Source organism: Gopherus flavomarginatus, chromosome 14 (genome assembly GCF_025201925.1).
Source record: "Gopherus flavomarginatus isolate rGopFla2 chromosome 14, rGopFla2.mat.asm, whole genome shotgun sequence".
In the NCBI taxonomy this organism is placed as follows: domain Eukaryota; kingdom Metazoa; phylum Chordata; order Testudines; family Testudinidae; genus Gopherus; species Gopherus flavomarginatus.
Genome location: NC_066630.1, coordinates 34,158,454 through 34,218,009, shown reverse-complemented (window position 1 = coordinate 34,218,009; position 59,556 = coordinate 34,158,454). Strand labels below are relative to the sequence as shown.

Here is a 59,556-nt window from a genome sequence, read left to right as displayed (position 1 = left end):
TGAGAAACGTTGTGGGGAAAGGGAAAATACTTCCTTGATCTGATGTGCTATTGCTTCACCTCAACGGTTAGTAATAAATGCTAGAAATAATTGTACTAAAGTAAAGATCAAATCACCTTCAAGGTATTGGGGTTCTAAGCATACCTTCTTGCTGGGTCTCCTCCTAGACACTTTACATGCCAATGTTTGACAATATTGTAACTATCTCACTTAAGTTGAGAGCTGAAACACCTGGGTATCACTTGTTTGTAGAGGTTCAAAATTGGAGAGGATTAGTTTGCTGTCTTGCTATAGTCCTGTGGTGCAATATGAATACGTGTCTGCTTATTTACCTGTACTTGAGAGATTCAAATACTATAAAACCAATTTTGTCACAACTATAGCTAAATTAAGATGAAATACAGCTGCAAAACTGGGTCTTGTATTCTGCCTTCTTTGTGGCACAGTGGGATGACCCTGTTTTGCAATCTTGTTAAAACTTTTAGTATCTATATCTCAACTTATTTAAATTTTTTTAAGCTAGGTAAACTGAAACCTTGCAATCTTATTTTCTATTCCATGCTAATTTATTTCTCTGTAGCTGAAAGTGAGGTTTAAAATAAATACCATCAAGCCCACAACATTCTGAATTGAAAGGCTCTTTCTTTTGGCGTCTAAAATCTAACTATTTTAAAACAACATCAGAGGTATTTAGTTCTCTGGCACTTATTTTAAGTGTGCTATAACTTCTACCTTGTCTCAATTGTGGCTTTATTTTTTTTATGTAAACTTGCAGGCTTTTGCTAGGTTTAGAAAGCAGTACATTTAATTTACCATCTTATTCCTAGTAAATTGAAGCAGAGTCCAGTCCAGGAGTTTATTTAAACCTCAAACCTTTTCCTTGTTTACCTGATATTTAATAAAAAGTGGCATTTAACACTTAAATCTTGCTGTGGCTTATTAGAAGCCAATGTACGATTATGGGAAATTCCATACATTTAAAGTTTGAGATTTGTTTAAAGGATAATAGGTAGTTCAAGGTCTTTAACACACTGTTTTATTAAGAACATTGTGCATAGTTTCTGTGAGGGCTTAGGATAGGCTTGAACTTTACATGAAAAAATACAGTCTCAAATTCCACTATGCTGAAGTCCTTTCCAGTGATGGGAGTTAAGTGCTCCTCAGTCAGTGCTATAAGCTAGAAATTCTAATAAATGCAATGATTTTCATTAAGTGATTTTTAAATTTAAATTAATCAGTGTCCTATTAACCACTGCATAGGCTCTCCTGTACTTAAATGCAGGGGTGGGGAAGTCGTAATGCTATGGAAATACCGACAGAGGAAGGATGATGGCAGTGGGGGGGAAGAGGAGTGAATTAGCAGCAGGCAGTGTTCAAAGATAGGAAAGGAAAATAAATTTTTTGAGGCAGACTTGTAAGATGAGTTGAGACTTTAGTATTTAATCCTAGACTACAGTTGCATTTTCAGAAGTCTTATATACAATGGCAATAAGTCCTTTCCCTAGTTTTAGATAATGGCCAAAAGCCATGCTGACCTCCAAATTCCAAACTGAGGTTAGAGGATGATTTCTCAAACTTTCACAGCCTAGAAAGTGACACTAGTGCTAATCCCCAAGTCAGCTCTCCCAAAAAATCATAGCTGGCACTTGCTATATATTTGGCTTAGTAAACATTGCTAGACCACTGACATGCATGCTGTTGCTACTCTTGACTGTAGAATGCCAGGGACTGAATCAGGGGACAAAGAATAGAGTTCAATAAATCACTCAAAGAAATTGCGAGTTGTGTGAGTGAGATTAATGTCTTCAATAAATAATTCAACCTTCTTAGATTAAAGACATTAATCTCACTCACACAAGTCGCAATTTCTTTGAGTGATTTATTGAACTCTACTTTTCGTCTCCAATTCAGTCCCTGACATTGCTTTAGTGTAACTTCACTAGAGCTCTAGCAGAGAATGCAAGTTGATGTTTGTGGCCAATCTTCAAGAGTTGTACACCACAAAAACCTGAATTTCAGTTTGATATTGACAGAAGTAGGTTTGTATGCAGTGTTGTATCCATGTCAGTTCCAGGATATTAGAGACAAGGTGGGTGAGATAATATCTTTTACGGGACCAACTTCTGTTTGAGAGAAGAGGTTGTGTTTACACACATCTGAAGAGCTGTGTAAGCTCAAAAGGTTGTCTCACCAACAGTTGGTCCCATAAAAGATCACCCACCTTGTCTCTAAAAGTTGCTTTGCTGTCGATGCATTAGTAACTAATAGGACAGTAGTGACTAAGGGAAATAGCCACAAAACTGTATTTGCTGCTTCCTTGATTTCAAGTACCATTTTTGGGTGCACTGACAATTAATTCTGCCCTATTAGCACTTTACCATTAAAATCTAGAAGGTGGCGGCTGCAGCAGTGGGAATGGCTGATATGAGAAGGCCATAACAACCCTGAGACAGTGATGAGTTTTACATAAATTCCCTTAAACCAGGCAGGAAGGGAAAGGGCTACTGCAATATAGGCACCAGCTACCAGAACAGTTACCCCAAAATAGTCTGTCCAATAACTTAGGAAAGTAAGTATAATGTTAAAAAAACAAAAATAGAACCACAGCTGTGATGATGGCAAACTAAAGTAACTTAAAACTAATTAAACCGAGTCCCTCGTGATAGTATTGTATTATACTGCTAATGTCCTATAACACCTTTATATATTCGAGAGATGGGTTTCCCAACCCACTTTTCTTTACAAAATAAACACTGTACTGCTCAGATCTGCCATTCCGAGTTCAGATGAAAGCAGGCGTATACTAATCAGCTGAGGCTTACAGTCCTAGATTGATTTATACAAAGACTGTCGCTCTGTATAGAAGTTGATATCCCCATTAGAGCTACTCACTGCAGAAGGCTTACATTTCAGCATTTTGAATCTTTTAGCTCAGTTAAGGAGAAGCCAAGTTTTTAAAGAAATGGCTAGTTACAGCAAAATTTAAAAAAATCTTTTATTTACAAATTCAAGTATATAAATGCTTTACATTACTGTTTCAGTGATACAAAGGAAAAGGTGTCTAGCCAAAAAGCCCTAGGACATGTCTAGAGATTGACCATTTTCATGTATACAGAGAAAGTAGCTCTTATAGTAATGCAGCGCTCTTTCTTAAAGCCAAGATTGCCCCTCTACTTGCCATAATTGTAATACTCAACTTAGAAAGTTAAGCTTTCACTCAAACAAATTTGCTACTGGATAAAAAGTCACATTATGAATGACTTGCTTTACTTAACACTCACTCATGAAGTTAAATACTACTAACTTGAAATTGCAGATGCTTCCTGGATTTTAAGTACAAAATTATTTTTTAAGCAAGTTTCATGCCAGAAAGTTCAGTTTTTGCAGACTTCTACTTTCCCAATGGCTCAGGTTAGGAAACCTATATAATCAAATACAGTATCAATTCTACAGATACAACAGATGGACAAAGACAGCTTCCTTTTAAAATGTGATATTTTATACAACAGTGGGAAGCTATTTGTTTTACCAGGAGGAAATGCTTTTCCATTCTTTGAGGTCTCACCTTAACATTTCCATAAAGAGCTACCAAAAGCAGCAGTAAATTTTCTGGACTTTTGCAGGGAAGTCAAGAATAATATGCAGGCAGTATGCTAGTATTCAGATTTAGCGTTAATCAGAATCTAAATCCTGGACCACCTCATATTCAAACTCCTGCAGAATATCAGAGTGGTATTTGACCCATGTTCTGCTCCTGATACCCCTGCCATCTTCATCACTGAAGCTCCCATCAGATTCTAGAGAAAAAACAATAAATGCTTCAAACTACATATTAAAATCTTTGTAGTTAAAGATCAGTTATGGTTCAGGAATTATTAAATACTTAACCTGCCCTCTGCCAAAGAATTACAAGTTCTGCATCAGATGAGTTTTGAGTTGTACTCCTTTTCAAGGCAGTGATGCTAACTTTGCACATATCATCTTTTAACTGAGGGTTTCAATGTAGCTAAGAAGTCTCAATTTAATAGGAAAATGGGATTTGCCCAAGATCATTGGCAAGAGTTAGGAACTGAATTAATCTCCAAACCTCATATGCCTTATCCTGCAACTCTCGACAGTTAAACCAGCTTGATAAGGATTTCTAATGAAGAAATTCCTCAGTCAGCCACTGAAGATGAGTTCATCCATTTAAGACAAACATCAAATGAGAATCCACAAATACAGGTTACTCCATATGGCACAGAGGGGCCAGGTAGAAGTATTTTCCCTTTGTTCAAGATTTTTCATGGAAAGAAGAGTTTGTAGAAGTCTCCATCACCTCAGTTCTAATGGGCTTTCACAACATTGAAAGACTTAAAAGGAATTGAGAAGTTAAGTTCTACTTGCCAATACTTGAACACGTGTGAGATACGTGAAAGTGAGGAACAGTTTATTCCTATCATCCACTGATAGTTGTGGAACAAATCATTCAAGACTACCTTTGAAGTCTCCAATTTAATGAGCCCTCCCATTCCCCAAGAACATCTCCATTCAGTAATGATTCCACCTTAGATTGTGACATTATAGCTAGCACAAGTGAAAGTGAACGCCATCAGAACATTTAAGCCTCATCCCCTAAATGGGCAGAAGAGCAGGGAGTACTGACAATGAAATACCTCCATCTTTTCCTTCTCCGTCTTCATCTTCCTCAGGAAGGAACTCCTCTTCATCAGGATAGTCATTACGCCAGTTATTCTCATTGTTTTCATCATCTTCATCATCATATATTTCTTCAGAAATATGATCATCATCTACCTGCATGTCAATAGGGAAAGGACTGTTCAGAGGAGGAAAAAAGAGTCAGAGGAGGAAAAAAGTCACAGGAAAAAACTAAGTGATTTCTCCATCAGTCTACATAGTGTAAGATGAGGAAGAAAAAAATATTCGCTAGTGATACTTAGTTACAGTGACACCACCCAAGAGTTAAAATGATGTATTGTAGCCTCAATGGGCAAGATCACAGTCTGTTCAGGTCTGGCATAACTTATGTTGTTAGTGCATGCAATAAAAGTTTAGTACTGTGTTAAGGAAATAAAACTATCCTAATAGAAGACCACTGATGTGGTTGCTCCATTACCTATTTTGGGCACTGATGAAATTGCAAAATTAATTCCACCCACTCCAGTTGCACTTCAGTGGTTGAATGAATAGTAGTTTTGAGGAAAAAGTTAGCTATTTGAAGTGAAAAGTGATAAAGCAGTGTTTAATTTTGGTGAAGGGAAAAAATGGATCAGAGGATATGCAATGAAAGAGCTTCTTAACAGTGCCTACTATTGAAATATGAAATCACATCACAACTGAAGCACAGCTGTTCTCTCACTATATATAATGCACAAAAATTGACTGAAACCGTTTAAAGTACTCAAATTAGGAAATGCCAGAAATAAGGCTGCCTATGCAACCGTATTTTGGCCCTCTTTGTGCCACCTTTTGTGTAGGCATAGCTGCTCATCAACAAGAAGCAAGTTTGACTACTGTTAGTCCTGGAGACCACACAACTGAAGTATGAATGACCCAGATTCTTTTCTTGCTTGTGCATTGTTTACCAAGTTCCAATCAGTTACACCTGTGCAAACACAATGAAAACAATGGAGTTATATAGGTGTGTTATGTCGGGCATAATTTTCCCTGTCAATATGGAAAGAACCTAGGTTGAGTTTGCAAGACTGGTAGTCAGAAAAAGCATATTTGATACAAAAGTCATTGAGCTGCAAAATGGCATTTTGCATTATCATGATTTTCAGACTAGGACAATGTAATTGAAGCATGTTTGTTTCCATTAGCTTCTTTCATTACTACATAAAGTCTGGTTTTTCATTTCCTTGTCCTTACCAGTTCATATTCCTGTCTGTAAGGCTGCACAGAGAGGATGTTCTGGATCCAGCCAGGAGTTGCTGTTTCCATGTAGTAAATATCATAAACATAATCCTCTTCCTTCCCATGGTGTTCTAATCCTTTATCATTCTCAGACACAGTTAAACGCTCACGGATCATTTCTACTGCATTGCAAAGAATCGCATCTGGATCATCAGTTTTCTGTTATCAAAAAAACCACCACCAATATTTCATTGAAGTCACACACAGTGAGTTTTTAAGTGAGCTATAAATAAAACATTTATCCTTAATGCCACAGATAGGGCAAAGTAAAAACTTTCTTCAAGTTATTTTACAAGTTTGACTATTGAAAGCTTTAGATTGCTGATGCTCCAAATAAGTTACAATATGACTATCTGGGAGCAGGGTAGGGTACACTGGAGAGTCTTTCCATAACCCAAACATTTTCTTTCTGTATAGTTAATGGATAGTGTGTGTTCACAGCAGTTTAATAGAATTTGAGACTTTCAGCTTATATTTGAAAATAAAACATTGAACACTAAATAGAAAATCCACCCATTTTGCTCAGCTCACCAATCTATCCATTTAGAACACCTCAACCTAGAAATGGAAATACTGATTTAAATGGGCATTTCCAAGTGTACTGCTGGCAGATGTCAACCTACTGAAAAGTGAATCTGCAGGAGTTCAGAAACCCACATACCAACTAAACAGTTTCCAGTCAGTTTTAGCATTTTATTTTAGGGAGCAATTTCATTAGTGTTTTTTTCTGTTTTTGGATGGACGGCTCCTCATACATTCGTTAGGCAGAAAGATTTGCATACAGCTGTAACTCAGACTCCATATCACCCATAAATAACGACTGTAGCCTGAAGAAATTCAAATACAGTCTCCCTCTCAAAGTTAAGCCATGGTTGGCCTTCTATAGAGAGACGCAGTAGCACTAGTGTGATTTTTCTACTACAGCATTTTAAAAATAAAGGGTAGAGGCAGCTGTAAATAAAAGCAACTGCTTTCTTGCTTGAAACTACTGCTACTTTGCTGTGTAAACAGATAACGGATTAAAGGTGAAACATGAGTTAGTACATCAGATTCAAAGCAAACTGGATGGGTTGAAAGTCATTGTCTTGTGTCTGGTTTATCCATGGGTAATTCTGAAAGTGTATGTGTGTGTGCGCGCGCACACACACACACACACACACTCTCAAAGTTATTTGTGGAAAGGATCCAAGGACTGTTTCTGTTAGGTCAAGACCAGTTCTATACACTCTGCATAAAAACTTCAGTTATTGAGATATTCTAATCAGCTCTCCCCCTTTATCAACTTGTCTCACTAGTAGCTCTTTAATATTAAACAGAATTGTTTGTTTTTTGCATCATTCAAGTTGAACAAAAACAGATGTCAATTTCCATTTCAGGGTTTCACGTGTTCAAAGTTGGTGGGTTTTCCATACTAGCAAGAAATCTATTAATTTATTTGCAAAGCAATTTCATGTTAATATTTCAAAAAGCTTTCCCCCTCCAAAATTTTGGGCCTTAAATTCACATCTATTCAGCTATTAACACACACAAAAAATAAAATCAGAAACTGGCTCCAAGGGCATACTGTCCACCCCTTGTTTTCTCATTCTGAGATGAGAAATGCACCTAGTTTATTCTTTGTGATTTGGACATTTGCAAGTTGAAGGCAGAGTTTAAGCATTTGAAAACTCATTGCTTTCAGTTAAAATAAAAAAGACTGATCTAATTGTCTTTTTTTAAAAAAGCACAGGCTGTTCCTCAAAGAAACCTGATCCTGAACAGATTTTATATTAAAGAATCTTAGCACTAAAATTATGCACAAGGTACATACTAAAAATGGATATTTTACAATGGAAATGTTAATATGTTCACTATAAACGTCATCTGTGCTATTGATATTTCTGTACACAATAAGGATGTGTTCCATGGCTAAAATATAATCCACTCTGAACCACCATCCATGTACAAATTCATATTAGCGATGGAAAAATTATATTACACCTCTTCCCCCTCCAAAATGTGGATCACCAGCAGTTATACTGCCTTCTTATATCTTTATTGCTGAGAAAAAAAAAAAAAGTGGAAATATCCAGAGTTCACCTTGCAAAGCTGGTAACTGCTTTTAAGAAAAAGCAGTTTTATTAATGAAATCTATAATCAAGACTTAGATCCCCAATTTACACATTACTCATTAAATGAATTGTTAATACACTACAAAGGTTTGTCTGCCTCTGATAGAATTTAATACATATAGTTGTGCAAGTGGATACACATGCTTAAAGTGAATATTAAATATTCTGTACAGTATGACACTGTTGTATTACATTAATATCTGTTGTAGTAGAATTGTTCAGTTATGTAACAAGGTAAAAAGACACCTACACAGAAGTTTAGAGATTGGTCTCATATTTACAGCAGAAAACAATGAACAAGTCCAAAAGACAGGAAAAGCCTGCTGGACCTGCTGAGTCTGCCCCATTGTTTCTGTGTTCCACATTCACAGGAGAAAAAAACAAAACAAAAAACACTTTCCAGTCGATTCTTCCCTATAGCCAGAATCATTTGCAAATTGTGGCTTTGGCAGGCCCATTGTTTCAATTCCATTTAGATTGGCACAAACTCTCCCCTTGCTGGAACAGGTGCTTGAGAGAAATTCCACCCATCAAGTTCAAGTGCTTCCTGAACTATTTAGTCAATTCTGAGGTGACAATAGGGAAACCAGTAAGACAGTCTCTCTCTCTCGTCATTATCCTTACGTCTACAGAAGGGGAAAAAATTAAAGTGGAGAGGGAAATGGAGAATGAAGCAAATGCTGGCCTGGTTTGATTTTTTTTTTTTTTTGCCTAGACACCTCGCAATTAAGATTTATTAGTAACAATGCTATTGGGCTTTTGTAGTGACATACTTCTACCTCTGTTTGGTCAGGCCCAGTGTCAGGTAGCACTGCTATGCATTTTAAAAATCTTTAAGTTCTAATTCAGAAGCAACTGTTAAATGCAACAGAGAAGGACAAAGCTGATTTGTGGAGCCTTGTATTTCCAAACCATTAATGATAGCACTTCACTATTTGAGAAAAGAAATGAATTGAGCAGGTTGCATATCTACCTTTTTGTATGTCAAAAGGTGAAGCCACTACCGCTCCTGAGGACTGAATTGAGGTCCAATCTCAAACACACACCAGAACAAAAATGAGTAAGCAGATGAGACCATATCTAGCATAAACTGAGATTGTGACTGCATATTATAGCTCCTATTTTCTATTCTAAAAAGAAATCCTGCGGAGTCACATTTTGGGAGCCGCTATTCCTTCCCACCTTGCTTTCCTCATGCTTATTAGGCTTTTGGGGGGAAGACTGAAGCTGACTGAGGGAAATGGGCAATAGCTGCAAGTAGTCTAATCTGAACAGAATGTTTGTTTGTAAACAGTCAACATGCACTTTGAGCACTTGTTCAAATATTACTGAATGCTGTGTAAGGCTAAACAAAATCATTTGAATAAGCACTCTTATCAAAATGAATTATTGCACTCAGCTGCCAGCTGTTTATCAAGATGCAGCATTTTCAGCAGGAGTTGCTCAATTTTTACTGCTGGCAGTAGAATAATTTTTAAAAGTTTTTCAGTTACCACATTCTCCTTGCCCACACTGATGTTTACTTCTCTCTCTAACAGAAAGTTTTTCATCTTCTCAGAGCTGTGATCCACTGGTAATGGGAATGCTGAATGGGTTTATTCTCATATATGCTATATAATACAATGCTTCCTTCAATATCACCCTCCTCCCACCCCACAAAAGCACAATATTCTGCTACATGCCACAATCATGAAAGAATTTAGAAGACTCATAACATACTGTACATATAGCAACCATGTGAAACAGACAACTTTGTCAGACTTAGAATTCCACCAGAAACTGAGCAGAGATTCTTGCACCTGTATTTTAAGTTGCAAGATGACTGCAAGATTATGAAAGTTACCAAACTAAAAACACACAAAGCTCAAAAAACTCTACTCATCTATGAGAGTGTCAAGCACAGGGGCCTAAGCATTAATTTCAGAAAAATTTGGAATATTTCTACTCAGAGTTGCTAAAATAATCTTCCAAACGTGAACAAAACAGATAGTGTTTCCTCAGTCTACAGGAAGAGGAGATGCCCCTACTGCTGCTCCGACTTGTCAAGCAGCAGAGTTAAAATAAAAAGGCTCAGATTGGTTTCACAGCTGCTATTTAAAAATAGCAAAGTCCTTAAATACCATATCAATCTCACTTTGCTGCTGCTTGTGGGAACTATGAGCATCAGTAGAATCAGGTGCTGGAGTTATTATTCAGGAGGAAGCTCAGTCAAAGAAGCAGAGGCCTCTTCTCTCCACCAGCCTTTTCTGCAGATGATAGGGAATTCTGAAGGGTTGGGGACATGCACACAGAGCTCCTCATTTCTAGCAACTAAACGGGGTGAAGCTTTGAGTTTTCTAAATCTATTAGTCAGAGGCTTATTTGAGAGATTAAACCTCGACTTAGGGCCCAGAGAAGACACTAGTAGAAATCCATGCACCCTCCCCTACTCCATAGAGCAGAGGTGGGCAAACTTTTTGGCCCGAGGGCCACATCGGAGTTCCGAACCCATATGGAGGGCCAGACAGGGAAGGCTGTGCCTCCCCAAAAAGCCCAGCCCCTGCCCCCTATCTGCCCCCCTACAAAACCCCTTCCCCATCCACTGCTCCTTGTCCCCTCACCACCCCCCTACCTAACCGCCAACCCAGGAGCCCACCCCCATCCAACCCCCCTGCTCCCTGTGCCCTCACTGCTCCAACCGGCCCCTGGGACTCCCATGCATATCCCACTGCCCCTGCTTCCTGTCCCCCGAAATCCCCTACTCTTTATCCAACCCCCCACTCTTCAACCCCAATCATGCCGCTCAGAGCGCCAGGACTGGTAGCCGCACTGCCCTGAGCCAGCCACGCCACCGCGCAGTCAGAGCACCAGGGCAGGCTGGCGGCTCTAGCAGCCCTGCTATCCAGCAAGAGCTCGCAGCCCCGCCGCCCAGAGCACTGACAGCACAGCAAGCTGAGGCTGCGGGGGAAGGGCAGGGGATGAGCATCCCTGGCCAGGAGCTCGAGGGCCAGGCATGATGGTCCCACAGGCCATAGTTTGCCCACCTCTGCCAGACAGGTTGTTCCAGGAGGCTGCACTTCTCACTAGGACTTAAGTAGTAAGACCCACCTCACCAGCATCTTTTATATTTTGCTCAGGCTAGGTTAAATCCTCCAGCTGTCAGATTCAAAATCACTGACAAATACAGAAGAATCTTTCCAGTATGCCCACCTATGCAATTTTACTGCACTAAAATGCAATTTAATTTGGCTAGTCAGTAGTGCACAAGTCTCAATACCAACCTGTGTGTGTGCTGCAGCGATATTGGGATCTCTTTCTACTTCCTCCTCTTGTACTACATCAAACAACTGGAATTCCCCCAAATAACTTGAACTTCCATAAATTGCAGTGCTTTCTTGGTGTGAAGTGTCTTTGTTTGCTTCAGGGTCCAGTTTGGCACCCTCATTTGTCTCCTCGCCATTTGCGTCAAGCGCAATTGTTTCTCTTTCAGCACAGTTTGGCCGGTGGCTGGTTATGATGCGGTACCGGTTTTCCTGCCTCTTCACCTGCTTGGAGGAGCGAAGGTCTTGAATGATTCTTTGAGTGCTTCCTAAAGAGGGTCGCAGAATCTCTGCTGCTTTATCTCGAGTAATAGCTTCTTGTACATACTTCTGAACAGGCTCATTCTGGACAGAGAGAAAGGGGTGGGGGGGGAGAAGGTCAAAACTACTGACTTAAAAACCAGAATCGCCCTCCTCCCTAAAAGAGTTTTGTGCATATTATTGTTACAAGTTACCAAGACTGGAGTAAACTGAAAGATGCAAGTCAAAAAATTTATTACTGGTTGTTTACTTCGTTCATTTGACAGTCTAACCTATTTTATTCTATATAGGTTCTTATACCACACAATTGTATCTGCATGTCTTCCAGCAGTGCATTAACCAACATGATAAACATGTCCTGTTGTTCTTTTATCCACCACTCAGGAGAAGTGTGCGCTGTGGAATATCATGTTATGGTACGGTGGGTTGTCTGGAATATAAAGTTATTACTATGCATTTGTTAGAGAAGACAAGGTCAAAAAACATGCTTTAAGTGACAGGTGGTGAGGTTTGTGATGGTCCTTGTACTTGCGGGAGTTCATTCCACAGTGTCAGGCTAGTCCCCAAGAAAGTTCTGTCTTCTGCACAGATGAGCTTTACCCTCATTGCAGGGAGTTCCATTGTGCCAGAGGAGTGAAGCTGTTAAATACTGTCTTCATCCCAGAGTTTCAGTTGGTCTTTTATGTATCCTGGGCCCATGCCATGAAGTACTTTAAAAATAAGGGCTAGGACCTTGAACTTAATTTGAAGTTCAAGGAGAAGCCAGTGCAGAGGAGAGGTCCAAGATGCTTGTGGTAGCCTGTGTTGCTGAGGAGACATGCTACAGAATTCTGTAGTAGTTTGAACTTCCTAGGCACTGAAGGCTTTGGGGCCCAGTACAAAGCATTGTTGTAGTCCAGCTGAGAGGTGACAAAGGCATGGTAACTGAGGTCATCATGCACCAGGATGAGACAATCACCCAGGCATAGGAGATAATAGAAAATGTTACTCATGGACACTGCTACATGACCATTTCAGCAAGGAATTAAAGAGTCTTCTTAAACTATGCACTGAACTGATCAATTGTGGGTGTGTACCTTCAATCAAATGAAACTACACCATGGCTGTGAACTCTTCAAAATGCTTTCCTCTGTCCACTAGCAACACTTCTGTCTTCCCATGCATCTGAGGAAGTGGGTATTCACCCACGAAAGCTCATGCTCCAAAACGTCTGTTAGTCTATAAGGTGCCACAGGATTTTTTGCTACTTCTGTCTTACTCATTCAGCCAGCTATTTTTCCATTAAAGAGCTGAGCTCATCCAAGCCCTGGGCCATCTTGGTGGTCATATGTTGTAAAGAATAGGCTGAACTGTCTCATCTACATATTGCAGACATCAGAGTCCATGTTTGTCTGACTAGTTCATCTAATGGCTGTCTATAGATGTCAAAAAGTACCAGAGAGAGAACTGATCTTGGTAGAAGTCCACAAGCAAGGAACCTAATAGTGGAAGTACATTTTCCCCTCACTACTCATTGGCTCAATCCCTCCAGGAAAGACGCAAATATTTTAGCCCTTTACACTGGACCCTTACCACCACTCAGGTGAGAGAGAGCTAGTCAGTACATTTCTCTATATTTGCACAGGACTTACAGGTGACAATGGGGGAAGAAATACATTTAAAACAGGATTATAAAAAAGCATTAAAATGGGTAGGGGGACTTCGAGGCAGGTGGAGGACCCAAAGCAACCTCAAAAAGTGAATTCGATGTTGATTAGATTTCAGTATGACTGTCCCCTCTTCTGGGCTTGGTTTGTAGGTGCCGACAGAGCAGACCATTAAATGACTGAGCAGCGGCATCACCCAGAGGAACTTAATGGGCAGGACAAAGTGGTGTCCGGCGCCCAAACAGGAGAGCCCTGGTTAGACACGAGATGTGCGATGGGGACCGAGCTATCATCAAACCCTATTCGCTGCCGGGCTGGTCTCTGGGGCCAGGCAGATTGGACCAGCCTGGAGGCAAAGGAGAGAGGGAGGCTCCCGCTAACCAAGGGGGGTGGCCAGGGCCGGGGTCCCGCTAACTAAAGGAGTTGCTCTGTGGGGAGCCCCCGCAACCCAGGGATGGAGCCGCTCTGGGCTGGGGGAGGCCCCACGGAGCCCGCTCTGGGCTGGGGGAGGGGGCGGACCAGGACAGGAACCCCGGCGCTGGGCCCGGCCCTGCGGTACCTGCGAGGACACGGTGGTCACCAGCTTGAAGAGACTCTTCTCCACCGGGTCGCGGGGGGCCGCGGGGCCTGGCTCGGTGCGCTGCCGCTTGCAGGCGATCACCAGGGCCTCGGCCGGCTCCGACCCGCCGCGCTTCCGCTTCACGCGCAGCACCGCCGCGCGCTCCATGCCGGCCGCCGGGCCGCGCAGCATGCTGGGATAGAGACCCGCCACAAGCAGCGCTGCACCCCGCCCTTTGGGTGCCGGGGGCGGAGCTTTTTACTATGCACTAACCCGCCCGCTATTGGGCAGGGTCCGGACTAGAAGCCCCGCCCCCTGACTCTCCCCTCTCCGGTCGCGTGCGGTTCTTTTTCCCGCAATGCAGTCTGGGAAGACGGTGGCCGGCTGTTCTCGCGCCTGACAGGGCGGTAAGGAGCGGCCGCCCCGCCGCGCGGCGCTGGCCCTAAGGGGCGGGGCTCGGTAGCCGGCCCGGCGGCTGGGTTGGGCCGCAGCTGGGCTATGCCCGTGGCTCCCTGCGCCGTCGCAAGGCGGGGCCGCCTCCCGTGCAGGTCTCCGGGCTGGTAACGCCTCCACGGGTCCTCCTTGCTCCCGGGAACGGGCAGCTCTTGTCCTAGGGCCACTTATAGCTATCGGGCTCCCCCCGCCATCTCCCAGGCCTTGAGGCGGGGTCCCTCCCCCACTCCCGCCCTGAGGCGCCTTCCCCTTGTTTCTGCGGGTGAGCGCCCCAGTCAGCTGCCATGTCCGTAGACTCATAGTGTTAGGGCTGGAAGGGAGCTCAGGCGGTATCTAGTCCAACCCCCTCTCAGAGCAGGACCAATCCTTTGAATTAGATCGGGGTAGGCAACCTATGACACGTGCCGAAGCCGGCATGTGAGCTGATTTTCAGTAGCACTCACACTGCCAGGGTCCTGGTCACCAGTCTGGGGGCTCTGCATTTCAATTTAATTTTAAACGAAGCTTCTTAAACATTGTAAAAACCTTATTTACTTTACATACAACAAAATTTAATTATATATTGAAGACTTATAGAAAGAGAACTTCTAAAAACGTTAAAATGTATAACAGGCGTGTGAAACCTTTCAATTAGAGTGAATAAATGAAGATTGGGCACACTACCTCTGAAAGGTTGCTGATCCCTGAATTAGATAAAGAAATATTAAAAGACATCATACAGTGAATGAGGGGCATGCTTCACAGAGGTTAGAAATAGCCTTTTACTACTAGTATTTTTATTTTATTCTTTAGAAAACTTGCTTATATATTTCTCTTCTGGATTGTCATATTGGTAGTGTTCACAGAAGAAGTGCATCATAGTGAGTAATCATAAATGAGAGGATAGCATATAAGGATTGGGAGAAAGTTACAAGTATCAAGAGTGTAATAGAATAAGGCAAAAGATGGAAGAGCAAGGAGGTTACTAATGAGTAAGACTACAGTTTAGTCATGGGTATTTTTAGTAAAAGTCATGGACAGATCTTGGGCAAGAAACAAAAAATCATGGCATGTGACCTGTCCATGTCTTGTACTATAAATACCTCTGACTAAATCGTAGATGCTGGGGTGAGGGTGGTGGGGCGTGCCAGCAACGCTAGTGCTGCTCCGCGGAGAGCTCTGGCACGCCACCACTGCTGCGGCCGGGGACAGCCCAGGGACCTGCCACTACTCCTGGACTGCTGCTCTGGAATCAGCTGCTTGGGTGGCCTTGTTGTCAGCTGCATCTGCTGCTGCAGAAGTCACAGATGTCCCAGAAAGTCATGGGATCCGTGACTTCCAGGATCTCCATTAAAGACTCACAGCCTTACTAATGAGATGCTTAGGAATGAAGGCTATAAAACAGGGAGGAGGAAGAGTTAGTATATGTCATAACATAACTTGTATTTTGTTTAAACAGGTTTCTGATAACAGGACAAAAAATTGCAATTATTTGAATTGAAGCCAGCTCCACAAAACTGTCTTCACAGTACACAAAGAATACAAACAATGAAGGTCTTCTGTGGAAGGGCCAATCCAACCACAGGTTCTGTGGAATGGTTGGAGGAAGATGAGAACTATGACTACCATCAGGAGATTGCAAGGTATGATGGGAGAAAACACTTGATCCTCTCCTTAGATGCAGATTAATGAATTGTAAAAAAAAAAAATAAAAAAAAATGAATGCAGTGTGAAGCTAACAGTTTCAAATAAATTGTTTGTATCCTTTATAAGTGAGTAGAGTGGAGGGTGGAAGCACTTTTCTAAGCAGGCTTTCTACATCACTAGTTAAAACAAGAATAATTTGAAATTAAGATGTTACTTACATTTACCTTTACAGAAAAAGCCTGTGGAACCTGGGATTAATAATATTATTTAGACAGGTTTCAGAGTAGCAGCTGTGTTAATCTGTATCTGCAAAAAGAACAGGAGAAATTGTGGCACCTTAGAGACTAACAGATTTATTTGAGCATAAGCTTTCGTGGGCTAAAAACCACTCCATCGGATGCATGCAGTGGAAAATACAGTAGGAAGATATATATACACAGAGAACATGAAATAATGGATGTTACCATTGTGGAAGTACGGAAAGAACTGACAGGGATTTGTAGGGGATCTTCATGCATGACAGTCTCTGTTAGCAAGAGTTAGGCTAACTGTAACCCTAATAACATGAGATTTGTAGAAGCAAGGATTGTGTGAGGCGAGTGGAAAAGAACTGTGTGAGAAGTTGTTTTTCGACCTTGTGTATATAAAACAATATGTAGACTGGCTTCTCTTAATTGAGAAAAACAAGATATCAGGATGACCTATGTATAAACAAAATGCAGCTGTTGCTTATTATTGTCTGTAACAAAAATGTAAATGCTTGCTGTAATTGTTTACCTGTGGAGAGACCTGTCTAGGAAGGGGAGACCTTTTGTCCTAATGCACTCTGTCCCTGTTGTAGCTGCTAAACAGAATAAAGTATCTGACTCTGCTGCACCCAAACAAAAAGCGAGAACTGAGTTTTTCTCTGACACCATACACACTATAACAAAAGGTTTCAGAGTAGTAGCCAAGATGGGGAAATAGTTTTATTTTGTGTAATGACCCATGGATTTATTTTGTGTAATTTCCCCCCTACAGTTCCTCACACCTTCTTGTCAACTGCTGGAAATGGGCCGTGTGTGTGTACATACCTGCTGTATTTTCCACTGCATGCATCTGATGAAGTGGGTTTTAGCCCACAACAGCTTATTCTTAAATAAATTTGTTAGTCTCTAAGGTGCCACAAGTACTCCTATTATTTAGACAGTTATTTAGGCTAAGTTCACCTGTATCTTAACTTATACCAAGTGGAATGTTGTAAAAATACTAACTGAAGTAGCTTCACCCAAGCATTTCCTTTATTAATGGATGATTATCTAGGCTGAGATTTTGATAGGCACTGAAGTGAAATAAGTGTCTGAATCCTATCAACATTTAGTGGGAGTTAAGTATCTGACTCTCAAGCTCCTCTGAAAATCCCAGCCATAATAGTTTCTCATTGATCATATTGTTGTAACAACCTTTTAGTAGTTGAAAGTAATGATCAAAGAGATCAAATGACTGGATCAGCTTGTTGGGTTTTTTAAAATGGTGTTCAAATCAGACAAATTAAAAAACCCATGCATTTATTTGTCCTCCTCAGGTTGGGGGAAGAGTGTCTGTGTAGGGGGAAAAATACAGTGGCTGGTACCTTAAGATCCACGTAGTATTTAAATTGGTACTGATAATAACCTGAGTGATTACGTATGTGCAATATATATATATAGAGAGAGAGTATGTGTGTTATAAAATCACTCAGAGTATTATCAGTGCCACTTTAAATAGCATGAGGATTTCGACTTATTAGCCAGCTCCAAACCAGTGCTCTGTGGTTAGTACTCCCTTTCTACAGAGCTGTCTATAAAAAGAGGACACAGTTTTCTTTCCCTAGTTCCTAATTACTAACCTATTGCATCTGACATTCTCTGTCATTAGTAGTTGTTGATGATAACTCACCCATAGGTGCATGTATTTGCTCTGTACTGATTTTTCTAAGAATGCTCAAGATAGAGTATACTGCAGCAATTAACAGAAAAAAAACAAAGAATTATACTACATGTAACAATTCATAGCTCATTAATTCATTTATACATGCCACTCAAAATGGGAAAATCAAACAGCCTCTTAAATGGACAAATCACTGTGTCACAGTAACTTACTCACTCACTAGGAATAATTGCTTCACAGTGATGATTCTTCTCTGCTAACAAATTTATATTGTGGTGGTTAATATGCAATGCTTTGATCTGTAAATTCTGTTTTATTTTCAGATCATGCTATGCAGACATGCTGCATGACAAAGACAGAGTGAGTATAGAAAGTAACTTGAATGGTGAAAAAATGTCGTGTTCCCTTCCCCTCAGCAGCTCCCACTCCATGATTGTACAGGTTCCTCTGGAAGTTGAAGTATTTTGCTATCTGCACTTTCTAAGACCCAGTGATGATATTTGGGGTACCCAGGACTCTGAGCTACCTTGTTAACCTCCTGCCTCCAGTGTGAGGAAGACTTGCTTGTTACTCCTGGGAGAATTCTGCACCATTGTGCATGTGCAGAATTCATGTCCCTTGCAGATTTCTTTGCTTCCCTGCAGAAAAATAACTTTCTGATGGGGAAGGAAAGGGAAGCCACAAGAGTGGTCATGTATGTTTTGGGTGCCTAGGGCAACCGGCACAGGTAAATCACAGTGAGGTAGAGGGTGGGGCTGGGGAATATTTGACTGGTGGCTTCTACCCTGTGGTGGGCTCAGCTAGTCCTGGCTGGGCTGGGGAGGATGGGACTTTGTATGCCCCTGTATGGCATCTGGGGCTGGGGCAGATCCACCCCAAGGTTTATCCCCAGGCTGCAGGAAGCTCTGCAAACTCTTCCCCTGTCTCCCCTCCCCCAGCCCTCTGCTTCCTGCACCCATCGCTCCTTAGCTGCAGTGGGAGGGATCACTGTATGGGGAGATGCTCTCCCATCCACCCAACCCCCATGCATCCAGATCCCTCATACTCAGACCCTTCCGCCAAGCCTCTGGCCCCAACACACACCCAGAACTCCCCCGCCGAGCCCCTCTCCTCCTGCACCTGGACCACTCTGATGAGCCACCAGCACTTTGATCTCCAGCCCACCAAGCCTCAACCAGCTGCCCTTGGATTCCCACCACACTGAGCACCTCTCCACCAGCATCTGGACTCCCCCATTGAGCTCCCCACACCCAGACCCCCCTGCCGAGCTCTATCCTTCCCAGTCACCACCCCCCACTGAACCTGTACCACCGTCACTTGGAGCTCCCTGCAGAGTCCCATTACCGTTGCACCCAGATGCCCTCCACACCCAGATCCCCCACTGAGCTGCCTGAACCCAGATTGCCCCACACCAAACCCTCTCAATCCACACCTGATCCCCCCCTCCACTAAACCCCTCCACACTTGGTCCTGGCTTGCTGAGCCTGCCTGCCCACACCTGGTGCACCTGTGATCACTCACATCTGTGCAGCCAGTGGCCTCTTCTCCCAAATGCTATACTGGAGTCTCCACATTTATTTGACAAATACAATTTTCAGAATTTTTCAGAATTTTAAAATATTGTGTGCAGAATTTTTATTTTTTTGGTGCAGAATTTTAAATTTTTTGGTGCAGAATGCCCCCAGGAGTAATATATAATTCCATAGTAGTATCTGTACATACATTTCCCAATGATATTAACAACTGCTAATGTGACTATTGCTTTCATTTATCACCTCACATGACATTCTTTGGTGAGCCAGAATCAGGATATTCTTATAACCTCCTTGCCAGTTAGCATTAAGGGGTTTTTGGGTCACAGGCCCCAATCCTGCAATGATAGCCATTCAAGCCTGACCAGGGCTGGCTAGCTAACATCTAATTAACAGTGTTAAAAATTGCACTGGCATCCAATGAGCCACTGCTTCCAGGGCTCAGTGTTGCTCATATGGTAATGGTGGGGAACTTTTCTAAACATTTTGTTAGGATAGATGGAAACACTGTTTCTTCTGCAAGAACTGATGTTAAGGAGGAGAGAATGTAGAAAGATGCTTTTATATGAGTAATAGTCATGCTCTCAACTCTTGACGGGAAAATACTGAAGAGGGGGGCGGGCGGGCGGGCAGGCAGGGTCGGCCAACCTGCAGATTTGCTGCTTGGCTTGTACTGAGTATGCTCACATGGACTGAGCATGCTCAGTAATGCTGCTGAAGCTGCTGCCCTCATTCCCCCCACCCCCCCCACTCCTCATCAGCAGGGACGGGTCACCTCTTGTCTTGATAGGTAAGTAAAGGAGGAGCTGCTTTTCGGTTATGTTGATTTTAGACATGTAATTTTCTGTTATACCTTCAGGGGGCACTTTAGACTCATCTTATAAAATTCAGTTTCTGCAGTAATTCCATCTAGCCTTGTCTGCCTATATGTGGCTGTAACTAAGTTCTTTTTATTCTCCTCCACTTATGCTGTGTTCTTAAATCTTCCAGTTTATGCTAAGGGAGAAGTTGAGGTGATACAACGTCTTAAAATAAGTTGAAGACTTAAAAAAAAAAAAAAATGCCTTAAAGGATTGGTGATCTTTCTGCTCCATCTATGGGTGAATAGTCTCCTAGTGATTCATATCATTATCTACTGTATGTATTCCAGGAGCATGCCTGTAGTGGTAACAGCACTCCAATACCAAGATTTAGAGGGAGATGATGGGACAAAGCCATTAAATAGCTGTACTCTAATTATGTCAAAATAGCCACAGTAGAACTGAGGCTTGGTCTGCACTTAAAAGTTAGGTCGACATAGCTATGTTGATCAGGGATGTGAAAAAACCCCACATCTCCAACCAACATAGCTATGCTGACCTAACCCCACTGCAAACGCAGCTGTGTTGACGGAAGAATAGGTTGTGTCTGTGCTAATGAATTATTCTGGTATAGACTCTGTAGTGTAGATACAGCCCAGTTGTGGTAAAGGATAGAGCTGATCCTGTTAAATCCAGGCAGTAAGAGAAACACAGGCTATCTGTAAAATCTTAGCAAATCATATGCAAGGAAGCCTTAAAAATTGCAATTTTTAAAAATTGAAATACACTGTTTCGTTCACTCTCTTCTGAATAAGGTGTACTACAGTTGGACAGATGGCCTTTCAACACTTTGCTTTATCTTCCTAGCATTAATCTGAGTATGCTCAGACTCTCTCAAAGAAATGAACACAAATAAGCCAAAATTTTGGCAGGAATGTCTGTTTCTTAATATAGTGACAAAAATGAGACAAACATACAGTAATTCATTTGTAATGGAAAAAATGCATCACTGCAACAGATTTAACGGACAAGATATGAATGTAGTAGATATGATTCCAAGGAGACCCAGTCAACACTTAAATTGTACTCTAGATTCACACCTGTTACCAGAAACCTTAAAGCATTTTATTCATACAGGATTGTTCTGTAAGGCCTGGGGCCAATGTACTGTACTTGGCCTACAAAAATATACATGTTGGACTACGAATACCGTTGAGTATTTAAGAATAAAATGAAGATTCGATTTAGGCAGTTCTCTTGTTTGTATATGTTATGTTAACATTATCAGTCCTATTGATTTTGGTCTGTTGCAACACATTTTGGCTCTGTGTGCAAAGAAATGGAGTACATATGTTCAGCATGCTTGGGGACACCTTTCCGTTCCGTTGCCATTTACATACACTGATGTAAATACCTCGCTGCAATAAGCAGACAGTGTAAGGTGTAAGGAATGCAGTTTCTTTGTCCTAATAAATACCATAAGTACAAGCTGCGTATTCTGCAGCAAACTTGACCTGACTTCTGTGGTATTCAGTACAGTACACTGGAAGTTTCCTTGGCAATCTCAGATAAATTAAAAATGTGAGGAATGTTGGACTCAGGGCTGGTCTACTCTACCGCTCAAGTCGAAGTAACTTACATTGCTCAGGGGAGTGAAAATGAGACCACCCCCGCACCCACCCCCCTTGCGATGTAAGTCACATTGACTTAACATGGTATTCACACCGGGCTGTGTCGGCGGGAGACAGTCTCCCACTGACATAGTTTCCGCCTCTTGCGCAGGTGGAGTAATTATGCTGGTGGGAGAGCGCTTTCCCGTCAGCATAATACATCTTCACCAGATGCACTACGGCGGCAATGTAGTGCAGTAGTGTAGACTTGTCCTAATACAATCAATGCAGTGTCCCCTTTGTTAATTTATTTAATGTTACATTCAATTTCTTCAGTGTTTCCCTTTAATATTCATATGCTACAGTATTTTGATTTGAAAATGTGTTAGGGAAGTTTAGGACAAAGCTGGAGATCTTGGATCTTCTAAGGACAGCTCTCGGATTATTAGATTATTAGAAGTAATAGAAAGTGGTCTGGATTTTTGAGATGAGCATTTTGGTGAAGGTTTGTGATGCAGTGCTCAAGTGAAGTAGTGACATCATTCAGTTTCAGAATTAACACTTACTAAAGTTAACAGACAGTTTATACTTCTCAGAACTATTGGTTCATGCTATTTGCAGGCTCAGGAAGAAACTGAATCGGCTAAACTCAGCTAATGTTTAGAAGATCATCCTGCAACTATGAAAGCTTAAATTCTGGAGCATACTTCTGCAGCAAGTTGGGGGTTCTGCAGGAAATTCTGTGCTTGTAGAATTGAGAATACATGAGGCTCCCATGGATTATGCAATTAAGAACAAGAAAATGCATAATTGCTAAATGGATAATGTTGTAGATTCCCTGATAAACTAGACACACAGGCCAGACCATTCAGCTTTCCATGTTCATCTCATGGGACTTCCATCCTCTGGAAATTTAGCTACTTCCAAAATTGGAATTTCTGAAACCCGTTTTTTTGCTAAGGCAAACTAACTTGCAGGTGATGTTTTGAATATTTAAGCCAGTGTTCCCTAAAGCAGTGGTTCTCAAAGTTGGTCTGCTGCTTGTTCAGGAAAAGCCCCTGGCGGGCTGGGCCAGTTTGTTTACCTGCTGCGTCCACGGGTTTGGCCGTTCGTGGCTCCCACTGGCCGCAGTTTGCCGCTCCAGGCTAATAGGGGCTGCGGGAAGCAGCGTGGACCGAGGGATTTGCTGGCTGCCATTCCCGGCCAGCCAGGGGCTTTCCCTGAAAAAGCAGCAGACCAACTTTGAGAACCACTGCTCTAAAGGGTGTGCGCTGTTTTACACTCTTCTCTCCTTTGGGTGGGCATATGATAGATTAGCCAATGAGGCACACAGACTTCTCAATTGTTATCCAAAGTTTGATTGAATTTATAAAAAATATTTAGCTGGTATGGTTGCAGAGAAAACCTCCAAAATGTGACATGAGTGTAACCCATGCAGCAGTGTCTGCCTGAGTTTGCAGAGATCGTGAGAGGTCTCTGAGACGTATGAACTTCTGTTTCGAAGTGCTGGATCATCAGTACTCTATCCTTTCTTTCCCTTTTAGTATTAGACCCCCCAAAAAAACTTAGTTCACAAGCCAAAGTTCAGGGATGTTTCATAACTCTGTAATTTATGTATTATTTTCTCTTTGCAATTTGATTCCTTTAATTAATTTTAAGATGGTTTTTTTGTAGATGACAATAGATCAGAATGGGCTGTCAAACTCTGCCTCCAGCTAGGAGTTATTCCCATCTGCATCTGGCTTTACAGAGCTGTAAACTCTCTCCCGAAGCATGATTTAATAAAAAAAAAAATCTCTGGATATTGGCAAGGAATTTAAATGTGATGCAGACTTCAGTGAATTCCACTGATGAAACCAGTGGTTTAAGATCACAGAGGAGAATGACATTGAAGCTTTGGAAACAGCAGTGGATGGCCATGGTAATGTTTTGTGTGACAATACCACAGGTTCTAAAGTTTTGAGTTTGAGTTACAGTACAAGCTTGAATTTAAAAAATAATCACTAGTAGGACTCTACAGTGAGTAGAACAGAAAATAAGCTGCGGTTCCAAATGGATTCCAAGTTCCTTGGACCGCATCAACTTGATTTTGTTGTGAAATGTGGTATGGCGCTTCTAATTTCTAGGAAGAACAGTTGGATAATGACCCATGTCCTACTTGTTGAACTTCTGATTTTTGTTCTGAGGAGTAAAGTTCTAAAGTTGTGGCATGGGCTTGAGATCCATTTTCAGGGTCAGAAATCCTATTTTATCTACATCAAAAAGCCCTTCATGGCCTTTGATCAAATTGGAAGGGTGAACAAAAACTTGAGTATCCTACCAAGGTAAAACTTGATTTGAGAGGAGGTAACAACCCTCTGTGTTGTCCCCCAGCCCCCCAAGGTTACAATGGTTTGAAGTAGGGTTGTCAAGTGATTAAAAAAAAATCATGATTAGTCGCTCAATTAAAGAATTAATTTAAATTAATTGCACTGTTAGACAATAATAGAATACTATTTATTTAAATATTTTGGAAGTTTTCTATATTTTAAAATATATTGATTTCAATTGCAACACAGAACTTAATGTTCAGTGCTCACTTATATTAATTATTTGTGCTGTAAAAAACAAAAGAAATAGTATTTTTCAATTCACCTCATTCAAGCACTGTAGTGCAATCTCTTTATAATGAAAGTTGAACTTACAAATTTGAATTAGGTACAAAAAATAACTGCATTCAAAAATAAAACAATATAAACTTTGGAACAGTGGTGGGCAACCTGCGGCCCATGGGCTGAATCTGCTGGCGGACCACCAGACAGTTTGTTTAAATTTGCATGCCCACCCACAGCTCCCAGTGGCCACAGTTGGCCATTCTCGGCCAATGGAAGCTGTGGGAAGTGGCAGCCAGCATGTCCCTGTGGCCTGTGCCGCTTCCTGCAACTCTCATTAGCCAGGGATGGCGAACTGCGGCCACTGGAAGTTGCAAGCAGCCCGACAGCGGATTACCCTGACAGGTCGCATGTGGCCCACGGTCCGCAGGTTGCCCGTCACTGCATTAGAGCCTACAAGTCCGTTCAGTCCTATTTCTTGTTCAGCAAGTCACTCAGGCAAACAGGTTTGTTTACAATTGCAGGAGATAGTGCTGCTCTCTTCTTGTTCATATCACCTGAAAGTGAGAACAGATGTTCTCATGGCACTGTTGTAGCTGGTATTGCAAGATATTTATGTGCCAGATGTGCTAAAGATTCATATATCCCTTCATGCTTCAACCATCATTCCAGAGGACATGCATCCATGCTGATGACAGGTTCTGCTTGATAATGATCCAAAGCAGTGCAGACTGATTCATGTTCCCTTTCATTATCTGAGTCAGATGCCACCAGCAGAAGGTTGATTTTCTTTTTTGGTGGTTTGTGTTCTGTAGTTTCCGCATCGGAATGTTGCTCTTTTAAGACTTCTGAAAGTATGCTTCACACCTCTCCGATTTTGGAAGACACTTCATATTCTTAAACCTTGGTCGAGTCCTGTAGCTATCTTTAGAAATCTCACATTGGTACCTTCTTTGCATTTTGTCAAATCTGCAGTGAAATGTGCACGAACAACATGCACTGGGTCATCATCCGAGACTGTTGTAACATGAAATATATGGCAGACATACTATTCCCCCAAGGAGTTCAGTCAAAATTTAAATAACAGATTATTTTTTAATGATCGTCATCAGCATGGAAGCATGTCCTCTGGGATGGTAGCTGAAGCATGAAGAGACATACGAATGTTTAGCATATATGGCACATAAATATCATGCAGTGCCAGCTACAAAAGTGCCATGCGAATGCCTGTTCTCGCTTTCAGGTGACGTAAATAAGAAAAGGGCAGCATTATCTCCTGTAAATGTAAACAAACTTGTTTGTCTTAGCAATTGGCTGAATAAGAAGTCAGACTGAGTGGACTCGTAGGTTCTAAAGTTTTACATTGTTTTGTTTTTGAGTGCAGTTATGTAACAAAAAGAAATCTACATTTGTAAGTTGCTCTTTCACAATAAAGGGATTGCATTATGGTACTTGTATGAGGTGAACTGAAAAGTATGATTTCTTTTGTTTATCATTTTTGTAGTGCAAATATTTGTAGTAAAAATAATATAAAGCGAGCGCTGTATTCTGTGTTGTAATTTAAATCAACATATTTGAAAATATAGAAAAATAAAAAATATTTAATAAATTTCAATTGGTATTCTATGTCATTTGGGTTTGTTTTTGTATATGGAAAAACTTCTAATTTGTAGATATAGATTTCCATTCTGTTCAGTGGGAAATGTTTTTAGCAGAGTATTTTACAAGCTAGTGGTGTCATTTATAGACTGTAAATTTACAAGAGCACTATTTTTAAAAAAAGAGTTCAAAGGTTTCCATTTTTATAAAAGATTGGACTGGTTAGGCAGTGCTTTAGTTTCTTTCTGTTGTGAACTAGTTTACTTGTGTTGTAGGAATTTTTATAGGGAGAGGATTGCTGTCGGCCATGTAAGCTGAAATCCTGCTCCTGCAGATTAGTTTGTATAGTTCTATTAATCAAAGGTGTTGACAAATACAGTTTTGCAAAATTAATTGCTTAAACAATATACTTTAAGTGCACACACTACCTTTCCACAAACTGCCAGCTGTTAGTCATAAACTTTCTCCAATATTTAATAAGGAAATTTTACAAGCTTGGATTACACATATTTGTTTTACAACAGCGTCTCAAAGTAATTACAGTGGTCTCTGGCCAGGCATTTTGGATCCTTTAGGAAAAATTATGTAGTTTTCATCTTTCTGTTAAAATTCCAGTCTATAAAAATCTAAAGTATAAAATTATCTGAGTAGTATATGTTTCTTGCTTAAAATGTACCCAGCCTACTTAATAATATCTTCAGCAAAATGTCTCAGCTGGTACTCCTGCACAAACTACTATGGAACTATTAATAAGTTTGCCTAATTCAGCTGAAGCTTTGTTTGTTTATCAGCATCAAAACTATTTTTCCTAATACAGATGGATGTGAACTAACAGAATGAAAACATTGAGGTCCTGATCCTGGAAAGACTTAAGCACGAGTAGGCCCATTGATTTTAGTGGTATTAGTCTTATGAGCATAAGTCTTTAGAGGAATGGGGAACCTGATTAAACAATATTTATAGTTTTCAATATGTACTGAGGATTTGAGGTCTTGAGTAGGAAGAGCTTATTTCTGCTTAAATGTAGATCTTGGTGTTTCAACCTTCCTTGCATAGGATGTTTTTAATTTCTGTAGCCTTTTTGAAACATTAAAACAAATTTTATGGATAAAGCTTTCCAGATCCTTTCAGTAATATACTTTTTCTATGTATGTTGTTAGTGATGGTAAATATACTATCACATGCTTCCATACCAAAATAGTACATTTAGACCAAATGTGTGCCACAGTCTAGACAGTGGTCAGGTTCCCTCTTGTAAAGTAGTAGGTGCAAGACACATCTGTGGGATGTCATTGAAATGAAAAATCCTGCAATAGGGCTGTCCGAATGTCAGTGTACACATTTTCTGTGAAATGTAAGACTCCAAAAAGAAGGAAAAGGGTCATTCCACATCAACTCAAACAGTCAAGAGACATAATCGTCCCTCTAAACTTGGGGCAAAACTCCATAACTTAAGCTGGAGTTATGCCTGTATAAGGAGTACTGAATAGGGCATTGGGCTACTAAAAACACTTAATTAGCAAAAACTAGATAATTCAGGGTAAGTTCTCATGGTTCAGGTTCATCTGTCTCTTAGGCAGGAAAGTTAGTTTCAGTCTCTGTCTGTTGCCTCAGTTTTCACCTTGGGAATGGAAATTCATCCCTTAGTACAGAAAATAAACCCATCCAAAACACTTACATCTGCCAAGCAAGAAAGAGCTTTCAAATTTGTCTTCCATGTAATTATCACTCATGTTATATTGCATTAAAAATAAATGACAAAGAAACTTGCCTTTATATCAGCTGATATAAAGAAGCAAAGAATATGCAGCCAGTGGCAGTAGTTATATAACTAACATTTATACAAAATGAAATGCATGACTGAGTTTGTATTTTATCTGTTTTGCAGGCTTTGTGGTAAAATCACAGAATGGCTGCTTTGTAAATCACTGGAGCTGTTAGCTCAGAGCTAACTTATGCTACACCACTTGAAAGCATTTTGTGCATACATCTCTGCCCCGATATAACGCTGTCCTCGGGAACCAAAAAATCTTACTGTGTTATAGGTGAAACCGCGTTCTATCGAACTTGCTTTGATCCGCCGGAGTGTGCAGCCCCCAGTCCCTCCAGAGCGCTGCTTTACTGCGTTATATCCGAATTCGTGTTATATTGGGTTGCATTATATCAGGGTAGAGGTGTATTCTCTAGTCTTACTACCATATGGACTAGAATGGGGTTTTATATTGCACCCTGAATGGGCCACTAACCCTAAGCTTCTTCCCGTTTCTGTCCCCAAAGAGCAAACCTGATCTTTCCTTTTCAGTACTGAGTATTTGTTAAGGCTCTAATATTTTACTGTTAGGTGAAATGCAGTGACAGTTGCTAATACTGCCCAGCACATCTACGCAGTATTGTAGTGCACTAACCCAAATGAATGAGCTACAGCAGGAATATACAGCACCTGTGTTGTCAGGGACAGTTTGTGGCTGGCACTGTAAATTTCTCTGTCAAAAAAAGGAAACTATTTGATAGTAATCACCAAAGGAAGCTTTTGTTTGTTTGGTTTAGTTGGCAGCAGTGTAGTTCCAGATAACTTATTTTAATTGTAGATCATGCATGCTTTGTAAATAACTGAGTGGTCAATTGTAAATGGAACAGATGTTGTTCAGATGAACATTCCTGTCAAAACACTTCTTTCTACTGATCTTTATTATATTTTGAAGTTTAATGTAGGAAAATGAGGCCTGAGTCTATCAATTTGGGCTCAACTAGTTTTCACCTTTATTTATTTTCAGGCAGAACCATTATGACTTAGCATTTCTCATCAAACATATATATAACAGATAATAAAACAGACAAGACAGACCAGGAAAGGGCCCAAGTTTCCAAATTCCAGAGTACTAGGAAGCTGTTCTACACTTCATGATGGTTGCCTCAGTTTCTGCCCCAGTTCTCTCCAACTTGAGTCCTTGTTCCCTTGCTTTTGTATACCTTTCCATGTCACATATTTATTAGCTTTCCTCCAGTCAACCTTATTTATTATTAAACATACTCAATTATACATTTACCCAAACTTTCATAATTTGTTTTTCATTCTCCATTCTATGTCATTATAAATTGCTAACATGACATCAATAGAACTCAACATTAAACTAATAGAACATAAGCCTTGTTGTCAGCAATTTTCTTCATATTCAATATCATAACTCAGTATACCTGGATCATCCTAAAATATTCATTAACATACCCTTAATTTTTTGAGTAGGAAAGTTAAGGAGAACAACATGCCCTAAAAATTATCATATTCTTATCTTTTCCAAACAGGTTTCCAGACACCCTTTTGCTCTAAGTTTAGCACTATGCTTTTAAATCATTATGAAGTCTTGTCAGTAATTTTGCCTGTTTGCATTTTGAGGTGCTTTATTCAGTTTAGATCTTAGGTGTTTAACTGTTCCCCCATGAAGGCAAAAGCAGATCTCTATAAACTCCCAAGGAGTGAGGCTGCAGGACCTCTGCTCAAGAGTTGAGTATATAAGAAAATTCCATAGGGGTGGCTGATTTTGGTCTGTCTCTCTTTCTTACAGAATGTGAAGTATTACCAGGGCATCCGTGCTGCAGTGAGCAGGGTGAAAGAAAGGGGTGAGAAAGCAATTGTTCTAGACATTGGAACTGGCACAGGACTGCTGTCCATGATGGCAGTTACAGCAGGTGCAGACTTCTGCTATGCCATTGAGGTGAGAAATTCCTCATTGACAATACATATACCTGCTGTTCAAGAGATGGAAGTGGCACAGAGTGCAGGTAGGAGTGTATGCATAGTATGGCTTTTAGAGCCGCAGTCCAGTAGTTCCCTCTACAAAATGAGTAGTGTGAGTGCATTAGCCGTTGTGTGTCATGTTGTCTGAAGGTAGCTTTTATAATATAATCTATAGGAGTGTGGGTGGAGGAAGTAGACCATGTGGAAAGAGCCTTTATGAGAATGTATAGAAATTAGTTTTAATTTTCTCAAGATGGACAGTTTCTTTTCTAAACTTGACAGAAAAATCTTAGTTAGAATAGTTGGACATGAGTTTCTTGTACTGTATTTTCTGTATTCCTTGTGACTGATATGTGGCATGGAGAAGTTAATGAATGTTGTTCAGAAAAATGCTAGTACTCTCAAACCACATTGTGGCTTTTCTTAAGTTTCATTTTCTCTTGGACCAGGAGTTCTCAAGATTTTTCATTTTGTGCACCACATCTTAATAGAGAGACTGCTATATGTACCATTTCCCCATCTATTTGTGATTGCATAGAACGTAAAAATGGCCACACTGGGTCAGACCAGTGGTCCATCCACACCAGTATCCAGTCTCCCAACAGTGGCCAGTGCCAGATGTTTCAGAGGGAATGAACAGAACAGGGCAATTATCCAGGAATCCATCCCCAGTCGTACAGTCCCAGCTTCTGGCAATCAGAGGTTTAGGGACAGCCAGAGCACAGGGTTGTGTTCCTGACCGTCTTTGTTAATAACCATTGATGGACCTATCCTCCATAAACTTACCTAATTCTTTTTTGAATGCAGTTATACTTTTGGCCTTCACAGCATCTCTTGGCAATGAGTTCTGTGGGTTGACTGTGTTTTATGTGAAGAAGAACATTCTTATGTTTGTTTTTAAATGCTGCCTATTACTTTCAGTGAGTGACCCCTGATTCTCATGTTTTGTGAACCAATAAATACTTCCTTATTCATTTTCTCCACACTATTCATGAGTTTATAGACCTGTCATATTCTCTTAGTCATCTCTTTTCCAAACTGAAAAGTCCTAATCTTTTTAATCTCTCCTCATGTGGAAGCTGTTCCATACCCTTAATCGTTTTTGTTGTCCTTTTCTGTACATTTACCAATTATAATAAATCTTTTTTTGAGATGCAGTGACCAGAACTTCAGCAGTATTCAAGGTGTGGGCGTACCATGGATTTATATAAAGGCTCAAACTAAATGTATACTCCAAAATAAAAAACAAAAAACACCAAGAGGACCAAAACCAAAGTAAAAAAGGCGGTTAGAGACAAAAAGACATCCTTTAAAATCTGGAAGTCAAATGCTTCCAACCACATGACCAGGAGGGTGATAGCGACTGTGAAATGCTCAGGGAGATTAGAGGCTATAAAAATAAAAAATAAATAATAATGGGGGATTTCAGCTATCTTCATATTGACTGAGTACATGTCACCTCAGGATGGGATGCATAGATAAAGTTTCTTGACACCTTAAATGTCTACTTCTTGGAGCAGCTAGTCCTGGAAGCCATAAGAGGAGAGGCAATTCTTGATTTAGTCCTAAGTGGAGCATAGGTTCTGGTCCAAGAGGTGAACATAGCTTGACCAATTGGTAACAGTGACCATAATATAATTAAATGTAACATCCCTGTTGCAGGGAAAACACCACAGCAGCCCAACACTGTAGCATTTAATTTCAGAAAGGGGAACTACATAAAAATTAGGAAGTTAGTTAAACAGAAGTTAAAAGGTACAATGCCAAAAGTGAAATCCCTGCAAGTTGCATGGAAGCTTTTTAAAGACTCTATAATAGAGGCTCAACTTAAATGTATACCCCCAAATTAAAAAACAGAGAGAATCAAAAAAATGTCACCTTGGCTAACCAACAAAGTAAAAGAAGCAGTGAGAGACAAAAAGGCATCCTTTAAAAAGTGGAAGTTAAATTCTAGTGAGGAAAATAGAAAGGAACATTAAACTCTGGCAAGTGAAGTGTAACAATATAATTAGGAAGGCCAAAAAAGAATTTGAAGAACAGCTAGCTAAAGACTCAAAAAGTAATAGCAAAAACATTTTTTAAGTACATCAGAAGCAGAAAGCCTGCTAAACAACCAGTGAGACCACTGGACGATCAAGATGCTAAAGGAGCGCTCAAGGGCACTGCAATAAGGCCATTGCAGAGAAACTCAATGAATTCTTTGCATCAATCTTCACAGCTGAAGATGTGAGGGAGATTCCCAAAGCTGAGCTATTCTTTTTAGGTGACAAATCTGAGGAATTGTCCCAGATTGAGGTGTCATTAGAGGAGGTTTTGGAACAAATTGATAAACTAAACAGTAATAAGTCTCCAGGACCAGATGGTATTCCCCCAAGAGTTCTGAAGGAACTCAAATGTGAAATTGCAGAACTACTAACTTTAGTCTGTAACCTATCATTTATATCAGCTTCTGTACCAAATGACTGGAGCATAGCTAATGTGACGCCAATTTAAAAAAAAAAATTAAAAAAGAGGTGTTCCCGGCAATTACAGGCCAGCAAACGTGCTTTCAGTTTGGGAAAATTGATTGAAACTATAGTGAAGAACAGAATTGTCAGACACATAGATAAATATTATTTGTTGGGGAAGAATCAACACGGTTTTTGTAAAGGGAAATCATGCTTCACCAATCTGCTAGAATTCTTTGAGGGGGGTTAACAAACATGTGGACAAGGGGGATCCAGTGGATATAGTGTACTTAGATTTTCAGAAAGCCTTTGACAGGGTCCCTCACCAAAGGCACTTAAGCAAAGTAAGCTGTCATGGGATAAGAGGGAAAGTCCTCTCATGGATCAGTAACTGGTTAAAAGATAGGAAACAAAGGGTAGGAATTGTCAGTTTTCAGAATGCAGAGAGGTAAATAGTGGTGTCCCCCAGGGGTCTGTACTGGGCCCTGTCCTATGCAAGATATTCATAAATGATCTGGAAAAAAGGTTTAACAGTGAGGTGGAAAAAATTGCAGATGACACAAAACTACTCAAGATAGTTAAGTCCCAGGCCGAATGCAAAGAGCTACAAAAGGATCTCACAAAACTGGGTGAGTGGGCAACAAAATGGCAGATGAAATTCAGTGTTGATAAATGCAAAGTAATTCACATTGGAAAACATAATCCCAACTATACATATAAAATGATTGAGTCTGAATTAGTTGTTACCACTCAAAAAAGAGATCTTGTAGTCGTGGATAGTTCTCTGAAAACATCCACTCAGTGTGCAGCAGCAGTCAAAAAAGCGAACAGAATGTTGGGAATCATTAAAAAAGGAATAGATAACAAGACAGAAAATATCATATTGCCTTTATATAAATACAGGGTACGCGCACACATGAATAGTGCATGCAGATGTGGTCGCCCCATCTCAAAAGATATATTGGAATTGGAAAAGATTCAGGAAAGGGCAACAAAAATTATTAGAGGTATGGAATGGCTTCTGTATGAGGAGAGATTAATAAGACTGGGACTTTTCAGCTTGGAAAAGAGATAACTAAGGCAGGATATGATTGAGGGCTATAAAATCACGACTGGTGTGGAGAAAGTCAATTATGAAGTGTTATTTACTCCTCATAATACATTAACTAGGGGTCACTAAATGAAATTAATAGGCAGAAGGTTTAAAACAAACAAAAAAGTATTTTTTTCACACAACGCACCAGTCTGTGGAACTCTTTGTCAGAGGATGTTGTGAAGGCCAAGACTATAACAGGGTTCAAAAAAGAACTATATATGTTTATGGAGAATAGTTCCATCGATGGCTATTAGCCAGGATGGGCAGGGATGATGTCCCTAGCCTCTGTTTACCAGAAGCTGGGAATGGGAAATAGGAGATGGATCACTTGATGATTACCTGTTCTGTTCATTCCCTCTGGGGCACCTGGCATTGGCCACTGTCAGAAGATAGGATACTGGGCTAGATGGACCTTTCATCTGATCCAGTATGGCTGGTCTTATGTTCTTAACATATTTAATGTCTCTTTATGCAAGTTAGCAGCTGGAAACACCATGTAACCAGCCAGCTCTTCACAGATCACTCATGGCCTGCAACCCACAATTTGGGAATAGTGCTCAGTAATTTTAAGTATCTCCAAAAGTTTTGCATTTGCTTAATGTAATTTAGCAGCAGGAGCAGCCCTTTTAGTTTGTTTAATGTCGTAAACTAGGCACACATTAACCTTCTCTGAAAATGATGGATCAGATCCAAAACTGATGACTAATCCTAACAATCGGGTTCTACAGCCAGACCAGATATTTAAAAGTTCCCAGTACAAAGTCTTTTACAGTATAGAAATTAGTTATAAAGATTGATACTGTTGTTTTAAAACATTCTCTGTGTGTATTAAGCACATTCATTTTTAGCCCGGTGATATGCTGCAGCTGCTGTTTTTTCCATCCCTGTCTTCACGCTTACATTCTGGCAGGAATAAAAAAAAAAGTTCCCATGGCAGCTGTAGATATGGAGAGCAGTGTATTTTGCCACTGTTAACACTGTTACTAGGTGCAAATTTTAACAAGATCGACATCTTTGTTTTAGTGTCAGTCTTATTTTGGTTCCCAGTTCAGATAGGTCTTGGGGAAGTCTCATGTGAGGAACTTCTCATTTGTAAGCTGAAGTTTATTTTAGATGTTGTTTACAGTTTCTCGACACAGCTTCCTCACACTTTTGAAAGCTTAGAAAAGTTTGCGTGACTGCCACAGTGGAGATAACTTACACTGTGGGTTTTTCATACAGGAGACATACACTCCTCTACAGAGAGGCAGTGCAAGGCATGTGAACTTCTGATGTCCCATTTCCACCCTGTTTTGAAGGTGTAAATGGTGCATAGGATTCGTGCTGCTACTGTGCATGGTGGTTAATTTTACCCTTAGAAAATAATACTCCCACAATGTACTACACTTTCACAGGACTAAGTATGGTTAAAATAAAGGATTTTCTTTAACAAGGTTTAGTTAATAGACTCATTTTGTGGTGGTAATTAAATACTGATGTTAATCCTATAAACATATTGCATTCTTGATATAATTTCAAGGTCTTCACACCTATGGCTATTGCTGCAGTGAAAATAGTGGAGAAAAATGGCTTTAGTGACAAGATCAAGGTAATCAACAAGCACTCCACTGAAGTCACAGTTGGGCCAGGTGAGAAGAACACAAATAATAAAACCAAATGTAAACTAAAGTACTTCAAAACTGCCAGGAGACACTCTGTTTAACTTTTTAAAATTTAGCTTAATTTAAAAAAAAATGCATTTAATCTGGAATATGTTCCGGAAACCTGAAATACAAAGCAGAACGTTTTCATTTGAATTGTGTGACCCTCGAAGAGAAATCACTGACTGTAATGTTTAAGCAGCCCAATGGATATATGAACATCACTATAGAAATGAGCTTTTGCATGATTTATACTCTGTGCTACACCTTGTAGGAGGGTCATACAGTCTCTGAGATAACACAGGCTGTCATTGTATTAACTTATTTTTTTAGATGGCGACATGCAGTGTCGTGCAAACATCCTGATAACAGAACTATTTGATACAGAGCTGATAGGAGAAGGAGCTTTGCCATCCTATGAACATGCCCACAAATATCTTGTACAGGTAAGAAAATGGTTGTAGATAGTGTGCTGAATTAATCCCGGTGTAATTCCTTTGTCTTCTGTGGTGTTGCATGAGGATTGAATTTGGCCTGGTATGTTATGTTACTGAACCAATCAGCTGCATTACTTTCCAAGTAGGTAAATAATTTGTCACAAATATTTGTCATTTATTTTGAGTCATTATTTTTCTCCCCTGTACTCATTGCAATTGTAAGTTTTATATTGATGATTATATTTTAGAGATTATTTGCCTTCAAAAGTTAAGGTAGATCTGATACCTTCAGTATGAGACTAAAGATATAAATGTAGTTGAAGCTTGGCACCAATGTCTGCTGTTTTAGACATAGAATAGCAATAGTATTTACTTTACAAAAATTAGCTCATTAAGCCTCGCAGTACCCCTGTGTAGGGTTGCCAACTTTGGTTGGACGAATTCCTGGAGATTTCATCACATGACAATAATAATCTTTAATTCCTGGAGTCTCCCAGAAGAGTTGGGAACCCTACTCCTGTGAAGTAGGGCTGTGCGTTAGTTCTGTGTTACAGGTGGGGAGGCAGACAGAAAACTGAAGGCCAAGACTCCAGAAGAAGGTTTCAGAAGGAAATAATAAGAGTTTAAGAAATCCTGGCTACCAATCCTGTGCTTAGTCCACCTTTTCACTTACATTGGACTACATTTCAAAATAAGTTTTATTTTATTTTCCCTGCATGTTAGTAACTTAGCTTTGTTGAATGCATTTACTCTTTGTTTTTAAATGCTTAGGAAGGATGTGAGGCAGTGCCGCACAGGGCAAGAGTATATGCCCAGTTAGTGGAATCGAAAAGAATGTGGTCCTGGAACAAGCTATTTCCTGTTCACGTCCAAGCAGAAGATGATGAGAAAATTATTGTCTTCCCTTCAGAAATAGAGAACTGTCCTGGTGTTCCTTCTGTCTATGATATCCAGCTAAACCAGGTGCCTCGGAGTGACTTCACTATCCTCAGCGATGTTGTGACTATGTTCAGGTGAGTGACAGACTTAGTAGTAATAAAAATAAATAAAATCTTTGTTACACCTTCCAAAAACCCCCGGATTATTCAGCTGAAGTAGCTGATGGCAAGCAAAGTTTGGGGTGAGCTGACATTCAACATTTGAATAATACTGAGGTGACATTTTTGATAAGCCATTTTATTTTCTTTCTGTTGCTGAAATTTATTGTATAGTTTGATTTTAGTGTAACGATTTTTACAGCTTTTAAACTGTCTCAGTCCCATTTATATAATGTTACTTAAACCCTCCTCTCCCCATATTTATTATTCTACTTGCTGCATTTCCCAACACAAACACTCTTAAGGTTGCATAACTATCTGAATATATGTCATTTAAAATATATTTGAGTACAGCTGATGCTTCTCTGTGCAGCGTGGATTTCAATAAGCAAGTAAACAGCTCCTCAACCTATTACACAGCGAATTTGGAGCCCATAAAATCTGGCATGGCACAAGTGATCCTCTCCTGGTGGGATGTTGATATGGACCCCTCTGGGATGATAAAATGTACTATGGCACCATACTGGGTACAACCCACCTCTAATGATGTCCAGGTAAGGTCTTGGTAAATTTCCACCATCCAATTAATTATTTTAAATAAAGGCTGTCACGGAGTTCCCGGGTGATGCTCTGGAACTGCTCCCTACAAAGCCAGTCAGGACTCTGGTGAGGTCTCTTCTCTGTGAGCAGACTGTTTTCAGGGCAAGAAGTTCACACGACTTCCACCTTCCTGGATCTGACCTTTGGAGCATTCAGCATCCTCTGCCCCTCCGTGTGCTTCCCACAGCTAGTCTGACCCGGCGGGGTCCTGGGGAAGCCACAGGGTCCTGCACCCCCACTTTGCAGTCAGATGTGACTCTTAGCCAGCCAGTAAAACATAGGTTTATTAGATGACAGGAACGTGGTCTAAAACACAGCTTGTAGGTACAGAGAACAGGACCCTCCATCCTGGGGGTGGGGCAGCGAGCCAGACATCCACGTCTGCACTCATTCCTTGTCCCCAGCTAGCTGGCAACTGACTCAGAAGACTGACCCAGAGACTAGAACTGGGATAACTTCTCTTTGGGCCAAACTGGAGTATTTGTTGTTGAATGAAGATCACTTTTAATCACTTACAAACAAATACCTGGGTTTTTATTGTTCAAACCTTTCTAGTGGAGAGATCATTGGATGCAGTGTGTATATTTTCTTCCAAATGAGGAGCCAGTTCTTCAGGGTGAGAATGTGTACCTGACTGCATACCGTGATGAATATTCCGTGTGGTATAAGCTCCAGAAGGCCAGGTAACTATAGATGTGAGGGAGAGGAGCTGGTGCCCAAACTAATGACGTGAAGTTATGGATCTGTGCTGCTACCTAAAAGCTTGGGTATTTGGGGGAAGGATGCAGGCAAGAAACTAAAGTCATTACTTACTTCACCAGGTCTCATAGTGGAGGGTTGAATGTGTAGGTTCCTCGCTACCATCATAGATTTCCTATTTATGTATAGCAATATCACTTAAATTGTGGTGTAGGGTAAACATGCTAGCAAATAACTGAAAGCCACTTGGTGGGACTGGAGTAGAAAAATATGCGCTAGAGCACAATTTGAGCTTCTAAAGGACCCTGCCTTGTCTCTGGTACTTAGCATGCCTGTCTTCAGTGTTCTGTAATAGAGGAACAAGAGTGTCCTTGGACACTTCTCAACTCCTAACAGGATCCTGTGTAGCTCAATCATTCAAACAGTAATGAATGTGGAGAAGTCCTATGGCCTCTGTCTTATAGGAGGTCACACTAGATGATCACAGTTGTTCCTTCTGACCGTATAATTTATAGTTCTTACAATAAGAGTAGAAAGTCAAGTAAATCATGAAGAAAGCATGAAAACAGCTAATGTGTCAGTCCCACACAATTTGGCAAGACCACCAACCTCATGGTAAAGATGGAGGAACTCACTCAGTATTTAAGTCATAATGACAACAGGGGATAAAATTTTTAAAAACAGATGCCTAAAGGTAGACTTCTTTGTCCATATTTAGGCACCTAAACTAGCAGTCTGTGTTTTTTCACAAGTTCTGAGCACCTGGTCTCTTCCACAGAAGTCAACATGATGCTCATTCTTTTAAAAATGAAGGCTGGTTAAAAGCTTGATCACATTGGATGCAAAAATATAGAGACAGATTAAAAAATCCGCAGGAAAGCATGACTAGTAAACTGCCATCTGTAATCTGTATTTCATATGTTCATTGGTTAGCGCACACACACATTTGCTGATTTGGAGCAGCATATAACTTGATACTCCAGTCAGTGTTTTTCATGAGAAACAATATCTTTTATTGGACCAGCTTCTGTTGGTGAGAGAGACAAGCTTTTGAACTTACACAGAGCTGTAAGCTTGAAAGCTTGTCTCTCTCACCAGTTAAAGGTATTACCTCATCCACCATGTCTTTCTAATGTCCTGGGACTGACACAGCTACAACAACACTGCATACAAGGTTTTTCATATTCTGTTTTAGAAATGAAGAGGAGAAAAAAGATGCCTATGTTGGGAGTCCTCTTTGTAGCTGTCAGGCTCATCTGCTTTGGAACAGGCCACGCTTTGGAGAGCTGAATGATCAGAATCGAACAAACCAGTACATCCAGGCTCTGATGACAGTGAGTGAGGTTCTTCCACCACTTATGGTGACGTCAACTCTTTCTCTCTCCACCAGGGTGTCCATGTGCATCTTTCCACTCCAATAGATTACTACTGCATAGTTCATGTTCCTTTCCAAAGGGAGTATGTGCTAGGTTTGTTCATAATGAACACTGCATTTTGTCTAAGCTAGAAATACTAAATCAGACTTAGTCATGAAATATATAGTATCAAATTATTTTGAACTGCAGATATCCACAAGCCTTATAAATGCGAACCCATTCTAGTTCTGTAATTTTTTTATGAAGGAGTCCCTGCTATTGAGAGTAGTCACTGAGAGAGACAGACAGGCTTTTAGTAACTGCAAGAGGAAAGTAAAACATGAGTTTTATACATGTGTGATGAGTGAGTTGTAAGTTCTCTGCAACCTACTTTGGGGGTGATATTTCTGGTACTCTTCTGTTAAAATCTTACATTCTGAATTTCTGCTTGGAAAAAACTCTTGCAGATGATATTTTCTATCATAGAAATTCTGTCTGAAAACTTTTAAATCTGAAATAAGATTAATGCTTTTACAACTTGTCTTGTTTTCTGCAGGTGCTGGAAAAAGGCAGTATTTGCCTCTGCATCAGTGACGGCAGCCTGCTTCCTCTGCTGGCTCAGTATCTTGGAGCAGAGCAGGTATAATACTTCACTGTTTCCAGTTGGTATTTCTGGTCTTTGTTTTTTAGACAGATGTTTTCAGCCCTCTGGAACATTTCATTGTTACTTTTTAGAAATATTCAGGTCCAGTCCACTAGATCAGCAGTGGAGGTGAACTTCAGCTGTATGCGACAGCCAAACTCTAGATTATACAGCAGGAGCAGCTGCCGTTTTTTGTTACTTATAACCCAAACTGTAGCCAAAGACTCCAGCTGTGTCCTGCGCTTCCTCATTGGTTCCTTTCTGAATTACCTATCTTGCTGTTAATGTTCATTTCACTGTGAGAAGAGTAGGTAACTTTCTCCTTTTGTTGCTACCGTTGCTATGCTATTCTGGGGTGGGATTAGGTTTATTCTCTAGTGAGAAATGGAGTGACTGTAACTGTGAGACACACCCAGTATTTTATGTACCTACATGTTGCACATCCATTCCCCTTCCCTCACCCAGTTCCTCTCCCCAGCCACAGTTAGGCTGTTGTGATGCCGCTAGTTTCGTTTTCTGACAGGGTCATTCAAATTAAAACATACTTCACTCTGAGACTGAATAGCTGGGAATTTGTCATTCCTGGGCACATCTCATCACCCCAAGGTATGAGTTTCTTATACTATTTGCTAGATGATCCATTTGTGATAGCCACCTCTGTGTGGACTGAGGCCCAAACCATTTCTCTCACTCCTTTTTTTAAGGGTTTTTTTTAATTAAGCTTTTTAATACCTTCACTAATCTGTAAGTATGAGAGTGAATTAGTGGCGGAAAATAGATAATGCAGCTCTGTAGAGTTGATAATTGAGCAGTGTTTAAGAAATACACATCTACAGTGTAAGTATAAAAAGGCTGCGCATAATAAAACTGCAGAGTCCCTTTTCAGTCGCAACAATATAGTCCCCACTGTATCACCTTACCTGACAGTACTTGAGATTTTGACAGGTTAAGTTCTAGTCTAGTGACAAGCCTAAGCCTAAGCAAAACCATGTGGTATCCTATTCCAGTGACTCTTCAATAAACTAACTAGCTCATGATTCCAAAACACCAAGATTGCTGGCACTTTTCCTAGCAACTGTTGAAATTAACTTAGTTAAATTGTTTGTAATCAACATCAAGGATGATGACCCAAAAATGAACAGTGATTAATTTCAGTCTCTAAGGTAGTTTCTGAAAATTGTGCTCTAAAAAGTAATCCCCTAATTGAGGAAGGGAATGTTCCCTCTTCAGTAGTACTTTGGTGTCTCTAGTTAACACATATTGAACACTTGGGTTTGTCCTAGGTGCTCAGATATTCTCACAGCTGCATGCTATTGCTAATTGATGCCTAAATTAACAATCATAAAAGATGCAGAGAGAGAAAGTATTCAACATTGTTTTGCCATTTAGGCACAGATCTCTGGCAAAACAAGCCCTTCAGCAGGCGAATGCAAGTATTTTGCTTTTGTCCGGCAGAAAAATGATGGCTGCACTACTCAGTGAATTAAGTGACTGGCAACCATTTGCCATGACTTCTCAAAGCCCAAATTACACACATGATATGGTCTTATATGCACATAGCTTTATTTGTGACTCATGCTTGGCTGACAACGGGCTGGTGTGTGACTGCTGCACCTGTCTTCCATTTGTGAGAAACTCATCTTGGTGTTCTGGAGGCTTATAGCAAGGGTCTTCTGAGGGGTAGAAGTGTACAGTTCTGTGTCTTCTTCAGTCATGATGAATAATGGAAGCAGTGGTATAACTGTGGAGGATTCAGGTGGCAATTTCATCCAGATTTGATTTGCAGAGTGAAGTAAAGTTGTCCTCTGGGCATGGCAGGTAGGTGGGTATATGCTTCATTTCCTTTGAAATACTTAAACATATGAAAAGATCTCCGCTGTGCACCAGACTTGGAGAACGCTTATAGCTTAATAACAAGCTCTAAAGAAATAAAAATATAGAAAAATGTTGACTAAGTCTAGACTGGGTGCCCATGAGTCAAAAGGTGTGTATGCTGTAATGCATTTCAGTGGTATTTCCAACTAGTACAGTAGGATCACAGTAAGCCACACTCAAGGAGTGAGACCCAGTGGGGGTGGAGCACTGGCATTATGGCCAGTTGTAAGTGCCCTACCCCGTTTCACGTGGTCATTAAATACTGGAGTGGGACCAGGAGTTGACATAATGACACATCTGTTGTCCCACAGGGAGTGTGATCTGTCCTTCCTAACCCCAACTGTAGTAGAATCTTGGTAATTTGTGCTTCAATAAACTGCAAATTCTGAAATCTGTGTAGTGTGGATATTTGGATTTGCAATTAACCAGAGTTTGGATTAACGAGGTTCTGTTGCAATTTAATTTTAAGAAAATAAGATGAACTTGCCTGTGTTCCACAGTCAAATTTTGTTCATTTTACAGCTGTGCAAGCAAAGTTTAACTTGTAGTTCTGCAGTGATCTTATTTTGTAGAGACAATGTGACAAAGAAAAGTGAAACATGTATTGCTATCATGAGCTAAAAATGAGCATGTGTAGTTCACTTGGATATTTATGAGCATGCCACAAAACCATAACGCTGATTATGTATGAAGTCATTTTAATGCATTTTGAGTGTTTAAGCCAGTATGATTGATTGTACAGTATTCTCTCTAGGTGTTTACAGTAGAGAACTCTGCAGTATCCCATTGTCTCATGGAGAAAGTGAGTAGTTAATCCTTTTACTTAAACAAATAAGTGGACTCCCTATAGGTTTCACAGTCTCATGAAGTCCAGCAATCCAGGGATGAAATCCACTTCAACATATTTGATCATCCAATTTGACAAGACTTCCTTGGAAAAATTGTGTAATATACCAAAGTAGCATCAATCGTTTGATTCTGTTGAATTTGGCTTCAGATTTTCTAGTAGTAAGTGTTCAAAATGTCCCTTTACTGTAGAAACTGTCAGAATAAAATTGTCAGGTGTTACAAAACTGACATACTGAGCAAAAGATGTCTAACTGACCATCTTTTTCCTCCATCCCCCTCACTCCAAAAACAATCTGTCCTCCAGAACCAAATAATGTGTTTGGCAGCAGTATCATTGATACTTTGGAGCTAGTCCATCTGTAGCTGTGAGAGGTCAGATGATGTACAAAGAATCACCTGGTGAGGTGACTGGACTCATCATGATACCCACAATGCTCTAATGAGGTCACAGTATGCAATTAATGTCCTTGACTCTGCAAAAGGGTGAGTGCCTCCTTAGAGGTGATAAGCGCCCTCTATTCTGATTGATTCTAATGGGCGTGGAGTGTATTCAGCATCTCACAGGTTCGGGTGCACTACTACATTAGGAGATGAGGCAGTATGGTCCAGTGAATTGAGAGATGGGTTTCTGTTCCCAGCTCTGGTGCTGGCTTGCTGTGTGACCAGGGCAAGTCACTTTCTCTCTTTCTTTTTCTGTAAAATGTGGCTATTAGCATCTACTTTTGAAAAGGGCTTTGATGTATAAGGAGGACTGTTCATGCATTCTGTACTCATCCATGTTCCAACGCACAGTCAACCTGTGGAACTCTTTGCCAGACGATGTTGGGGAGGCCAAGACTATAACAGGGTTCAAAAATGAACTAGATAAAATCACGGAGGATAGATCCATCAATGGCTATTAGCCAGGATGGGCAGGGATGGTGTCTTTAGCCTCTGTTTACCAGAAGCTGGGAATGGGCGACAGGATGGATCATTTGATGATTACCTGTTGTGTTCATTCCCTCTGTGACATCTGCATTGGCCGCTGTGGGAAGACAGGATATTGGATGGACCTTTGGTCTGACCCAGTATGGCTGTTCTCATGGCTAAGAGAATTCAGGTGATGTCAGTAAGTCTAAACATTTATACAGTTCATTTATTGACCTCTGATATCTGATACTTAGGTTCCTTTAATAATAAAGCGGATTATACTAGTATAGTAGCATCTCATATGTATTGCAGTATGTTTGTGGTATATATGGAAAGAGCTGTTGGTATTCACATAAACTCTTCAAGGTTGTGAGGCACTATAAGGAAGAGAAATTTGGGGATATTGTCGTCTCTGTACTGAGGTTTGTGCCTGTGACTCCCGTTAACACTGGGACCATTGGAATTGCTATATTGGATCCAACCCCCTTACTCCAGTGTCCTGCCTCTGACATTGGCCAGCACCAGATGCTTCAAAGTAAGGTGCAAAAAACCCTGCAGTAGGTAGTTGGAGGATAATCTGACCCCACACGAAGATCTCATCCTAATTACTAATAGAGATTGATTTAATCCCTGAAGCATGAAGCATTGATATGGTCCTCAACCCTACCTAGCATCTCCTTGCTGACTCAGATCCTGAGAAATGTAAGTCTCCAACTTTGTGAAAAACATAGGAAACCATTCACATTTGCAAAGTTTCCAGACTGCAGTATTTGTGTTAAAGAAATATAGTTTTCTATGGTGGTGCCCAGGTATGGGATTCTCATCCTTTGAGGATAGGACAAGAAGCAAGGGATTTAAATTGCAGCAAAGGCGCTTTAGGTTGGACAGTAGGAAAAACTTCCTAACTGTCAGGGTTGTTAAGCACTGGAATAAATTGCCTAGGGAGGTTGTGGAATCTCCATCATTGGAGATTTTTAAGAGCAGGTTAGACAAACACCTGTCAGGAATGGTCTAGAAAATACTGTGCAGGGGACTGGACTAGATGACCTCTCAAGGTCCCTTCCAGTCCTATGATTCCAACGTTAAAAATGAGAAACTAATGGTGATGCCAAGATGTAGCGTTCTGGTAACAAAATACAGTTCTGATCATTAAACAAACATGTATATGTATAGATACATATAAAAATGACAGTGTGGTAGACATATAGTGATTCTTCTGTTAAAAGCAGGAAGTCTCCAACATAAACTTATGCCACACAAACAGAACACTTACTGAAGCCTGGTGCAGTGTTGTCTGTTAACTCCTGTCTTAGTGAAATATCATGTATAGGCAATGACAAAGGCCAGATAACTGATGTGATATATCAGTGGTTTGATCTAGTGTGGCATAGTTTTTACTTAAATTTTAATCACTCATGCCCAGAAACAAGGTATATGTAGATGTATCATTATTTAACTAAAATAAAATTTATATATATTTCAAAAATATTTTCCCTTGTGAATATCAAATGAAGGTTTTCAGTATTCTGGTATTTGTTTACTGAAGGCTCACATGGTGAGAAGAACCACTAATTGGTTGGGTTTATGAATTTACCTTCCAGATTGTGGTTTCCATCTTCAGAACGTTGTTTAAAATAGTAGCTTATTCTAAAGTCAACATATGAAACACTCAAAGTTGTACTAAAGGAACTTGACTTACTTTTCTCTTTAAGATATTTAAAGCCAACCATGTAGGAGATAAAATTAAAATAATAGAGAAACGTCCTGAATTACTGACTGCTTCTGATTTGGAAGATAAAAAGGTAAGTAACACTTCCCCTGTTTTGGCACTAAAAACACTTATAATAAACAGACTGAAAAGTACCTTTCCTTTCTGTTGCAGCATTTCCCAAATTTTTTTGGCCACAGAACACCTTTTAGCCTATTACGGAACACTTATAATATTATTTTGTAGTCGTTTGGTTTTCAAGTAAAAAATTGCTTTATTTATGCTCAAATATATTTTATTTTATAAAACAAAGCAACAATACAATTTAAAATAACTTGAACTAACAATTTCTAACTGGAAAGTGAATATAAAGTAGTACAAAAATCAAGTGCAAGAGTCTTTCACGGAACATCTATTCACATCATGCAGAACACAGTTTAGGAAACGCTGTTCTATTGGGATAGAATAGCTCCAGTCAATTTTGTTAAAGCCAAAGCTGTCTGTTCATTCTCTTCATGTCTGTAGTGTAACAGTGAGTAGATAGTCCAGATTCTGTCCCACTGGAAAACAAATGAGGCCTGGTCTTCACTCGTATCCCTTCAGAATGTATCTGCAAAGATCGTTTTCCTAACCTGTTGTTTTCACTGTGCCATGCCCACTTCATATCCCTCTACTGGTTCCCCCTTGTCCTTTGCGTCAAACTTAAGCTACTTGTCTTCATTTTCAAGACCCTTCATGCCCTATCCCCACTCTACCTATCCTCTGTTATTCACTGTTGAGAAGTTGACTCCTGCCTCTGATTGGCCCATGACGCCAGCCTCCATCACTCACTTGTTACATTTCTAAACAAGCACCTTTGTATTTTCTCCCACGCTGCCTCTCATTTTTGGAAGGAGCTTCCTGTAAAGACCTGCAACGTTACCTCATCCCCCTTCAGAACCCTCCTTTATAATTTTCTGTTGCCATGATGACCACAAAAAACTTGACACTGGTTAAGCGACTAATGTGCTGAGACCACTGTCTCTCATGCTGACCAGTATTGTCTCATGGTTTCCTTGTGGTTCTCCACCTGTCAGTATCCATCATCATCATCTTGTGTTTTATACATAAGTTTTAAGGAACCAGCTCTTTGTTCTGTGTTTGTACAGGATCTAGCACAATGGAATCCTGATCCATGAGCAGGGCTCCTAGGTGTGATGGTAATACTGACTGTTGCTTACTGTGCTGATTTATTTTTAATCACAAGAGTTGTACAACTAACCCCTAGGATGGCCGTAGTTTTACTAGTATAAAGATACTGTGGCATAGTACCTGCCTCTCCTCTGCTAGCTCAGTTCTTAGCCTTTGGAGACACAGGCTTGGGCAAAGCAAAAGCCCTTCACAGTCGCGCAGGGTCTGGCTGATCTCTTCTCAATCAGGCCCTTGTTTTGTTTTCCTCTCCTTCTGGGGAGAGTGCAATCTGCCTTGCAAGAAAAGTTTCAGAGTTCAGCTGCCCCTACTCACTGGCAGCTACTCTACTTCTCTCCTCCCCCCTGCTTCCCTGCCAAGGAGGGTTTAAAAAGGCCTCCAGCCATTGGGGCCACCTGAAACTAATTAGCTCCCTGGTAATCCCTGTTCCAGCTGAACCTTATTCCTCCATGATTAAGCCTTCTGGGACTAATTACTACCCCTCTCCTGGTAGCTAAGTGTCCTGAGTTTGCCACAATACATTATACTTGCATGAGAATAAGCTATACTGGTATTAGCATATCTGTTTCAGTAGAACGGCATTCACACTAGGAGATAAGTTAAAGCCAAAGTGGCACAACTTTTATGTGTGGATGAGCTCTACGTGGACCAGTAAAATGTCCTGAACCCAGGGTCAAAGACTGAATATCTAGAAGTGTTGGTTGCTCATCTCCTTATCAGAATTCAGTTACAAAACTCTTCACATCTAATCATAATTATATTTGCCTCACACTTAGTATTATAGGAAAATACCTTTGTTTGCCAGTGAATTCTAAAAAAACAGGTACACTTGTCTATTCTGCAATACAGAATATGCAGCAGAAAAAGGGAGCCTCACTTTTGGATGGCTTTACAAACTAACATTGCAATATGACAAGCTAGGAGTTCTGCAAATTGCTTGCTTATTTGAGTCTTTATTCTTTTTTTAAAATGCCTTTGCCTTTCCTTTTTGTCAAGGTCTCAGTCCTCATTGGAGAACCGTTTTTCACTACAAGCCTGTTACCATGGCACAACCTATATTTTCTGTATGCTAGGACAGCTGTGGCAGCCCACCTCACAGATGGTGTCACTGTTCTGCCACAGTCTGCTTCCCTTTACATGATGGTCGTGGAGTTCAAGGTGAGATGGTTGGAATTATGCAGTTTATATTTACATAGTCAAAACAGAGCCAAATTGGCTCTTCTCAACAGAGTTTTACATTTCAGGTTTATCATAGCTGAGCACCTTGTATTTTCAGCATCACAGCAGAGCAAAATGAGAGCAGTTTGTCATCTCAGATTGAAGGCAGTGTGTTGTCCTTTCAGTCCTTAAAGACCTGAACTTATTTTTTATTGGAAGAACAAATTAAGTTTTTAGCAGTCTGCATGGCATACACTGTTTTAAACGTTCATTAGGCGCTGTGCTTCAGAGAGTTAAAAGCACTTCAGGATGGAAGGCTGCATTTTTTAAAGACAAATCAGCAACTGAAACACTGCTATTTTTTTCATTGCCTCTGCACAGCAGAAATCAAGATCCTGTCAGTTTGAAACTAAAGTTGTTGTTTTTTTTTTTTTTACAATCAAATGGTGTGAATATTTTTAAATTGATCTGTAGAGTGAAGAGAAACTATTGGAAATAAATCAAAATTGTTTTGCCAATAAGTGCTGTGTTCTGAAAAATTGTAAGTTTAAACTATAAATGACACTTTTCAGTTATAAGACTGGGCAGGGGACAGCAACTTATAGTAATTTTTAATGTTAAGTTTGCAACATTCTAGTGGAAGGGTGAATCTCAACCTTTTCATATCATGGACCACATCTTAATAATTATCTTATGTACTAGCTCCTTTCCCATTTCAATTTTAGGAATCATAGGTGTTGCTTGTAACCACAATAGGGTTTTAAAAGAACTCAGAGAAAAGTGACTTCTTTTTCAAGTTGATCAAATGAGGAGATGCATGATCATCATGTGGGTTTGCTTTACAGTAGACCAGAGGAAGGATGATCCAGGTTTTTGCACTTACCTAGGACTTGGGAGACCTGGGATTAGTCCCTGTTTTACAGCACATGTGTATTTACCTCCCTGTACATCTCTAGCCAAACTTGCCTATCACTCATAGTGAGGGTAGAAAAGCCATTCAGACAAGACATCTGTAGTTCATTAAAAATATATAATGTCTTTTGTATGTATAAATAATCCGTATTGATCCTTAATCTTTCCATAGCTGCCTTTGTCTCCATCATATAAAAAGTTTCTTATTCTGAGGAAAGACAAGCTGTTGAGAGCTGTTTAGTGTGTCATATCAAATATAGTGTGTTATAAAACATAACATAACAAAACATTAATGTGTTGTACTCACACAAAACAGAACAATAGATAAATGAGTTTTCTTTCATTAAGAAAAAGGTGCACAGTAGAACATTGCAGACTTAGGGTTATATCTTCCTTTGTTACACACAAGCGCACACAACTCCCTTTGCTGGCAGTGGCAGTTAAATGCATACCTAGTGCAGGATGGTCTCCTTAAGCTTCGTGTACACTCATCTTCATATCCAGCCATTTGATGTTTAGCTCTTCCTCCTGAGAACAAATCCATGAAGGGCAAGTCCATGTAACCAGTATTGCTAAGCTGTCTGCTTTGGAAACATAAGTCTGTTTTTGATAAAACAAAGTATGTCAAGCAGCAAATTTGTTTTGGTAATCAACTAATACTGTAAATATTCCTTGGATATTTTTTTCATGTACAATGAAACCCATGATGTTAGAATATTTACTTGGTTTAGAATTCTGTATCTGTGTGGCTTTAAAATAGACATGGCCTAAATTTTCCAAAATGACTAGTGATTTTGGGTGCCTTAAGTTTTGGATGCCCAGCTCAAGACTTATTGAAAAGGCCTGATTCTCACAAAGTGATGAGCTCCTACCCTCTGAAAGTTGGGCCCTTGTATGATGTGTCAAGTTGAACACTTGAAAACTGAAGCACCAACAATCATAGTCACTTATGAAAATTTAAGCTGCTTTGAATAAATTTCATTGTACAAGAAAGCTCTGTAATTTAACAAATCTTATGGTGCTAAAGATAGTAGTGAGGTTCTTCTCCCCTCCCTCAGAGTGTGTGCTGATTTTGGCCTTTTCTTCCTGCAGCATGAATGAATGGAGAGCAGAAACCATTTGTTCTACAGGCCTTTCTTTGATCAGTTTTTATATAAAATATAACCTAAGTGATGACTGCAGTTAAAGAAAAGGTTAAGCATAAATTTCTTAATCCTTGACACTGTTGAATAACCCTAGAAGATCCAGAGTATCTAAAGGCCAAAAGATAAATGTCATAAAAGGGGGGAAATTCACCACCGTCTTGAGAATTGCCCTAAATTATTTGTTCCAATTATTGATCTAAATCCTTTCAAATGTACTAAAGGTTATTGGATAGAAGGCTGGTTAGAGATGCTTCATAATTACCCTAGTTTTTGATGCATTCAGCATAATTTAGAACAGTCTTTATCTGGCTCATGGCATAATTGTGACCTTCTGCGTAAAGTAGAAATTCAGTGAACAAGACCTGGTGAGCAGAAACATTGATGAGCTAGCTCTTTACAGCAATAAATGGGAATAAAATGAGTCTTTCTGAAACTGGTGAGTTTGCTCCTCCACTAAAGATTGGCACAATGGTCTTGTAAATAGATGACCATTGAACTGAAATACTACCTGTTCATTGACTCATTAGATAAAATAAGAGCTGCTGTCTTTCAGTAAGTGTTGCTGAAGGGCAATTTTGAGAGCACTATAGCTAGTAAAATCCTTCATAGGAAATACCCTTGCCTCTGTCTGAGTGATAGAATCCTGCCACAAGAAAGGTAAAGGCTAGTAATAACATGTCAAAATTTTATGCAGTTCAGAGTCTTGCATATTCCCCCCACCTCATTCCTCTTTGAAGAAATAATGAGGCAAATCCTCAGTTGATACTATATGTTGTCTGTTATAATAATGAGTTGTAAAAGTTCTTCCTGAATTCTGGAAAGACTTTGTGTAACTTCTTGTTCTGCTAAACTAGCACTCACGTTTTGTAGAGGTCCTCATGCTTTCAGATTTCCTGTGGCATCTGATAACATGGACCTCTAAAATGACTGTTCAGCTTTGTTTTGATGATCAGAGGTGTTTGTTCTTTGTTCCTAGGACCTTATTACTCTTCCTGTCTAGGCTGCTCTGAGAATACAGAACAGTTTGCAATGTTTCTGAAGTAATGCTGCTCTTTGAAGTAATAGATCTGATGTGTAGGATAAGGGCTAATCATTCTGTGGAAGACTAAACACTTACATCTGTAATGGCTTGTCTGAGTGTGCGTTTTTCATCAAAGCACCGTGTGCCCAATTTGTGTTACGTTTAAAGGTTCGGAAACATTTCAGTACACAGCATGCATGCTGTAAGGCGGATTTTAGTTAGGGATGTTATGAAACTTTGGCATTTCTTCAGATAAGTTCAATTTGAAAAAGAATGAGATGCAGAAGCAACTCATCTGGAACGCTGACATGTTCCCAGAACATTTTGTTAGGTGATTTTAGTGGCAGTTATCTCTGCATTCACTATGCCATTGAAGACCAATCTTAAAGTCTTTTTTATCTGATTTTGTCACCCAGTGTCTGTTTGAGCCTACAATTACAATTATTTTAGGATTCTTAACCCTTATGATAAGAACTATAATGGACTGGAGGGAGAAGTGTGGTGAGGAAGAAAGAAACAGAGACCCAACTCAGAAGGACTTTTGAGATCAGGTTTTGGGAGTCTGCTGCAGGAGAATGTGACAGTAATAAGCAAAGAAGCTGATGACATAACAAAGGCTGCTTTACAATAATTTCATGGCTTCAATGGGTGGTGCTGGTCAAATATCCAGGGGAATATTGATGTATGTTCATAATGCAGAATACAAAGAACTACCTGATGGGTAAAATAAACTCACCAGGCATGCAAAGGTGGTGTAATGTCCATTTTGAGAAACTATAAAACAGTTCAGCTTTCTAAAGAAATCTGTTGGAGTAAGAGGGGGCAAAGCTAGCAAAACTGCAGGTAATTGCTTGAGAAGGTAATAATGCCTACATCCTTCATTTAGATCTTGTTTGAAAGATTCTGTAGCTGATGGCTTTAATATATTGGCCTTTCCTTCTGAAACACAAATCTATTTTGAGTATTTTAATCTCAGGTATTTTAAAAGCTTTTTCTCCCAACCTGAGTGGAAGATGTGTATTTTTTGACTGAAGAACACAAGACTCCAGAGAGTACAATAGGATTTATTTACTACAAAGGTTCCATAATTGGTCAGCTTTTGGTTTGTGAGGGTGTGTCTGCACAGCCAAGAAAACTAGCAGCTGGCCAATGCCAGCTGACTTGGGCTCGCTGGGCTGTTCCATTGCTGTGTAGACTTTTCTGTGGCATGGGAGGGTCCCAAAGCTGAAGCCTGGAAGTCTACACAGCACTGAAACAACCCTGTGAGCCCAAGTCAGCTGTCACTCGGAAACTGGGTTTTTTTCCTTTGCTGTGTAAGATGTAGTCTTAGGGGACCAGATTCAGACTATACCTGTGCTTCTAGTTCTGTGGTTTCTTAGTAGTATGGTAAATTACAAACAGAGGTTTAGTTTGACCATGCTGCATCTATTGTCAAATGATAATTTTTATTTCATTGACAAACTCCATATTGCATTATCTAAGACATAATATCTGAGAAATACAGGTTTTCATGATTTAGAGCCATACTCTAATCTGATTAATGCCACATCTCTCAGTGTCATTCCCATATTATTAGATACAAGGTTGGGTACAAGCTTCATCCTGTGTAAGCGTTCAATAGGGCCTACATCAGAAGGAATGGTTATGGATATACATGCAGGATTGAACAACTGCCACACCCTCTTTTTAAAGCAATGGCAATATTATCATTTTCGTGACTATAACATATTTTGAGCAATTTGATTATCTGCTCTGTTAAGTTTCTAGTACGTACATTTAGAGGTAGTGTTTTATTATTTTATGCTCTGAACAGTGATAAAAGTTCAATGAACTATGAAAACAGCCATGCTTTTAGTGACAGTAGCATTTTTTTAGTTCTGAAACAAAACTGTTAAGGATATGCAAAAATCTCTCATAGAGCATTAATCCCAAATTTTTCAACTGTCCACTACATAAACAAAACACTTTTCCTGCATCCAACTTCTCTGGGACCAGTGCACCTTACCAGAAACCTGTTTCACTCCCCTAGTCTACTTGTCCAAAATATTTGACTTCAGTTTGACTTTGATTTCCAGTAGGCAAGGCAGAGTATGAGGGCAGGATAATTTTGTATCATCTGTGTGGTAGCATTTTGACTTGTATTAAAAGGATTGCTTATCATTCGTAATCATTGTAATACAGATTCCTAGCTGTAGAAATAGAATTGATATATTGTTTATTTTAGACGACGGTGTCCATTCTTAAGGATTTATTTTCCCTTTGTTTTTGGGAACACTACTACACACTATATGCATTTACTAAAATCAGGTTTTTAAGGAATCTCATAGTGCGTCCAGGATATGTTCTAAGGTGTACTTATTACTCGGTGAAATGTACAGATGCTGCTCTGAACTTTCAGGCAAGTGTTTTGAAACTAGATCTGCCACAATTTTTTCTTTTTTTAGTCTGTGCAAATGCATTCAACCAGCTAGAATAGGTAATTTTGTAGATGATCTTGGTATGATTGTGACTGGAATAGCGCAACGAACTTTACAGCCAGAAAAAGAAAACTCAGTAAGAAATTTCACTTGTGGAGCCCTCCAGTTCACAGTGGCTTCAACTTTTGATTCTAATGTTGCCTTAGCATTAATGTAGCTGGTTATTAAACATGAACCAAAATACTCATGTGACAGGCATTTGGACCATGTGGTCTAAAAGAAAAGTGTATTTCTTCCTGTTGATCTTGAGTGGAAAAAGTCTAGCTGAAGGGAAAAAAAAGTTCACTTCATAGATGCATATAGGTGGGTTGATTTCAGAGGCTAGAATACTTTGAGTTACCAAAATATGATTAATGTAGAATTTATTTATCTTCAATAAACTAAGTTTGGTTTGTCTTATCAGGCTATAGCTGAATAGCAGATAAATAGGAAGCAAGAATGAAAATGTCCTATGCTACAACAGTAAAACTAAAATACACATTCTCCAGAGAAATGTTCTTTCATTTAGCAGAAATGCTTGTCTATATCAGTGGTTTTCAACCTTTTTTCATTTGCAGACCAGACCCCTAAAAAGTTTTGAATGGAGGTGTGGCCCCTTTGAAAGTCTTAGATATAGTCTGCGGTCCCCCAGGGATCTGTGGACCACAGGTTAAAAACCACTAGTCTACGTGTTTTTGTTTTTTCAGTTTAATGGTTGAGGTGAAGTGCTGTTATGTGAAGACTGACAATTTAAAGTGCTGTAAGAATTACAGGAAAAAATTAAATTGATAAGTGCCAGATAACTGAAGTCTCATATTAATCCACAATGATGGAACAGCATAGGTGGAAGAAATGCAGAGTTTCCACACTGACCCATAAGCATTGCCTCCCAACCTGGAGGATCCACCGCTGAAAGGATAACAGTCTATGTGCCCTTTGTGTCTAGAGAGCAAAAAGAGACCCCTTGTGATTTAGGCATTTGTCCTCTGGAAACTGCACTGAGACCAATTCTTTAACAAAAGCCAACAAACTAAGGCAGTAAAAACCTTAGGTTGTTCCTGAACTGGATCTGTATTCTGTCCTATGACCCAAAGATTGAAGGTGATATGTCCCATTATTAATCCCCTGATTCAACTGGCCTGAAAACGTTTTAAAAAAAAAAAACAACCCTTTTCCTATCTTTTTCAACTGGCTGCAGTATATAGTTAAGAGCTTGGTTCACAACTAAAATTCTTCCCTAAAAGGAATACTTGCTTTCCCTCCTTAGGACTTGTGGCGAATTCGAAGCCCATGTGGTACCTGTGAAGGGTTTGATGTTCACATTATGGATGACATGATTAAGGTAAGAAAGGGATCATCTAAAATCTTTAGGCAGAATGTGACGTAGCTAAGTTTTAACTTTGCAAGGAAAAAGCTGTAATTTAGTGGAAGATATGAGTGAATAATGTGTGTTTTACATCTGTGCATGTAACACACAGAACATTGTTTCATCTGAAAGTGATGTCAGTGGTATTCTCAGTTAGACATAACATAATATCTGGGGGACGGGAATCCTTTCTTGATTTTTAGCCTTGTATTTCTTTTTGATCTGACAAAGCTGTTTTGCTGTCTTCAAGCATTCAGAAAACATACTATTTGTTGATTCAAAATAGGGATTAGAAAATGTATTCTTAAAGTTCATTGCATTTTATGCTGGAAATCAAATAATCCAGCAATAGTTTTATTAACTTCTTTTCCTCACACCCTTGTAATCAGTGCAGTTACTTAGACTCAGACGCTTTCCAAGAACCAGCGATGAGACATGGCTAGTAGTGGTTAATCCTTTGACACCGGCTTTACTAGCGGTCATGGCTAGTAGCGGTTAATCCTTTGACACCAACTTTACTGGCATGTCCCATTGCCAGTAATGAGGTGAGCTTGGAAAGCCTGAGGACTAATCAGCTTTACTGCAAAAATTGTGTATGGTCATTTTCAAGTATTTCTGAAAGACCTCTCTAATGTGACCGGTTTTAGAGACGCTTCATCTGCTGTGGAGCTATAGCTGTTAAATGAATGCCTTTGTGTAGGTTGGTCCCAGTACTTGCTTTATTTTTCTATCAAGAGCAGAGTTTTCATGACACTAAATGAATGTATAAGTAACTTTGGCAATACCCTTGTGAAGTATAGTGCATAGGAAAGAAGGTTCTTCTAATACAAATTTTACAGTTAACAAAAAAGTAGGGGCAACCAACGTGTGGGTCATTCTTTCTCTTCTCCTCTTCCCAGAGAATTGTGTGTGCAATGGAGTCTTGGAATGCTACATTTTAAAACTTTTATGGAAATGCTGCTAGGGAATGTGAGTGCTAGAGAATGCAGGTCAAAGAAGTGTACCTTGCTTTTGGGACAGAAAATGATGAGGTTTGTGATGGGAGCTGGTTCCTCAACCTCAGACTGGCACCCAAGAAAGCTCAGAAATCTCTGCTTCCTGTATAAAATAAGCTTTACACTTGTGATAGGAAGTTCTGTTCTGCTTGAGGACCAAAGTTATTGACCACAGTGCTCATGCTAGAGCTTTAGGTGATCTTTTAGACAACCTGGGCCAGGCCATTGTCTGTCTCTGTCTTCAGGGCTCTCATAAACTTAACCTGATATTCTATGGGAAGCAAGTCTAGAGAAGGAAGAACAGGTTTGATGTTTTCGCAATAGCCTGTGCTGTTGATGAAACTTATGCAGCATTCTGTGTAGTAGCTGGAATCTTCTAAGGGCTGATGTCTTCATGCTTATCTATGTTGTTGTAGTCTAGCTGGGAGGCACACAAACCACATCATACATTATACCCAGCATAACTGATTAAGGGAGTGTGCTTGTCAAATGCAAACTTGATTGTCTTTACCAAGCTTTTTCTCTTTCCTCAGAATTCTCTGAATTTTAGGGAGTCCAAGGAGGCAGAGCCTCACCCATTGTGGGAATACCCTTGCAAATCACTGTCTGACCCCCAAGAGGTTATGACATTTGACTTCAGACTGACTGTACCACAACAAACTCTCAGCACACATGGCTCTGTAAATCTGTTAAGGTGAGAATTATTGTCTAAGAAAAGCATAATGAGTTTTTCCTTTGCTTGCACTGAAATGCTTTTGTACGTTACTACAGGTAATTATCCAGGACCACCTTTAAATAGTATTAAACATGTGACATGAAGTTGCAAAAGCCACAGAAATTCAGAACTATACCCTACTGTAACTTCTTGCTGCCTACCCTCAAACCCAGACTTTACCTACCTACATGGGTAGGGATCTGTCAGTTGTCAGCTGAAGTAAAAGGGAATCGAGACAGAGATTAAAGGTACATCATTTCTTGGAAAAGGGACTTGTATTTTTAAAATAGCACTGTTATTAAGGAGGATATGAACAAACGGGTATAGAGTATGTTACCATGAGTTAAATATTAACGGTTTGATTGAATTAATTTATAGGTTAGGTCAACCAGACCAAGATCTGGATGTTTATTTCCCCTTTCCAAATATAACCATCTGTTCTGTGGTTAATCAGTTCTTTCTGAACCAGCACATAGTTTATCTTCCAAATTATGGTGGTTTCATTTTCATAGCTGTAAGTATATAACATTCTGTGTTGTAATTATCAATATTTGTAGGTGGCTAGTTCACATTTACTTAAGTACTATATGCAGCGTGTATTCTGAGATAATTCCAACTGGCTTTTCATAGCCACATGTCTCTAAAATTGAAATAACTTCAAATAGTTCTGCAGTGTAGGCTATAATTCTGAAATACTGTGTAACTAGTGCAAAAAACTTGTAAGTAAGAAAACTTGGTTTTAACTTCCATTACTTCAGGACTTCTATTCAAATTTAAAGGCAAAACTGTGTCATGCTAACATAAATGTCTGTAACTTGGCTTTCTCTGTGTGATACACATTTTATGGGTACTTATATGGCCCAGATCATACCTTCTTGTGGTAGAACTCACAGGACGGAGCTCTGGTAGAGAAGACTCTGAGGATTCCTTGATAGGAGAGGAATTCTCATTTTATTGCAAGGATTAGGTTTCTCCCCACTTTACAGAACAGATTGTAAAGTCTGCCCCCAAAGCTGGCAGGTACTTGGGAGCTCTTTGTGGATCATGGAGATCCATGAAAGGCCAGACTCGTGTGTGTGTGTTCCGTGCACGTTCCCTGTGCTTCAGCACCAGCTGTGTTCCCTGGCAGCATGACTTGTGTAGCCATACTGCCAGAGATTGTCCCTGAGGCACTAGGGGCTCAGTGGAAAATGGAATGCAGACTTGGTCCTGTATTTCTCTCTTCCAGCCAAGCTCTGTGGAGCAGGAGGTGGGTGAAGTGAAACAGAAGATGTGGTAAAGGCATCTGTAGGATTCAGAAAAAAAAGGGGGAAATGATGTGGTATGAAGGCAGAGGAAACCCCTTCTCACTCAACCTTCCAGGCAGGAGGAGGAAGATTCCCTGACAACGTGTGCCTTGTTACCTACTGACCTGGAACACATTTTTAATTATCACAAACCCAAACACACACACTCGTGGCCTGCTCCAATGTAGTTTCCCTGCATTTTGTCAGATTTACAGGTCAGCAATTGGTTATACAGTTGCCATCCATGACTGACCTATTCAGCTACTCAACTCCTCCCCAAGCAACTGATTGGGTGAATACCATAAAACACAAATACTGTGTTCACAAAAAACAGAGACATTGTTTTAGGTACAAGTGTTCTATAAAGTTATCAGAAAAGAATCAGTTTACTTGTTTCTTTCCAGGACTGGGAAGAGCCATGGAGCAGTTCTGTGGATGGAATATCATCTGACTGCTGATATCACAGTGAGCACAGGACTTGTGCAGATTTCAGATGAAAAGGTATTTTCTTAATTTCATTTAACCTGTTTTTTTTGAGAGAAAGGAAAAGGTTTATAGACTTACAACAGTGAAATATCCACCTCTCCTGGACGCACAGTCTTGGTTCTCTCTTATTTGGTGCTACTTTTTATTAGATTTAGTTGTTCACTACACTTCATTGTAGTACTATGTAAGTACAATGCCAGTAGAATTGTCTATTTAGATCCGAAAAAAGTAGTTTAAACAGAGAGATCTGAACCAAATCCAAACACTGCTGTAGTTCTGGAGCTAAAATTCACAGCTCAGACCCATCTGTAGTTTGAAGTTATGATTAATTCATTTTGCTCTGCCTAATTCAGTAAAAGCAAAACATTTTGAGGGAAAAGAACAATAAATATTCACTAACTTCATCGCACCCTAAGTGTGCTGTTTTCTTTTTCACACTGCATTGTGCAATACAAAATGTTGCAGCTGAAGAAATGGATAATATATCACTCCTGTAAGAGTTGACAGGGATGTAGTCAAAGGTGAGAGAATGATTAATGTTGATCTGTGTGTTTGGACTGGTGACAAGAACTGTTTTTCTCTTATTTTTAAGAATATCAGGGTATTACTGCTTAGTGTCTTGGAGTTGTGCACTATATTTTGTTTTTTTTTCTACAGGGCAATTGCAAATGGAATCCCCACTGCAAGCAAGCTGTCTATTTCTTCAGTTTTGCACTTGAACTAGAAACTCCGACAGACCTCCCTAGTGCTATCACGTACGCTATAAATTTTAACCCAAAGACAGGCGAGATTGCCATGAGTTTTAAATCATTATCATGAAACATTCTGCTTTTACTTGACACTTTTCTAAGTTATAATAAATATATCGAGAGATGGTGATAGTGTTTCCTTTTTACAGCAAAGATTTTATTGTGATCAAACTGACTGCTTTGTAACCTACCTCAAGTGTATCTGGTTTTGTTTTCAAAGTACACAACTGGAGAAGGAGAGAGAAAAGGACCTGCTGGGTTTTGCCAGATGGCATAATGCTGATCGGACTATAAATCCGTCTGTCATTGCCTGCTATAGCATGATAACTGAAATGCTTTGAGGTTATTTTGGGGATCTAAAGCAAATTTCTTAAATCTTAAACATTAATTTAGCATCCTAAGGGATGAACAGATTAAATCCTGCTTTGACATTAGTTGAAAATGAGTTAACCTGGTAATTTATCTAGTCCCTTGCTAGGACAGTAAAATTATGTATTTACCTCTGTTTTGTATAGCACCTGTCACTGTTGTATTCAGAATAAGGGATGTTGACTTCAAACTCTACCAGTAGAAATCCCATGATGGGATATGTGGAGCAGTTCAAGAAGTAGTGCATTTAATATGGAAAGGGAAACCACTTAACGATACCCAAGAAACCTTTTGTGGGTTGTGACTAATTACAGAAAAGTTGTCTGTGATAAAGTATTTTGTGACAACATTTGGATTCAGCAGGTGTCTAAGGCATTGCAGCTCTGAAGAAGCCTTTACCCAACAGTTGACTGAAAACTGCTGCAGACAAAAAACTGGAAGGGAGAAATGGGAAGTTAAAAGATATATAATTAAGATAAATTGGAAATGACAAGTTGGTGGTAATAGTCCCTGTAAATAGAGATACTTTACCATTTAATCAAGAGCAGAAATGAAGCATGCAAGCTAAGTTACCAAATAGAATTGTATTCAATCCTCATTCATAATGATCAGGTATGTAAGGGCCCATTTCTGACCATCTATCCACCATTGTAGATATTACATGAAAATGTTTTACCCTAATTGGAAGAATTCCTCAGATGTCTTTACATTGCAAGCTTTCTAACCTCAAATTTACAGGAATACCTCTTTGAAACATACATAATCTAT

The 59,556-nt window shown here is 39.9% G+C and overlaps 2 protein-coding genes across 7 annotated transcripts; one reads left to right on the top strand and one right to left on the bottom strand.

Moving 5' to 3' along the window:
* Nucleotides 1-2,984: 2,984 nt before the first annotated feature.
* SLC7A6OS (solute carrier family 7 member 6 opposite strand) lies at nucleotides 2,985-13,984 on the bottom strand. Of its 2 annotated transcripts, none has more exons than XM_050922738.1 (5): nucleotides 13,793-13,984; nucleotides 11,288-11,671; nucleotides 5,872-6,075; nucleotides 4,656-4,794; nucleotides 2,985-3,797 (listed from the first exon to the last, which is right to left on the bottom strand). In XM_050922738.1, exons 1-5 carry the CDS (start codon nucleotides 13,982-13,984, stop codon nucleotides 3,673-3,675), a joined length of 1,044 nt encoding a protein of 347 aa, XP_050778695.1. In that variant the 3' UTR covers nucleotides 2,985-3,672. The 2 variants fall into 2 exon arrangements, with proteins under 2 accessions (XP_050778695.1, XP_050778697.1); XM_050922740.1 differs by lacking the exon at nucleotides 2,985-3,797 and adding an exon at nucleotides 3,806-4,352 and having other exon boundaries at nucleotides 13,793-13,968.
* A 122-nt stretch (nucleotides 13,985-14,106) lies between these two features.
* On the top strand, nucleotides 14,107-58,549 carry PRMT7 (protein arginine methyltransferase 7). Of its 5 annotated transcripts, none has more exons than XM_050922694.1 (19): nucleotides 14,107-14,199; nucleotides 15,038-15,105; nucleotides 15,684-15,867; nucleotides 18,103-18,139; nucleotides 29,475-29,624; nucleotides 34,710-34,818; nucleotides 35,164-35,276; nucleotides 36,039-36,280; nucleotides 36,678-36,858; nucleotides 37,460-37,587; nucleotides 38,799-38,937; nucleotides 39,515-39,598; nucleotides 42,231-42,278; nucleotides 44,947-45,036; nucleotides 47,127-47,288; nucleotides 54,090-54,164; nucleotides 55,717-55,877; nucleotides 57,589-57,685; nucleotides 58,328-58,549. In XM_050922694.1, exons 3-19 carry the CDS (start codon nucleotides 15,773-15,775, stop codon nucleotides 58,487-58,489), a joined length of 2,073 nt encoding a protein of 690 aa, XP_050778651.1. In that variant the 5' UTR covers nucleotides 14,107-14,199; nucleotides 15,038-15,105; nucleotides 15,684-15,772; the 3' UTR covers nucleotides 58,490-58,549. The 5 variants fall into 5 exon arrangements, with proteins under 5 accessions (XP_050778651.1, XP_050778649.1, XP_050778654.1 ...); XM_050922692.1 differs by lacking the exon at nucleotides 14,107-14,199 and adding an exon at nucleotides 14,265-14,507; XM_050922695.1 differs by lacking the exon at nucleotides 14,107-14,199 and adding an exon at nucleotides 14,270-14,352.
* Nucleotides 58,550-59,556: the final 1,007 nt, after the last annotated feature.

What these genes read in the sequence shown, in the direction of transcription:
- SLC7A6OS (XM_050922738.1), bottom strand. Translation starts at nt 13,984, where the DNA reads ATGCTGCGCGGCCCGGCGGCCGGCATGGAGCGCGCGGCGGTGCTGCGC. An exon ending in ACAGACAGGAATATGAACTG is followed by an intron (nt 4,795 to 5,871) that starts GTAAGGACAAGG and finishes ATTGACATGCAG; the next exon opens with GTAGATGATGATCATATTTC. An exon ending in CGGAGAAGGAAAAGATGGAG is followed by an intron (nt 3,798 to 4,655) that starts GTATTTCATTGT and finishes TTTTTTCTCTAG; the next exon opens with AATCTGATGGGAGCTTCAGT.
- PRMT7 (XM_050922694.1), top strand. Translation starts at nt 15,773, where the DNA reads ATGAAGGTCTTCTGTGGAAGGGCCAATCCAACCACAGGTTCTGTGGAA. An exon ending in CCACCTCTAATGATGTCCAG is followed by an intron (nt 36,859 to 37,459) that starts GTAAGGTCTTGG and finishes AAACCTTTCTAG; the next exon opens with TGGAGAGATCATTGGATGCA. An exon ending in CCCATTGTCTCATGGAGAAA is followed by an intron (nt 42,279 to 44,946) that starts GTGAGTAGTTAA and finishes TTTCTCTTTAAG; the next exon opens with ATATTTAAAGCCAACCATGT.